We start from the raw sequence: 50,620 nt of genomic DNA, 5'->3' as shown, positions 1-50,620 counted from the left end.
AAGTGTTTTCTGCGTGAGTGGGAAAGGGACCACCGACACCGCAAGGCGAAACGAGAGGGCAGATCCTTGCATCCATAAGGGTCACGGTTCTATCCTACGTCATTGCCTCTGACGTCATAGTGATTCATTACGTCTCTGCCTCCCTGTCATTGCCTGCCCGGACAAACCTTCCCTTTTTTCCCCCGTACCGATACTGTTTAATAAGATTCAAATAGATTTTAAAATACTGTGTCGTTGTAGCAGGGAAGCAGAAGGAAGGTTATTTTGTTTGAAATGATTAAATATGCGTGTTTCTATACGGCGTCTGTGTGGAACAATAAATAGCAATTGAAATAGAATCATAAGGTCAGCATGGTCAGTCAATTGAACACACAGTATCGTTATGCCTGCTGTTAGTTTGAAAAAAAAGAGGGCGTAGATATGACAAGATATTATTTGAACAGTTTATCTTTAGAAATAGTGTCAAACTCAAAGTGCACCGATGCCACAAGAATAAACTAACGTCGTTGGTAACAAGACAACAAACTGAAAAGAATGGTTGGGATTTATGGTAAGCAATAAAATAAAAAAAAAAACAACATAAAGTGCTCATAAAGCCTCACCCACCACTGATTGCGCTCCCGGTTACGGTGGCAACCGAGATCGGAAGCAAACATCCTGAAACATACGTACGTACTAGCCTTCCCTGACCTATTTCTGCTCCAGCGTGTTATGACGTGCCCACAGCGACACACGAACGAGCGAACGAACGAACGAACGAATGGACGCGCATCCGAACGATCGAACGAACGAATGAAAACGAGCCCCCATTGTTCAGCGCCTCGGTGCCACGGGTTTTCATTCATCGGCCCTGTCAGCCCCCCCCCCTCTCCATCGACCGATTTGGGTTTGCTGGCCTCACTGGGCTGGCCTTTTTCGAATGACGTCATTCGAAACAATATACACAATATTCAAACAGCTTTCGCACATCGTACCTGTACCCAAAACCCACCCTCCCGTGGCGGGTGTTCATTCGTGGCAGGCAAGTTGCAACCACGCCGAATCCAGGATTCTTTCCATTGGCTAGAACACCGCCAGCGCTGACGAGCCTCTATTTGAAGCGTTCATCAGTTCATTCGGCGTCGCACGTGTTCGGTCGTTGATCTGCGTTCATCAGCCTGTCCAACAGTTGGCGTGTTCAAGTAATACAAACTCCCCCCGGAAAACGTTTAAACAAGTTGCAATTTAATTTAAAAGTGCACTAGTATCGAAACTAGCTTCAAGGAAAGGTAAAGTAAACTGTTTGCATTCAAACATTCCGCACTCGTACATTCGAAGATAATCATAACAGTTGCTTAATACCAGGTTGTTCATTTGCTCCAGTAATAAAAATGTTATTTTTAGTTGCATATTTCATACGGACAAAATGGATGTGCTCTGATTTTTCTCAGAGATTAACAACTAGAAGCTAAATATTGGCACTTTATACCAATAATACTCTACCACCATTACTATTCTCATGATTTTGTTTTTTTTTTAATTCCATTGGAATTGCCATATTTGAAGTGTACAGTGCACATGATAAGTAACGTGTAATAGACTTAGATAAAAAATTATAATAATCCTACAGTATATTACTGTATTGAATAACAATAATCCTGCAGAAGATAGCCTTGGTTTGGTTATTCACTTACATTAGCATGCCACTAACATCCGGGCGTAAGCAAGTCATTAAAGTTTTCTTCGATTAGCTATAAACCTACACTAAAGAGCTAAATAAAATTCATCATTTCCTTCTATTAAACTCAGGTAAGTTTGTATGCAGCTTACCAGAGTATATAAAATTAAGATTGATTTTCCTACCGATTCATTCCTTCGGAATTCCGAGATGCTCTTGCACTTACAAACATCGTGTCAGTTTCGAGTTTTACAAAGCCATAAAAGTGTGTTGATGTGTTTGAAAAAAGATACTAAATATTGTAATGGACAAAAGTGTGTCAAGCTCCTTAGAATAACGATTTCAACTAGATTGGTGTCCCTGGATTTTTCTCCATTCTTCCCGTATTTTCATGTCCATGGTCCAGCTTACTTTTTTTCATTATTTTAAAGAAATTTAATCATCACAAAAAAGCGTATACAACAATGTTTATAATCACTGTGATCATTACTACCAGCTTGAGGACTACTAGGCGCCTCCATCATGTGTAGTTGCGCCACGTGAAGTCGAATGTGTTTTTTGAATTGAAAACCCGGTAAATGTATTCGTGCGTTTCCCAGTTACGTGTTGAAATATTCCAAGTGCTGGGGTTCGTTCTTCCGGCACTAGCAACAGTTGCATGCAAGCTGGCATTGCAAAATGCTTAATGCGGGCGCGTTTAGTCGAGACATTCACCATTTGTTTAAAAGTTAAAAACTGAATGCAATGTTTACCTTCCAGGATCTACAAAAAAAAAATTGTAGAAAAGATTTTACAAAAAAAGTTGTTGCACTCATTGTATCGATCATATAACGACAAACTTGGAATGAGCAGCTATTTGAACATGCAATAAAATTCTCAGTTTTGAGTTTATTAGATTGCCACTACTTTTTCCCTATCTGCTTCTATTTTGGATCCATCAGTCTAAACTAAATATTTCTGTATGTTTTTCATGATTTAAACAGCCTATAAAATCATTTAGAAACTGCATTTTACTTTTGTCATTGTTAAATAAGTGAGAATAATTGCTTCATTTGCTATTTGGCTAACGATTTAAATTGTAGTTCCTCCGTTTCCATTCAAAACAAAAGTCTACTACACTAAATTAAAACCCACTCAGTATAGTCAATACTTATAATCTTTTTATACCTTCTTTCGTGAAGTTTACCTGCAAACCTGCTCTGTTTTGTTATTGTATCATACTTATAGTTTACCGTCTACTAGGCGCCTCCATCAAAGCCACGGTAACGGCATTAACCGAGAAAACATCAGGAGGTTACTTACACTGGTGATGCTCCCTTTCAATGTTATATAACATGGGAGTTGCAGGCGGTGGAACAAATATTGAGTGAAATGAGGGTCTGATTTACGAGTCCTCCGGGAATCGGAATTCTGTTATGCTACACTGCTTAAACATTTTCCAACTTAGCCTTCTTCACTACATTTTCAATTTTCGAACTAATAAAAAGATTTCTTGTCGAAAATTTGTACAACATTCTTCTACTACTATGTTGAGAGTCAGCTATTCGTTCTAAATCCCGTTCACGCTGATGTCTATGGCGTGCGGGTTGAATTCAGTAAAACTGATGTTGACTGTCAATCGTCTGTTTTCGAGTCTTTCTGATCTCCAATACGCCATCTTCACTGGATACGTTTGTGTGAAAAACGTCAGGCCAGGTATTCCTAAGGTATTTCCTGCGTGGCTCAGCGTTGCTTAGTCCTAATTTCCACATCAAGCGTAATCCAAATCGAGAAACGACATGGATTGATGAAGAAGATTGGAAAATCAGTACCAACGCCTTAAAAAAGTAAGGCAATAGCTGTTCCGATTCTACCAGCACACATATTAATTCCCATTGACAAGAATGGGCTACCCAAGCCATCATCCTAGGCCTAACGTTCGGTTTATTTTATATGCCACGAAATCCCCTAGTGAGACTTGACCCCTCTCCGAGGAAAATGAAAGTGACGTATTGACGGGCGGTATATTAAAAATTTGTGATTAGCCGTTCTCTCACCGGGGGTGAAAGATTCTAGATTCGATTCCCGTGGTTTCTAACAATGTTGCTGCTCCATCGGAATGCTATCAAACACAACTAATAGGATTAAGAACTGTACCTAAGCCGCTCCTAATATCAGGAAATGCCAGATATACGCGTCTGGATGTAGTACCTGCGAATTAGCACCTGTTCCGTTGGATGGCACGTGATCTGAATGCTTCCAGTTCGCGACACATGATGGCTACGGTATCATGAATGGTTTCATGCATGGATTGTGGCAAAACACGAGGTCGTGCCAAAAAGGCGTAGTTGATATTATTTAGAATAACCCGTGTTGTCAAATAAAATCCCTTCACCTTGATGTAGGTCTAAAGCCAACAAATCTAACTAGTTACAATCAAATGACTTTACTAGAACTACTTATGAATAAACTTGCCATCAAGGTTCAGAGTACGGATCGTATAACCAAATCTTTCGTGCGATTCATCCGCAATTTTCGTAAGTATTAACAAGGAATGTATTTTCAACGTAAATTGTATTCTCTAGACATTCATTGAAATGACAAATTTACACGGCGTAGGCGTTTCAAAAATGGCCTACAGCTCAACAACTGATTTTGTTGCAATGCAAAATGTAACTCATCAAATGCATCAGATCAGAACTCCAAACTCCAAACGCTTCCTCTGTCCTTCAAGACAGCTTAAAAGGACTTTACGGGTTGAGTCGTCCGGTGCCTTTTGCATGACTTGACCAGCCCAAGGGTTTTGTCAGATTTCGATAAAGTCCATGTCTCGGAGGCGTCTAAGAGCACCGGTACTATGTATGTCCGGTATAATCCCAGCTTCGACTGTCTTGAAAGGTGTCGTGAGTGGGAGAGTTTTCTCAGACAGCGATATAACCGGTTGTCGGTGCAGCGGTACCTTTAACTCAAGATAGGTGAACTTTTGGACGACTTCAAAAGTGCGTTCACCTTCTTGTATGTCATCCCCGTGTTGGCCTTCGGTAATTGTAGGCGGGCCCGCTGATGGTGATGGTGGTGATCAATACCATCAGAGTATGTCAGGATCTGGATTGACTTATTAAATATGGCCCCTGAAGTTTCCACCTCCATGTCTTGGATGGCCCCTTCTAGAGCGCTAGGTTGAAGAGTATGCAAGCAAGCCTAGGCGCGGTCCCTTGAAGGTAGCAAAGGAACTTGAGAGTTTTCCATCCACCTTCACCTGAGAAGTGACGTTGGTCATGGTCCTTCTTACAAGTCTGATTAATTTAGCCGGGATTTCAAATATGCCTTTACCTTTGTTATGAGATACAGTATGCTATGCTTTAAAGTCAATGAAGTGATGGAAAGAATTTTGTTAGAACCCTACCAAGGTAGAGGAAAAACATCAAATTCCAAATGTATTAGTTAAAGAACATAAACGTTCAGTGGTGGGAAAGAAATCGAATGTGGTGATGCTCTAACAGAAAATAAATGTGATATGTTACCTTGCACCGCGGGCGCAATGAAGCACAATATCCTCGAGGACTGCAGATGTACGGATGCAAGGTGTGCATAACAGATTTACGCAAGGTTTTTACCCAGGTATTTCTAACTGTTACGTGACGTGGAAGATCCAAACTCGGCTGGTGGAGGGGTTTACGTAGTCTTCGATGATTTTTTGGAGTGCATCGAACGAAGCAAATACACTCGAGAGGCTTCGTTTGAACGGTATATAGAATTTAGAACAGTAAACCGAAGCCATCAAGTGCGCTCCATAACCATGCATGCGAGTGTTTACTTACATTAGCCTCATAATAGCGGGGGGGAGAAAAAACCTTCAAAAACATAATACATTTCCTGAATGTGGCTTGCATCCCTACGCTTTCCTCGAAAGAAACAATAATGAAAAATCCCACTTTTTTATACTTTCAGTTAGAATTGTTGTTAAAATGATTAGCCTCGTTGGACTGTCGAACGCACGTGACGTAAACGCTCGTGAATCTTTCCTCCTCCATTAATCGAAAGCAAACTGGGCCGGTTTCATGGATAAGACCGGGGAAAGAAAACCGTCAATATGTATATACATCCAGCTGCAGCTGCTTGGGAAGGAACCCGTCGCGAAAACGACGGCCCCGCGTATAGCAGGACCGGGACGTGTAAGTCCGTTACCTTTCCAGGGCTTCCCTGCAAGAGTGGCTTCTAGATTGGAGACCCTCGCCCACTGCTACAACGGGCTGCGTCGACCGAAACCCCGGATCGGGTGAATACCCCGCTTGGGTAGAGCGGGACCGGACCGAGGAAACCAAATGAACTGGACGAAGGTGCCATCCAGAACGAACCGTACGGGGGGAAAAAAAACGACAAGGTCCTCGGACGTGCACGCAACTCTCCCGGGAGAGCCCATCGATATTAAATTAAACACTAACATCGCTCCACAATGTTAACTGGCGGCAACCCCCTATCGACCAGAGAAGCCCAGTCCGGACAGGTCGATGGATAACGTACTGAAATGTGTACACCGTAGGATTTCCAGCGAATCCACGGCGATGTGCGTGAGGAGCGCACTGAAACCTGACGAACTTTGACCAACATTGCCTTAGAGCGTTTGCGCAGAACAGCGTTGCTATGGCTTTGGGATCAGCAGTGCCGACGGAGCCCTACACATTCGCTTCGAACCTAAATGGAGGATTACGAAGGAATGGGAACGAACAAGAAAGCACAGAAAAACAGAAGATCTGTATGTAGTCAGAACTACAGCCGTGCGCGCGCGTGTTGTGGGTGTGTATTTTCTACTCTTTTTTTTAAACGTTCCTAGTTTGTGTTGAAGAACCTCTCCACTTATTTACTGTTGATTACACCAGGCCTACCAAACACAAACGTCCGGGAGGGAAGGTGAGGCTACGTTGAGCAGCTTGTGTGTCCGGAATTTGAATCCTTGCAAAGGCAACTAGATGGGTCGACCTGGCGATGGCCGTAGGTGTGGAACAGTTATAAAAGGCAGCTAGAATTTACAGTACCTCTCAGTTCTCCTTTCGGATTCGAACGAATCGGCTCGTAGCGCTGCATTGGACGGATTAGTTAAGTTTCCTGCGAACGATACTCCGGTACGGTTTAGTTTTCAATACAGTCTCCTACTCTGTTTCTAATTTTCTATCAATCACTCCTGGTACAACACCCCTAAGGATCCGAGAGTTCATTTCGCGATATGGATAATTACATTAAAAGCCTTATAGGTGTGCCAAAGATCGTGTGATTCCTGGTAGCCACTTATGTAGTGCAGTGTTCATACTAACAACGCTGGAAGTGATCGTTTTGTGTGCAGCTTGTGCCTCCATCAGCTTATTTTTACTATAACAATATGCAACATCGATCTACGGATTTCGAGATCATAAGACACGAAGTCCACTGCAGCTGCTGACCACTGCACAAGATTAGAATATAACTCTTGTGCGTGTGACAACGGCTATCGTGGGTATTCCAAGCCATCGGTACGTCTATGGCGACTGTCATTACAGATAAAGCTTACTTATTTCCGACCAGTTCCCCATCAACAACAACATCTCATCAATCAATCGCAGATCACCAGTGAATTTTCAGTAAACACGTCTAAAACTACATCAATGTTCAACAGAATGTTTCGAAATCCATGTTCAACAGAATGTTTCAAAATTCAGGTTCCACTATGATCCCTAACCTAGTTCATAAATTTGGTAAATCTACTTGTAAATCGTAGTTATCGTATTGCCAAATCATATTTTACTTGGTTTCTAAGTTTTAATTCAGCTCGAACAAGAATAGTCGATGCAAAAGCAGTCTAGGATGTAATGAACATAATCTCGAACAAGAATAGTCAATACAAAAGCAGTCTAGGATGTAGGGTTATTTAAATACTACGGGACGCAAAGTCCCAACATTTCTGAAAAACGAATGATCACTAAGGCAACTATAAACAGTTTAAACAAACAACTCGTTTTCAGAAGAAGACACGGGCTAAATAAGGCTGGTCCACCAAATCCCTTTTCAAGATGAGTCAACACTGTGCAGTATACATATCCGAGTTGATATCAGTCCTTTACACCTGAATCATTTCTGCATTTTTATGTACAGCCTTAGTACAAGGGAGACCCCAGAACCAGAGTAGAACAGCGCACAAACCGTATATGTATGAGACCAACATACCAGGCGATACATTTTTGTGAATATCGATGGTATGTTTTGTTTAAAATTAAGCAACATTGAATCGAGCAGACCTGAAGAACACAAAAACTGTAACGAAGCTGAGGGAAAGTGTGTGTGGTTAACAACATCGGCATGTTTCTAGACATATAATTGTATAATTTAACAATTTAACAATATTCGAAGTGATGGAATATGTTCGTTAACGTGTTTTATAGGTCTTGGTAAACGTCTTAAAAAAATAGAGAAAATTTGAGCAAACAAATTCAGAATGAAAACGTCTAAACTTTTGTTAACAATGTTAGCCTAAACAGTTGTTGAAATTAAATATTGCAAGCCGGGATGCTTTAAGTATACAAATCCATTTTAAATGTGAAAATACAAAAAAAAAACATTTTAAAGCATTAAACTACTAGCCAGACAAACCTTTTACCTTTTACTTTTACAAGTGATGTACCTTCGACAAAATAGATCCGGAGGTAATATGACGAGGAAACAAGTGTGATATTTTTAAATTCAACCCAAGAGAAGCCTTTTGCACGAAATCAAGCGAACTAAAATAGGTTTAAAGGTCTCAGCAAGGCGGTTGACAAAAAGTCAGTGAAATATTTTAGAAAAGTCCTAAATACTATCAATAAGGATTATTTATAAAGTGTTTTAAAATATATTGAAATCGCCTTCACTGCGTTGAGGAAGGAAGCATTTACAAAACGACTATGTTTAGCCGGGTTTTCCATAAGCCTCTTCATTTCGATCAAGAATACTTTCAATAGAAAGCAGATATAACAATTCTATTTCCACACAAATCATGTTCATAAATGTTCAACAAATATGTTTTTGTAAATCCCTAGCGAGTTTATCTTGTACGTGTTAATTAGCTCCTGCTTAAGGTCCACGTAGTTGTTGAGTATCTCGACAGCAAAATCTTCCATCAACATCTGCACATCGGATATAAAATCACATGACAGTATTGGCTCACCCCTGTCCTTAGCCATACGAGTAGTACATATTTGGCTTCGCTGAATCAAAAAATCTATCTGGTTGCTGTAACTTTCGTCAAATACGCGAGACTTCAGTGGTGCCTTGAAGGATAAAGAAGAACATGATATAATTAGGCAAACTTACTTCCATAGATTGTAATTAGTTAATTACCTGTTCGCGATCTAATTTCTCGTGATATTCATCGAATTCATTTTGTAGTGTGCCGTACCGTTCCAGTCCAGGAATGATATCCTTAAGTAACCTGAAAAGTATAATTATCACAATCCAAATTAAACCAGGCTCAACATTATAAGATACATGAATATGATCTATAGTAAACTTTATGTAGCAAATATGAAATCCCCAACATTCTCCTTTTAACCCATCGACAAAACTCCATACCGTTACGTCCCTGAAGTTAATTGGTAATACTTTAGATTAGAAAAATATCCCTATATATTGTTATTCCTTTCTTTGACCAAGGTTTGACCCCTCAACAAATTACTATGATTTCATGTGATTCAAATCTAATTTACGTTCCACAAGTTAGTGAGTTATAGTTCAATTAAAAAAGACTCACTATATCAATTTTTGCATTCTTCTATCAATAAAGTTTGACCCCTCAAAAATTGTATGATTTCATGAGATTGCAGTTTTTGCAATAATTTCACATAAATAGAAAAGAAACTTGACTTTTTAAAAATGTGTATAGTCCTAGAACCTATTTACGTGTATTTACAGTCAAATGCTCCTGCATTTACCATATGAGAAGTCTCATGATATAACTAATTACCTAATTCTGCGTCCCATGCTTGAAGAAATATGTATTGACGCTTCGAACAATAAACAATTGAACTAGAATAAATTGTTCGCAAGAAATACGTATACTTTTTGGTCATGATTTGAACACGCACATTAATTTTAATGATTTCATTCACGAAACCGAAAACAAACATGTTTAATCCTTATTTAAGTACCAAACAGGAATGTTTTTAATTTCGTCATGTTTTGCAAATTGAATGTTTATACTCACTTTTCCATGGTAAGTAGATTTATCTTCAGTACTTTGAAGCATGTTATAGATTTCTTGATGTAATCTATTTGTTTAGAGTATATACTACTTAAACTCTCTGTTACTCGGTATGCCTCGAAGCTACGATTGAACTCGGAGAGTAGCATATATGTGTTACCAAGAGCCAGTTGATTTTCCGGCTCGTTTGCCTCATGATCTACAGCTGCATGGAGTACTATGAGGGAATCGTTCAGCTGTTGCGTCCTCTGCAGTATCGTGCCCAGGCTTAGCAGTGCAATGTCTTTGGATTCACGAGGTGCTAGCGTAACAGCTCGTCGGGCGCACTCCATAGCTTCCGGCGCGTTTCCCTTTAAACGCCAGTAATATGATGCTATGGTGTGCATCTTCCACGAGAAAGGATTCCAGCGAAGCCCATCGGCTAAAAGCTGTGGTATATTATACTGGAGACCCATGAGTACTTCTTCTGGGGCCATCTTCAGTTTGGAACGATTATGAACACCTTTCAGATGATCAAAAGCCGCCACACTGACATCCATCGGATAGAACTCGCTACATGTCGGAACTTCTATCTGCTTCGACGTTCTACCAGATATGGACAAGGAACTGTGATCGTCATTTGCAACAATTGACTTATCGGTTAATTTGCCGATACGAGTAACGTAGCCAGGGTTAACGATCGTACTTAGGATATCCGCTTCGCCGAGATAGTAGTCTGGAATGCAACTGATTTTATCCGTCAACTCATTAGTGTATTGATCTAGATTGTTCATTTTTTGCGTGAGATTCGATTTGATTGCCAACAACTCGCCAATAACAACATCTATTTTTTGTTTGTACACATTTTGATTCAGAAATGCAATCAGATCGTACGATCGACGAAGATAGAAGGGCGATGTTAGCTGCAATGTTCAAAACGAGTGTTAGTGTTGCTGTTATGGTATTATCAACAAAAGGATTTTACACGTTTAATGTTATTCATTTGACTGTAACTTACCTGTGGTATAATTAAACCGTCTGCATTCAGTAACCAATGTGTGCTAGGCTCAACAACTGCACTAGTGAAAAGAAGAATCAGGGACGGAAGGAGGTGCTTACGCAACATATCTTATTGTATATAAATCTCTTCTATTGAAGATAATCGCCCATATGTTGCCTTCTCTTTGGGTGTTCTTGATATTCTTTAAATCAATGTAGGCCGCTTTTTATAGCTCAAGACTCAGTAGTTGCTGTTGAACATTCAATCCGTGTTTTGATACGCCGTATCTTTGGAGTCAAAGTCTATAACACTGGAAAAGGTAGCGTACTATAGGAAATTTTGACAACGTTGTCGCATAAAAGCGCGATTCAAGGGTACGATCTTAAACCGTAGTCACACTTGTCCGTCAGTGACTTGAAATTCAATAGCGAGTGGTAGTGCGCAGAAAGGAGATCTACCATTTATTTTATTTATTAACATATGACGGGCGTTTCCGTATCGTAGATTCACGATTTACTGTAGCATAGAAATTCAAATAAACGCAAATAAGATGTGATCAGTAGTGGGCAAACAGCTTTTTTTACATACGCATTCACTAAATACAAATATCAAACACACGATATCACCCACTAGAAACACTCCTCATTTTTGCCTATGGGCCGAGGCCGGTTGTAATAAAATTAAGGAATTTTTCGAGCACTCGAGCAATTTTTCGAGCAGAATTGCTGTTCCGAACTCCCAATTTTGTTGTTTTGTTGAGTTGTTTTGCACGCATGTAGAAGTTTTGAGGAAACCGTTAGCAAATGTCTAGCGGGAATAAACTCCTTACGCACGCGTGATCAAAGAAGTTCATTACGCCTAGAAGAAAAAGAATTTCATGAGTAACTAAGTGAAAAATCTTCCATTCTTGACAGCACATAATCCATCTTAACCTTGGTGGTAACGACGATGGTGCTCAAGATAAATATAGCATGGTGGGTCATAGCTTCCTGGTGTCAATCATTTTTTTTTTTAATGAATTCTAGATTGGTAAAAATTGTCTTCACTGGACCATTGAGCCCATATTAGTATGTTTGACGAATTCAAACGTGTCAGAAAAATAAAACATTATTAGATTATTAACGGTAAAAAAAACATGCTTTTAGTTTTTTTTGCCACCAAAATCTTAGTATTTCTAGGGTGGAATAAAGCAACAACTAAGATTTAGTATTTCGAGTGTTTATATACAAATTTCTCTAAACGAACCAAACTTAGGAAACATAGCACAACCTTGATCCTACAAGGACCTTGAAAATCGAGTTTCAATTGACGTTGTTTTGCCCACACATGATTGACAGTTGCCATCGTATGATTCTTTGTGTTTACTTCGATGCAGTCGTGGCTACCGATCATTGAGGAACAAATGGTGTAGAGTGAAGAGAAAACACGTTTAAATAGCTGTACTTGTTGCAAAGCATGTGAATATATCTTGGAGATAAACATTCAGATTATCCGCGGGTGAGTCAAACGGTATATTGATGGATAAAACATACCAGAAATACGTCACCGTCGGTCTCGTTTTCCTAGCCTCGTTTCTGGCTTAACTTACCTTTTCCGCTTAACTAACTTAACTTTTCCGCTACACAGTACTTTACTGATATACGTATAATCTGCAGTGGGAGTTGTACAAAGTGATCTCATGTTGCCTCGGACAATATTGGTTCTCACCAATCTCAACTTCGTGTCGATTCATTAGTCAACCATTACGCTACAGACTCTCTCTGTTTTTCGGTCAATCGTGTCCTCGTACCGTGTGCATTTGAAGGCCGTGGAGATGTGCGATGCCCGTGACAAAGAAATTTCCATCGTTTCGACTAACCCAGGCGAATTGCATTAACGGGTCCGGTTTCTAATACGGCCAGCATTGTGCATTACCATAATTTATACTTTATCAAACTGCTGCGTTTGAACAAGTCGAGTATCGATACATCAGTCGTTCGCAATTTTTTGCTTTTGTTTTTTTCCGGGCATTTTCTTTTATTACGTGTGCAGTGCTTCAACGGTGCCCTCGTGTGGAATGAGCAGGTTCAGTTTTCGTTTGCTTGCATTTGTGTACAGTTTATAGTGCTTTATGCCGTGCGGTGGTACCTAGAGAGGTACTTGTTTTTAATAAAACAAACATAATTGTTACCCAGCACTGGAAGTTTCCGTATACTAGTTCTCATTCTACACAATAACGAGGACTGAGCTTCTTTGCAAAGCGCACCATAAAAGGTCGAATTAACAGTTGCTTGATTGAATAAGGTGTAATAAATTAACCTGTGGGGCTACTTCATATATTTTCCATCGATAATTTCTACGTGTTTGAACACTCTGGTATTATCTTCAAGTGCAAATGATTATTAGATATTTTTCAAATTGTCCTAAATTAGTAGAAAAGCATCCATAAAGTTGCAAGCATTGCTGGTTTGTGTACTCTTTTTTCTTTGATTGGTTATTATAAAAATACAATGGTGCAGATTAGTTTCCATTGGGCCATGTGGTTGTTTCGTGTGTAGCATACACATTTTTTCTCTGATCGTGTCATTTTCTTACTCTCTGTCATTTTTTTTCCTGTTGTTACAAAAATAGCTCGATAACGACGCATCGCGTCGCAAAATTGCGCCAAGGACAAGAAGATTTATACAAACCACACAGTCTAACCCCGTTACATTAATACTTAAACATACAATTGCACGTGTTCAAATAGTGAGTGAGTGATTTGAATGATAAAAATGAGAACGAATTTGTAAAAAAAAATCGGACCGGTGGTGTTATGTTTTCGGTGGAGAATTTAAATGCTTTGTTTCATTGTATGCTTTAGCTATTTTACATGTTAATACAGGTTAGTTACCCACGACGACCTATATCAATAAACATTTTCTTCATTTTTCACAGGTAGTGAGTAAAGACGTTGACATCAAACGCCGCCTCCCGCTCAACCATCAACTGCTGCCCTTTACAGAATCTTGTAAACACCATTTAAACAATGTGTGACCCGCGTGACGTCTGTTAAGCTTCAATCAACGGATTGGAATGTTAAGTGATATCCCCGATCAATTTTTCTCAACCGCGGGGAATTGAAAAAGGAAGAACAGCTGATTAACGGACGGAAATTTTGCGATGCTGTGCTGCTTTGTATCTGAACGATAAGGATAGTTTCTTATAACGACAGGCTGCATCGTTTGAGCGTACAGAGAAGGATACAAAACCTCGCCAACAGAGACGTTGCCTTCTTTGTCAACACTTAACCAAAGCCGCCGACCGTATAAGGCTGCCTATCACCTAGTTAAAGGCTACTATGAGCTCCGCACATGATTCGGACAGGTAGGTAGATTATATGCTTGAAATGGGAGCGCACAACCTGCTACGTTATTTACGCTGGTTTTGAGTGAGCACGCTTCTTTTCTTTTTTTAAACCCCTGGTTAATCTTCCCTCAATGTAGGTTAGGTGTGTAGGTGAATCTTAGCTCAAAAATTTTCTTTAATTAATGGTTGCAAGTGCGCACGCGCTTGTGCCTTTTCTCACATGTTGTCAGTAGGTTATTAAAAAAAGAACAAATCAACAGTAAGGTGAAATTTCTGCTAGTGATCACCATAGTGATCTGGGGTTAGGGCGACTTTATTCGATCGTGACCTAGATTGCAGATAGGAACAACTTACAAATATTACAATCCCATTTCGAAGCATGTATTTGTTAATGTGGTCAAGGTCTTGTTGTATTTCCAACAATTCACAAGTCCATTATGTACATTGTTGGTTTTATACATGAGTTTCCAGTGTAAAACTATTAATTTAGAAGGATTTATTCGTTTTTACTTCCCATCGATGTCACGAAGAGTTGACGTTGTGGGTGAACGAACGTAAAAGTGTACAATCCGAGTAAAAACAATCAGGGGGGGTTGATATGATCTAATGCTAGTTGTGAGGGGGATTTTTTTGTAATCACTTTACAATATCATGGACAGTGCTGAAAATGCTGACGGTTTTGACTGTTGTAGATGCTTATGCGAATTCTTTTTTTTTTTGCACATCTACAGTCTCGCGCTTGCGAAGTGACTTCAGAACGTGATATAACTTACGGTGGTTCAATAACAAACTCTAAAAATAGTTCCCTTGTCATCGTTTCGCCGCGGAGCGTATAATCTAACGACGTACAAAAAAAAAGTCACATTCAAACGTTTAGACCGTTCACACTGTCCCACGTAATTGACACACATACACACATACACACATATGCATATGTTCAGATGTACACAAGCACACCCGCGGATTCTCTATTGCCAAGCAGGAGGACAAAGTAAGCTGTGTGTAGCTTGTGTGAATTCAATCACCTCCGAAATCAAGTGATCTTTTTGATCCGTGAATTGAGTTTCGTTGCCAAATTTTGGTTGATATTGAAATAGTAGAGACTGCAGTAATGAATAGTGTGAAAAGAGAAGATTTCCGATGAAAACAACGAGAGGGTTGGCTTGCTGTAGCTTGAATTCAATCAAATAAACCTGAATGCAACTAGGTACTACCAACATGTGTCCTTATTCCACTATGTTATTCTGTTTCGATTTCGGATAGACCGGTTTTTAATAAAATCGAAAATGTGTGTTTTATGGCAAAACAGTTCTCCACATTCAGCTATGTAGCTATTTGAAATACAATATCATATTTGTGGTTTCACCATATGGAGTATATTATTTGCAGACATTTTTATATTAGTGTTTAACGGTTAGACGGTTGAACGGTTAGAACGGTTGAATTTTCTTTTCATTCTCGCAAATTTGTATGAGCTAAAACAAGATGAAAACTTGGGATCATAAATTGAACCAATATGTTCTTAAAGATAGGGCAGAATAGTGTATAGTTTTCTAAACTCTACCACAAATATAATCAATAATTTGAACTTATTTTTCTTTTACAGAACGATACTGCCTAGTGAAGATTATCTGCAGTTCTAACGGGGTCTAATATGCCAGTCATATCAACGTACTCGTCTAGTGGCAGTAGTTATATCTCGTCGTCCACCAGCCGTTATCCCAAGTCTAGCTACTCTGATCGGAAGTATTATCCTTCACTCTCGAGTGGCATCAATACAAGCAGCACCAGCAGTGGATTGTACCGAAAGGGGTCATACCGCTATGATCTGCCGCTCACGTCGTCCTCATCATCATCGGTCTATCGTCGAGAGGATCGGGAAAGCAACAGTACCCATCGCACTCTCAGTGGCACTGCGGACATAGCTTCCAGCGGTAGTAGCAAAAACAATACGAGCACATCCGGCCGTTACTCGTCTGTCTACGGAGGTTACAGTTCACTTGGCAGTTCGTCATTGTCGCGAGACTTTTCACATAATCGTACGGCATGAATTATCCATATCTAAGAAACGGGATCCCAGTGATGGGTCCTGTGTCTTAAATGTTCATCCTCGATTAATATGTATTGTTTTCACCCTCACCGCAGGATCGAGCCTCAAAGCCTCAAACAACAACAGTTACGTCTCGAATTTACGACACACAGCACTCTGTGGTGCAGAGCTTTACGAGCGATACAGTCTATCGACCTTCAAGCCTGGTCCTAGTATCGTCGATCGGGCAACTCAGGCCGCCACAGCAGCCACTAACAATACCAGCAGCAGTGGTATTGCATCTTTGAAGGGATCATCCCCGATTGTTTCCTCGCTGGAACCAAGTGGAAACAACACCAGCAGTACCAGTGGCAAATCCAGCGGTAATAAGGTAAACAGCTCACAACTCTCAAACAATGCATAAACAATAGTTAAGCTCGCTAGCTCCCGCTGCTCGCCAATCGCAACTGCTCATTAGGCACTTGCCCTGCTTTCGGCAGTTGCCAGGTTAACGGCATGTAACAATCATACATCGTCCACTATCGCCACATTTTCACCTCCATAAAAACCATCTTGTACTATTATCATACCAATGTGCCAATAGAATTGCTCAATGAAAACATACAGCCATACAGCCTGACAGTATTAGCTCGCCATTCATCTGCATCAATAACAGCTTATCCTTTACGAAGGATAAGTCCATGATTCTGCTTGATCGATGTGTTTCCCATGCTGTGTGTTTTAATGAAAGTAGCACTTTCAACCCCAGCCTATTGAGTTCTATAACGAATATAGTTGTGCATATGATCCCTTTCTTCTTTTGATGCTGTTTTAAACATCAAATCATTCGTATCATCGTCGAAAATTTCTAATTTCAAAATGTTAATTTCGATAACATAGCAATTGGCAACCAAACTACGACTAATTAATCAATCGAAGTCAATATGCATTGTGTACAACATATTTCAAATGTTGTCATGTACATGTGCAATTTATTTTATGGAAAAAAATCAATGATCCTGAAGATTGTTAAATCAGGATAAACATGATTTGATCGAGAAAACAAAAGAATCAAACACAAAATTGTTTTACAATGTAACAATGTAATGTAGTAAGTAATTTTGTTCATCCTTGGTAGCACCTGAGTGATATCTAGTGGGTGGAAGGAATTTAGTCAGTTGAATGTAAATTATCCATGAGTTACATGCATTGTTTCCATCTTCATCATCCACATCACCACCAGCGCCACCGTTATCAGTTTTGTAATAAGCGTCACTTTACGTCGGTAGCATTCGTAAATGGATATAAAGCATGACAGCTACTTAGCTGAAAAAAAAGTTACATTACCGTTTGAACTACGAAAAAGAAAGTCAAAATCTTCTTCTCTTGTAAGATGACCCATTTCCAAATTGCTTTTTCGGCACTCCATTATTCCATTCGCCTGATCAGGCAAACCAGTCGAAGCGAAAGTAGTCTACATTGAAGAATGTCTATCGGTTATCGATTGTATCTCTGTTGGTGGCACTCATTTCAACAGTAGTCCAACATTCATTTGCTCTGGATTTTCTACTAGATTTGTGATATCTAATACAGTCACTACAACTCAACCCGTACTACTGATATATCTCTTTTCAAAACATCGACAACACTATCTTCCTCATCGCCATCTGTTACTTATCCGTTTGCGTCAACGAATACCACCACCACCACCAACAACAACATTGTGCTGTTGGGAACTCTTGTGTCGACATTGTTGCGTCAAAAAAAAACTGTTATCGCATACGTAGTCGGAACTATTGATCAACAGACTTCCTTGTCGGTCAAAATTAAGGGTGGCACAATTCGGCTAGTTTATGCTATCTCGATTTGCGGTCACGCTCATCAAACTACTCCAACATCCAGGACAATACTAATCCTAGACGGTTTCGAAATAACTCGTCAGAAGAAAATCCGACCCCCGGCCCAAGTGGACCGCATCGATCACCAAAGCAATTGAATTTAAGTTGATTGGGTCGTAACACTGTCATTCGATTGTGCATATCCTCTAACAGCTGGACCGCATCGATCACCTCGCCGACTGAATTTGAATTGGTTGAACCTATCATTAGATTACTTTCTGGTAGTAGTGGCGTATATTCACAACTGTCTGCAGAACTCATGGGGTCTCCATTAGTAGCATAAAAGAGGCAACATATCACATGATCCACTTGTAATCCGCTACCTACTACTTCATTTAAGAGCAACGATAGCGAGCGCGCGAGCAACAGGACCACTGCACGACAGCAAGAGACATTTATTTTGTACTAGTAACTTTCTCGATTTTACTTCTTTTCACAATTGCGTTTCATTGTTCCACCTGCATTGCATTCATTCGCAAAACACTTTCCCTTTTTCACAATTATGAACTACATCCTCTTCACCGTATGCATTCGATGGAACAATCTTCAATTTTGAATATTGAATCTTGAACTATTTCAATTCAAAAATTGAATATCAATCATAAATACAACAACAACAACGAAAAGAATAACTTTTTATAAAAAAATACAATAATTTAAAAATTGCAACTTTAACGGAAATATCAACTCGCACGTTACCAACCGCTGCGTCGCAAAAATGAAATCCCTTAACATTACCGTGAACATGGAGGAATCATTCACGCAGACTACAGTCAAACTGCTGCGTCCGTCAGCGTCGTCACGCTCAGTGGCGACTGCGTCGACTACAACGACAGCAAGCTTTACCGGAGTGGTGAGCAATGGTGGGGCTGGTGGTGGTGTGGCAATGGTGGTTGGAGTCTCGAAGCCGTCCTCATCCTCCTTAGTGAAGGCAGTCACATCCAGCGACGACGTTTGCGACAATGGGCCCAGCAATGGGGAAAATGATGGCGATTTTCACGTCACCGCTACAATCCGCATTAAGCCGAAAAGCTCCAGCGGCACTAATGCCGGCATCACCAGCATCGGTAACAACAGTATCGTGCACAATGGCGCTGGGAGCATAAAAAGTGAAACAGCCCGTGGTAGCAGCAACAGTTTGAGCGCTAAAGTTTGCGATGAAGATGAAGGCAACCAGCAGAATAATAATACCCGCAAGAGTAGCAACGATATCGGCAACAGTATGTTCAATGGAACCTGTAATAATAACAACATCAAAAGTTGCAATGATTTCTCCACGGCTTCGAGCATTAGTAACGATGCCGGAGGAAGTGGCGGTACAAATACGAGCAGCAACCATAGTTTCCAGTTGGAGTTCAACGAAGAAAAACCGAAAGATGATGATAATGATAGGATGAGCTATGTAAGTAATATTCTAAATTCGACGGGTTTTTTTTTATTTTACATCAACTAACAGACACCCAAAACCAACCAACGCACATACACACACATCTATGTTTAAAACATATAAAAGTTTGAAAACCAAAACAACAAAAAACCGATTCGTAAACCACAACCACCGAATAAATGGTTCGAAAGCTGAAACAAGCGTGAACCGATGGAATATCTACTGGCAAACGTATGCGGCTCCTTGACGATCAAGAGAAGCGCAATTTTCCCACTTGAAAATATTGTGGAAAGTTTTTTTCTATATTCAATAGTTCACACCAATCCGCTTATAGCTTTCCGTTCTGAAGGCAAGGCGTATTGTTTGGAGGTTATGCATTTAGAGTGTTCAGTTATATCAATTTCAACTAAGTGTAATAAAGAATCATTATTACACTTTCTTTCATCAATGAAAGGTTAGTTTCGGAAGATTGCGAGTGCGTTTAAATACAATACATAGTTGTATTAGCATTTGAAAAGGTACAAGAAAACAACATACATTTATGTTCTGTTCTTGTCTTTTTGATAGGGAATACTCCCGTTTATTTGTTACGTTTTTGTTCGTTTTATATTCGTTTTTATTCTTGTTAATTAGAGTTTGAATACTCACTTACTTGCTCTTGTTGAACATGCAAGCAGGTGGTCCGTTAATTTGTGTATTTTGAATGTATGGTGAACACATGTTGATACTTGAACGGAAAGCAATGGCGTCAATGAAGATTCAATGAGAGACCAATTCAAAGACAATGATGTTTGTGGATTTACCAAAAACATCATCAGTTGGTTACTATGTGTATTCCATTAATTTTCCAATTGCTTTATGCCTTATACATCTAATTCTACTGGCTTTTATCTTTTACTGTTATATTAACGTCCTGGAAAGAAGCAGAAGAAGATGAACGACTGTTACTGTTATGATATATTTACCATTTGACTGATTTTAAATATGCATCATCTTTTGAAAAAGTATGTGATCTTCTTCAAAAGTGAGCGTATTTTATTCAGAAAATGAGCTGCGGTATTTCAAAACTGATCTATTTTGGTGACATGGCTTGGGGTGATGGATGATAATAAAAATTTGAAAAATTAAATGGATTAAAAAGATAAAGTTTCTTAAAAACGAATTAGATATCTAATTCTACTTGTTGGTGTTAAAGTTAACAATGCTTTGAGTATCAACAATTGTAGTGCGAAATGTTGTGGATTAGCTTCACAATAGTATTATCTAGTTGCTCAGTTTTATAACTATACCTATATGCGTTTGGTCGAATTTGATATGTGCACCTGCCTTTGTAGTCTTATGTGGCTAGGAAATACTGTTCTGAAGATATGACACAAATTTAAAGAATCGAAGAAGTTCTTTGGCATGTGTCAAACTGGTGGATAAGTAATATGATTGGGCTTTTCGAAAAAAATGCTTCAATTGGTTTTACTGCTGTCATGCTTTAAAAATAAAGGCGTTTTTTATTACAGTTTTGGGTTAATGTTGATGCTCAAATGATTGTTTGCTGCGTACCTGTGTTACTTATGTAGTTACATTTCTTGTGTGTGTATCTTTATTAACACACTCTTTCTTAATTTGTTTGCCTTTCTTTTGATGTATTTACTAGCTATACCCGCTTTCACATTCATGTACAACTAAAAAGCCATATTAGACGCATAAATGTGAATCAATTGCCTGCGACTAAGGTTGCAAAAAATTAGTAATATGAAAAAATATTTTCCCATGCATTCACTCAGTCGCACGAATGTGAAAGAGCCTTAACTAATTCAAAGTCTACGTCAGACATTTCTTCCAACCAAAAAGCTACAAAATTTATAAACACAAATTCATCCTCACAAGCACCTAAGATTGCTAGCACAAATTGAATTAAAGGATGAAACAAGAAAGAGAGATTGGGTTTCAGTTAATTTACCACACAGACAGAAATAGATCTTTGATTTCGTTGAATTTATTTCGATATAAGAAAACAGACAACATTTTCAGAAAACATATTTATTTTAAATGACAAACGATAGTGTAATTATCATTAATTTCAAAACATGAAGTATTTGACTATTTAGCAATGTGAAAAACTACGATCCTGACGTGTAATTAACGATTCAAAACAATCAATTTTAGCTGAACAAATTTTATAATTAAGCATAGTTAATGAACCTATTCCTCATTATGAAACTTAGTTTGAGCCAAATAGTTAATTTACGCATTTGTCTTAGTGCTTTGAATCAATATTTAGTTGGTTCTATTACTATGTAGCTTGTTCAATAAATTATTTGAATGTAAAGGATCTTCCAATCCATCATATTCATGTTAAAAAGTACACATCATAGATATAGTTATGCTTTTCAGTGTTAGACGATGGTTGGTAACAATATAAAACATGTCTCAGCTCTATATAGCTATACGAAGAAAATAGATACAAGATACATTTTCAATAGATAATATTGTAATAGACATTTACAACAGACGGATTCTAAACATTCGCGCATTCACAATTTCTTACGACTATTTTTAATATGTTTTTGTCTTTTCATAATATTTCAATATAGTTACAGAGTGGTGTAGGCACGAAAGAATTAAGTTCTTCGGGAAGCTATCGAGCCAGTAAAGATTATGACTTATCGTATCGTCTTTCCTCACCTTCCACGGGTGCGTCGTCGCTGCCAAAGTCAAGCTATAACTCCAGTTACGACGTAACAGATTCCGTTCGTGGTCGAAAAGAAGGTATAAGGTGCAAAATTAAATCTCGATCATCTTATTCATTCGGTTATTTGGTTTATCTTTTAGGTCTATGCGGCTTGTGGAATATCGGCAATACGTGTTTCATGAACTCCATAATTCAGTGTCTAAGTCACACACGTGAGCTGACAGCTTTCCTGCGCCTTCAACCATCTACCGAGCGTGGCACTAGCAAAGATCAACGTATTCTTGTTGGTTAGTAAGCACACATTCCTTGGCTTATAAACAATGAAGCCTCATTGATGCTTAATTTTTGTTTGTGTTTTTCTCTTTTAGAGTACACCAAGTTGATCAAAGATATGTGGAGTGGAACACAGCGCAGCGTAAATCCGTCAGAGCTCAAGTACGCCTTCTCTAGCAAGCACCGAATGTATTCCGGATCAGCGCAACAAGACGCGCAGGAGTTTTTACGTTTCTTCTTAGATTCCCTGCATGGTGCACTTAATGTAGCCGTGAAGCGCGATCCGCTTGGTGAACTTGATGATGACATGAAGTAAGTGGTCCATGGTAGTACCTCGCCGTTTAACCTTTGCAAGTGCCTATAGTTGATGCTTTTATCTCACTTACAGTAATCGTGTTAAGGCGGATATGCTTTGGGATTGGTACTCGAAGGCGGAAAACTCTATGATAAAGGATCTTTTCGTTGGACAATTACGCAGCACACTGAAATGCACATATTGCAGCACGGAGAGCACAATGTTTGATCCATTCTGGGATTTAAGGTTGGATGCTTTGATGAACACTTTTGATGGGTGCATTTAAAAACTTCTTTTTCCTGTATTTCTTTCCAGTCTACCATTGCCATCATCCAATTCAAGGTGCAAACTCGAAAATTGTCTTGAAATGTTTATCAAAGAGGAAATACTCGACGGGATTGATCAACCAACATGCTCCAAATGCAACAGCCGGAGAAAGTGTACTAAAAGTCTAACCATCGAACGGTTTCCTAAATATCTCGTCATCCGTATCCTTTTACCACAAGAATATGTTAATAATAGATTTGAATATTTTTATATTTAGATTTGAATATTTTTCATCTCATAATGAATGTCATGTTCCTTAACGTATCCTCCGATGTGTAGATTTAAAACGATTTTCGGAAACTCGATGGAGCAAACTGACTAATGTAATTGAGTTTCCCTGCGGTGAGCGAGGGCTTAATTTGCAACCATACGCTTCTGAAGACAATGTGGGACCAGCTTACTATTCGCTCTATGGAATTTCTAATCATATGGGTAGGATAAGGAGCCTACAGCTCGATCTAAATTTGTATCTCCATTTTAATTTCTACTATGTCGCTTCTTTCAGGATCCACCGCTGGTGGTCATTATGTTGCCGTATGTAAGCATCCAAAAACCAAAGAATGGAATGAGTTCAATGATAACTTGTAAGTAGTGATTGATCGATATGTTCATTCGACATATGGTCGACGCCTTTTCAAACACAGCTCTAGTATTAACACAAATTTTATTGTATCTCCACAGTGTCAGCGAAACATCGGAACGCAGTTTGGTAACATCCAGTGCCTATGTTCTGTTCTACGAGCGTGCCTAGAATGCGTGTTTGCTAGCAATGGCGAGAAAAGAGAGTGATGATGCCATTCATGCAACACACATGCATAAACAAAATCATACCCATACAAAACAAATCCCTTTTTTCACAGGGTACACAAAGTTAAGTGGCACTGGCTTGTGCTAAAGATCTTAACCAAACTAACCAAACACTAAAAGAACTCTTAACAATTTATGTTAAAAATGCTGAGTTCTGCAAAAGAAAACTTCTCATTACGAATTTTCAATGAATATGAAAGAGAATTTAACAATATAAAGTTAACTATTCTTCTATGAGCACATAGGAAATAATTTATTTCAAAGAATAGCGCGTGGTAGGGAGGTAAGAACAGTGACGTCGATTATATAAACTATAACGACCACACAACTAAATTATGCGCGAAAACAGTAGAATTGAGAGAGTTCGATTAAACAAATGTAAATCTTCTACTATACTTCTAACTATCTTGCAAAGCTGAGAGGTAACGAATATCATTGAGGAAAAGTAATAGTTAACAACTGATTTTCTTTATTTATTGACCTATACAAAACTTCAGTTTGAATATTTATTTTACGATAATTGCTTCTAATCATAGGGTTGTTTGTGGAACGACATATTTATTTCTTAGTTATTTGTTTATTTATTTATTTATTTATTTATTTATTTATTTATTTTGAAAACGGATGAGAAGTTTAAATTGCAAAGAACTATTTCCGGATTGTCTCAGCAGTTAACAGTTACGGATTGTTTAAGCCGCTGAAAGCGGTTTGCTGTGCTTGCAATAAAAATGCTAGTTTTAGCGAATAAATAAATGAACGGACTCGCTGTTATTGCAACATGAAGGTTGAAATTGTTCAGAATTATTTTCAAATGCAGGAAAAACAAACCGAATGGAAAATACAATCCGTCTACCTAGCATACGGCTTCAAAAATATATGCAAGATAATTGAAATAACAATGCTTCATTAATAAGAAACGTGACGTCATGGCCCTTTTAATAACTTGTTTTGGAAAGTTTTAAATATTATCATATTTTTCACATTATTTTTTTTTACAATATAAACAAACTCTGAGTTCTGCATTTTTAGTGTGAATGCAAAAGAGAATGATAAAGTAAAAGTAAATTTCGATAACATTGACCTACATGAGTTCAATCAAAGAATAAACCGAAAGATACGCCACAGGTCGTATGGCTTATGTGACCGTAGATTTTCTTCGCTGCATGGTCGAAATGCGGTAAATTCAGGTGAAGCGTTAAGTCGGCATTTACATGCAACAGAAAATTGCACCTGTATTTATCGCTCAATGCCAATCTACGTTGAATAAACCGTTAAAGTGACGTGAAGGCTGTTCAAAGCTATGGAACTTAAAAAGATGTACAGCAAGAGATGTTTCGAAAGCCTAAGCCTAGGTACATACAATATCGCCACATTGATTCACAAAATATTTTCGGAATAAACTATAGGAAATGCAAAGTGATGTTTCTCTGAAGTGTATTTATTGTAATATTTGCTGTTCGTATCACCGAGAAAAACCAAACACATATTGTTATTCAAACGGGTGAATCCCACAGCGTTCCATTTAGTTTCACACTAAGGCTACAACAATGATATAGATGTGATATACCTTCGCGATCAATATTCCGACTGTATTGGTGTTTTTTCCATACATCTTAGGTACGAGCACGTGCAAATTTATTTCAATCGTAAAACACTGAGACTACTTCCACAAAATATCTCTATCAGTAAATCATTCTTCCGCAGTTTTATATCAGTTTTTACTCCTTCACTTTCGAGTCGGCGTAAATACATTCGCCGTATCGATCGCAGCGCCCTTCGATCAGCGGCTTAAACCAGCTAAGTGCTAGCGATTGGCAAGTTTTCCCAGACTTGGCCAATGCCTGGCTGCCCGTGGGTAGCTTGAATGGCGTAATTGGTGCATCCTCCCAGCGGAACCCCTCGAAGCGGGTTCCATCGGATCGATTGCATTGCATACTGATGGGCTCGGTCAGGTAGACGTCCAACAGTTCTTCAGCACGCGTTCGCGTCCAATGTATGGATTTGTAGTTCTCGGACCGGGCTCCACCTGGCACCACCGACGTTTGGTTTTCCACTCTGAGGATCGATACAAGCGTGAAAGAAGCGACATTTCAAATCAATCAGGTATGCATAAAAGACATTAAAATGACTATTCTACGATAGACTTACTCTCGCATGTAGGTAAAATAGTTTAGCAGAGACTTCTCTGAGATGGCGCTTTTGCATAGCTCAAGCTCCGTTGCCGGATAGTAGTGAATGTAGTTGACACACATCTCATCGCTGATGGAAAACCCGCCAAGGGTAGCGTTTTCATAGCCGCGGGTATCGTAATAGCAAGTGGTGACCAATGCATCACCCTAGAATCACACGGGAGATCAGTTCAGATGAAATCAATATTAGGCTGTAAGATGAAAACATGTATTTTACCGGTAGTACGCGAGGCGTGTAACGCAGCTGGCGGATTTCCTGGTAGTGATGCGAGAAGAAATCGTCCGTGTTCAGATTAGGTAATTCTCTGGCGCCTCGAAAGTGCCGAGTGAGTACGCGGACTCCTCGAAGGTGTGTGTGCAGTTGCGAGCCGAACACCTCGATCCCGGTCGGTGGTAACGCTAATCCGGTGCACTCGGCGATGCAATACCCGCTCAGTGGGAACGCTACCTGGCCCGGCGGTATTGCCATCTTATCCGTGTACTCTAGACCGAGCTCCATGATGGCGGCATCGTGTCGACGTAGTTTCGATACCAGACTCAGACGCATCCCGGAGCTATCGTTGCGTCCCGCCTCTAGGTGCGGATTGTTGAAGTGCACCTCGAGCCGAATGTATGGGTTGAAGTTAGGTCCCCCGATTGGCAGGCCGGCCTGAGGGGGATAGGTGAACGTACCGGCGCCCATTGCCCACAGTGCCATTACCTTTGAGCACAGTCTCCCAACCGCTGGCATGTCGCTGCAATTGCCGTCGTATGCGGGTATATCGACGTGCTCGTCAGTGGTGCACTGGAACACCTCCATGTGATGTACCAGGCCAGCTCCGTGTGCATCGACGAGAGGCTCAAACTGCACAATATGGTGTTTGGCTGCCATGAGCCACGGGTCAAGCCGTTGAATCTTGCACCAATACGTCGTCTCCTCCGCCGGCACAGCTACATGCTGCAAGCGAACGTCAAACTGTTTAAGCTCACTGGGATGCTCAGGTACGCGGATGGTGTCCGCACGCAGCAGCTGCACTGGATGAACGCCATGATTCCGCTCGTCGACGTTCGGTAGTATCGTCCAGTTGCGCGATAGGTCGAGGACCTTCGCTGAGCGCCACCACACTACGTACATTGTACCAGCATGAAACGGGATATCCTGAGGGTCACAAGTGTCGAACTTACGGCGGAATGCCACCGAGTTCTCGTCCACTCGCATCACGTCGCAGTGCTGTAGTGTATCCACAAACAGTCGACTAAAGTTACGTGAAGTGTAGGTATCGTACACCTGCTGGTACAAGCCGTGCGAGAATGAGAACACGCACAGGTCCGTGCGTGAAAGTTGGCCACGTCCGGAGAATCCGATCGCGAACGTCCGGTAACGACCGCGGGCGAACGGATTCTTCACGTGGAACAGCACATCCTGCTTGTACCAGTCCATCATCCACGTGAGCTTTAGCTGCCCGCGGTCCAGTGCGAGGGTGTGCAGCTGGGTCGTAGATATATCTGCAACAGCCATAAACGAAACAAACTTTAGCAGTTGTGAGTAGCCAAACGCTTATGACATGCATGGAAATATGGTTTCTAATGGATTTAAATCGCATTAGCTTTCAGTTTATTGGCTGCGCTACAAAGATCTCGTCTGATACTGTCGATTTTCAGATAATACCTAGTCAATAAAGGAAATTTAGGGTTTACTAAAACTTTTGCGTGTACCTTTTTAACTTCTGTCTATATCGACATGATCCAGCCGACTCAGAGTTTGTCAAAGCAAACATTATGCAGATTTCAAATCAGATCTCTGGTGATTGCCTCATATATAAGCCTTCCTAATCCAGCTTAGGTACTTACTTCATTTTTAAAGATTGCCACAAAATCTCAATGCTTACACATATTTCCCTATCTTCAGCATAAACATCAGCGACCGCACCGTTTTTATTGATCTGTAATGTTAGTAAAACGATTGTCTAATACTGAGTGATTCTGGACGGTGACATAGTGGATTCCATCTCGTACCAAAAAGGTCAAAGGGGGTTGGAGAGGGTTGCACCCCCATGGTTTTGAGGAATCCGAATCACGCGTTAATGTCGGTTGATCTCCAAATGATGTCATTCGGTCTCTTTCTCTATGAAAGAAAAAGCTACGCGAAGGAATGCCATTTCAACACGGTGGAATTAGGAGACTGGGTGAGACAAGTCACTTCTTGCTTGGGGACAACTAGAACCAGCGCCTTACGTCTAGCAGCGGCGGCATTATTCTTAAGCTTCATTGTATGAAGAGACGAACATTATTTTCGAGAGAAACAGGACATGAGCCGAGGCTAGATGAAGGGATTGTAAGGCAGTACGGGAGTTAGGAATTTAATTCTCGTGCTAAGACATTTTTATCTTCCACCTCACCAGCTCCATGCTTCCGCCTTGCGCTTGCCATAGGACGATCGGGGCAAACCCGAAAGCAGCTTGAAGCGGAAAAAGGATAGACTGAGCTGCGAGCAAGGATGAATGATGATGATGTGCCAGAAGGCTGATATCACTACCCCGACAGGTAGCAGGGTAGTTAATGGAAGGGTTATCAAAGTTTCATCAATTGAGTTCATAGCAATTCGCACATTGATAACTTGCGGATAGCTCTAGTCTGACGTATAAGTAGACGCAAATCATGGTCGTCATAGCGAGAAGAAAGCTGTATGCTATTAGGACGGCCAGGTATTTCTGATGGATAGAGCAAACACTGCGAGTCCAAAACGACTGCGGAATCGGGCGGAAAGATGTGCAATTTGTATGAGCGGCGGGAGGTAGCAAGGAATAAATTGTCTTCCGAGGCTTTTTGAATATTCATAGATACACTTGCTCGACCAACATTAAAGCCTGTTGAATTTAACTCTTTGCTTAAGAGAGAACATTTAACAAAACTAGATTGGTTTATTTTCATAAAACATAAAAATGCGTTTACCGATTTATTTATTTAAAACAAACTATGATTAACACGATGAAAATAATATGAGCCTTGAGCCGAAATGTTTTCTTGAACGTTGAAACGGCATCTACTATGATATCGACCAGATACTGTAGCTAATTAAATCTTGAATGTTTGACCGTAGGCTATTTCGTGCAATTGATGCATCAATTCCGGATTATGTCCTCTGGCGTCGAATGGAAAGGTTTTCGCAACTAAATGTATTCATTATAAAATCCTTATTAAATCGATGTTTAATGAAGTTACAAACTATTTTACCACTATAACCACTCAGGCGTTAGCTAGATTTAAACAATTTATTACATTTCAATGTATGTATTAGAGTATATTCTTGCTACAAATCTCAATGTGCTGATTGTGCTAAGCTTACTAATAATCAGTTGTACTGTTTTAAATGGAAATCAACAGTTATAATATTCTATAATAGTTGAAAATCAGTACGATTGTGTATGCCACGTGTCGCTGGTACTTTTGTTGCGTTTTCTATAGCTGGAAACCTCTGATGCAAAAGGTGTTATAATTTGATGGGATGATTGAAGAAACTTTCGGTGTTGGTTAGTTGATTGTAGGGGTTGCCAATTTTATATATATTTTTTTACTCCATTGTTCAGTTCCACATGACACGAATTCGCGTCAAAAGACATGCGAATCTTACGTTGAAATACAAAGTATATTATAATCTATTGATAATCTAAGGATTTCAATCCTAGTGTTTCGTTCGAACGATTATTTTCACCAATCTAATTTAAGCTGTATTCAAATGGTGATCTACTTCACAACACCGTGCTCTAATTTTACAATAGTTAAGTCTTAATGTGAAAATCTATAGCTGGGGAAACTGTTGGAAATAATATCGGAATGAGTTTAAAAAACTACAAAAGAATAACCAAATAACAACCGTCGACAAGTGTCTCAATATGGAAACTCACTAGAACATGAAGCGAAAATTACACAGAAGACCAGGAATACCAACGGCCAGTGGCATTCTACGGCACCATGTGTCTGCTTGCGAACCACCATCGTCCCAATTCTGCTTAACTTTTGGATACTATCCCACTTAAAACAAAACTTGTTCACTTGACACACGATATTCTTTTTGCAATTTTCATTTAATGTTTGTACTCATTTCAAAAATGTATGAAGGCATTTTCAAACTATTTGTTTCTTGTTTGTAAATTAGACGTCCACCCAGCTGAACCATGTAAGACCAACTGAACTATTCGGTAGCACTCTATTCCAATATATGTGCGCCGGCTCAATACCAGCCGTACAAAAACTTTGATGCTAGAACCAAACGCCACCAAGCTGTACACTGACTTGCATGCTTGAGTTTTCTACTATACTCTTTGCCTATCCGCAGGGGCCCGCAAATGTACCATTTTTTATGTAACATTAATATTTAGAAAGTTGATACTCCGTTCAAATGGTTTAAATATTAATTTTTAAACATTAAATCATAGTTAGTTCTTTTTCATCGGTTCTTTCGGCCCTTTTAAGGAAATGCATGCCGACCCTTGATCTACACCAGGGATGTCAAACATGCGGCCCGCGGGCCACATGCGGCCCGCAAGAACATTGGGTGCGGCCCGCGACCCCTTTGAAACATTACATCGAAAGTTTGGATCCTTGAGTATTGGCTTATAGCAAATACCAAAATATTTAATGTAAATTTTTTCACGAACTGCGAATTGCAAGAGAACTGAACGAATGTCAATTTAAACAATTTCAATAAGAAAGTGATATGCAACTTTGCAGCAAAGGTTTTACACAGATTTTTCAAGACAAGTGGATAAATAGTGTTTATAGAAAACAAACGTGATGAACTACAAGACCATTCCAAACAAAATAACAGATGCGGAGCAATAAGTTAGCTATTGTAATTATATACCTTTACTTTTCTAAAATCATTAACAAAATACACAATAGTGTTGAACTGCAACATATATTTCAATAAACTTGATTTGAATTCGAATTTGGAAAACGATTGAGCAACAAACCCTCTCTTTTACTCAAAATTTGTAAATTTTATAAGAAGTAATATAATATGAAAAAATGTGAAAATGTAAAACATAATTGACTGTTAAGATAAAACCACATTGATAAGAACATATTTTTATCACTCCAATCAATTATATGGTTTGGCCCGCGAGCCTATTTCGGGAGAAAATGCGGCCCGCGAACCTATTTTGGGAGGAAATGCGGCCCGCGAACCTATTTTGGGAGGAAATGCGGCCCGCAAGGTGAAACGAGTTTGACATCACTGATCTACACGATGCCGCGACATTCCCAAAATAGGCTCTACGGCACATTTACGTGAAAAGTATTTCTTTATTTCATCTAAATTCAATAATTTCATGTCCAAACGTTAACAACATGAAACCATACACGCTTTTCGCATACGAGTAACGAACTTTTGTAATGTCGCGATGAGTCGCGTCGAAAACCTGCGAGCTTTCGCGGCATGTTTAACATTCCATATTACAATTGATCGCGGGAATGTCGCAGCGCGGTTTCCATGTTAATTTTGATATACCGGAGTTATGTCTTAATTTTGTTCACTCTAGCCAGAATTAATGCTAGAAAAAGGGATTTAATTTTGTCTAGGTAGAATACAACGTTTTAAAAAAAATAGATAAAAAAACATCGTTCTTGGCTTTTTGACGTTGGACTAGACCTTGTATCAAGAGACCTTGGTCTTGTAGAGGACGCATTTGACATTTTGACAACAACCTAAACTGTATCGTATTTACCCGGCAATAGTTCAATAAACAGGTTTTCAGCAGCACAGCTTTGATCAAATTTCAATATGAAAGACCAAGAGGAGGTTGAAAAAAAGAATATGCTGAAATTAAGAGAGCAACTTTACCGGTTGATGATAAGGTGAGGTGTTGTTTTCCGAGTTTGGCCAATGAAAGTATAATGTTGTTTCTCTTCTCCAGTCAACTGTTCTATGACGGCCATCTTGGCATCGCAATGGAGCTAACAAACTTGGTACGAGCGGACCCTCCGTGTGCACCAAGTGATAGACTGATGAACATCGTCAAGCAGTCTAACCAGATTGAACAGTCGAAACAAAGCAATTTGTTCGACGATCTTCCTTGCGGGCTAGATCTGGAATTCGAAACGGAAGGATCAACGATGGCCCCGGAGCCGGCGTCCTACGAGACGGCCTACGTAACCTCTCATAAGCAGGCCTGTCGGGCAGGTTGCTTCAGCATTGATGGACAACTGGTGGCAACTGGTAGCGTTGATGCCAGCATTAAGGTGTTAGATGTAGACCGCATGCTTGCGAAGTCAGCTCCTGAAGACATGGAACCGGGACGGGAACAGCATGCCCATCCGGTCATCCGTACTCTGTACGATCACACCGACGAAGTTTCATTTTTGGAGTTTCATCCAAAGGAACAAATCCTGGCTTCTGGATCGCGCGACCACACGGTGAAGTTGTTCGACATCTCCAAGGCATCGGTAAAGAAGGCGCACAAGGTGCTGAGTGACTGTATTCCCGTTCGTTGCATTGCCTTTCACCCAACTGGCGACTATATGGCAGTGGGAACCGATCACCATGTTCTTCGTATGTACGACGTGCACACGGCACAATGTTTTGTCAGTGCAATTCCTTCCCAGCAGCACAAAAGTGCCATCACGTGCGTGCGCTTCGCCGGTACGGCCAAAGTTTACGCCACTGGTAGCATGGATGGTTCTATTAAAATATGGGATGGTGTCAGTGGACGCTGTGTCAACACGTTCCAATTAGCCCACGATGGAGCTGAAATTTGCTCGCTCGTTTTCACCAAGAACGGCAAATATTTACTGTCCTCTGGCCAAGATTCGCTGGTAAGGCTGTGGGAGCTGAGCACCAGCAGATGTCTAATAGTGTACACGGGCGCTGGTACATCGGGCAAACAAGAACATCAAACGCAAGCCATTTTCAACCACACCGAGGACTACGTACTCTTTCCGGACGAGGCCACCACATCTTTGTGCGCTTGGAACTCCCGAAATGCATCTCGCTGCCATTTGATGTCCCTGGGACACAACGGAGCAGTTCGTCACATTGTTCATTCTCCTACAAATTCCGCTTTTCTCTCTTGTTCCGATGATTTCAGAGCACGTTTCTGGGTTCGCCGAATGAACACCCACTAAAAGCGTTTGACGGGATCATTAAAATCATACGGCTCTTCGTAAGCTGTACGCCTATCATTTAATAGTTTATATATTTTACATAAACATATAAAACATAAGATGTAAACATATAAAACAATACATATATTTTAATAAACCATTTCAGTCAATCGCATGTTCTAGATCAATTTCCCTGAATAAGAAGAGATTTCATCCAGCTATCCCATCCATGACTATTATTCCTTTTCACTTGATTTCTTACTTTTGTTAAACATATTTTTTGCTGAGTTATTGTTAAACATATTATATCGTTTCCAATAGGAAATTAAATATTGAGCAATTACGTAAATATTACGTATTTCACTGACTATGTTTCAAATGTAATATCACTAATTCAGTGTACGGTCAGGTCTTTACTAAACAGAATATTCAAATGTGTAATACTTGTTGATTGATACGCTGATAATCTTCGTAACGACTGTTTTGAATTTTATATGCCGTTCGGGTGTAATTTTACAACGACAACATGGCAAGTGTGTATGTATAGCAAATAGACGGTTGTCAGAAATAAAACATAAACAAAACTATCTCCGATTGAAAGTGATAGCGCAGTTTAGTCATCAAACGAAGTTGCAGCGATAAACATGGAAAATGCATTTGCTCCTATCAGTGAAGCGTGCGTTAAGGCGCTTAGCGACAAAACCTACGACAAGCGGAAAGTTGCAGCGTTAGAAATAGAGAAGTAATGATTGATTCAATTGGCATACCATCTATGGGTATCAACGATAACGTTTCTCATTCACACCCCAACATAGTCCTTCATTTGGCCCTCAATATGTTTTTCTGTTTATTTATTCTACTGCAGAATGGTTACCGACTTCAAGGCAAAGAAAAACATGGCTCAGGTGAAGCGCATAATCGATGTCCTTAGCAAAGACTTCGTGCGCTCGAATGATTCAAACAAGAAAAAGGGTGGTCTGATAGCGCTAGCCGCCACCAGCATCGCGCTCGGAAAAGACACGGAAAGGTTCATAGAGGATATCATCAATCCGATCATGAACTGCCTGATCGACAGCGATATGCGGGTGCGTTTCTTTGCCAGCGAATCGCTGTATAATGTCGTGAAGGTGGCACGCGGTGCGGTTCTACCCTACTTTCCGAGTCTGTTCAATGCACTGAGCCGACTAGTGACGGACCCGGACCAGAACATCAAGAGTGGTAGCGAGATACTGGACCGGTTGCTGAAGGATATTGTCAACGAATCGTCCCAAACCTTCGATCTGGACGCCTTCATTCCGCTCGTGCGTGAGCGAATCATGGTGAAGAGTTCGTTCGCACGACAGTTTATCATTTCGTGGATCTCGGTGCTGAACGCCGTGCCGGAAATCAACATGGTGGTCTACCTGCCTGAGATACTGCACGGACTGTTCCAGATCCTGGAGGACCCACTGCCCGAAATTCAGCGCATGTGCGAAACACTACTGGCCCAGTTTCTCAAGATCATCAAGGCTGATCCAGCTGCCGCTGATATTCCAAAGATGACGAACGTGCTAATCGTGCAGGCGCAGTCGAGCAACCCACTGATCCAGTTTTACGCTATTTCGTGGATCAAGGAGTTTGTGCAACTGTCCGGTGGGGAAATACTCAGCTTCGCTAGCGGTATCTTCACCGCCATCCTGCCCTGCCTAGCCTTTGAGAGCGACGCGAAGAAAAACATCAAAGACTGCGCGAACGCCGTCAACCTAAACCTGCTCGAGTTGGTTTCCAACGAGGAGGATAAGCAGAAAAATCTTAGCTATCTCGATCTGAACCCGGTGATGGAGGTGCTTCGCCAATACTTGGTACACAGTCCCGTGCCGACGAAAATCGCCGTGCTCAAGTGGGTGCACCATCTGTTCACCGAAGTGCACGACGAGATGTCCGAACATGCGAACAAGCTGTTTCCGGTGCTCCTGCGTGACTGTCTGTCGGACAGCTCGGATGAAGTGGTGTTGCAGGCCATAGTCGTGCTGGCGGAAATTGTCAACTCGGCCACCGTAAAGGGCAACGACTTTGATCAAACGCAATACAGACAGTTTCTCGTGGAACTGCTCAATCTGTTCAGCGAAAACAACACCTTCCTGGAAAAGCGGGGCACTCTGATTATTCGCCAGCTGTGTCGACTACTGAACGCCGAATACATTTACCGCACGTTTGCCGAAATTTTGCTCGAGGAGCGCATCAACCTCAAGATTGCCTCGACCATGGTGCGGACGCTTAACATGATTCTACTTACAACGTCTGATTTGTTTGATCTGCGCAACATGCTCCACGATATACGGAACGAGGTCAGCAATCGGACTACATGCATTAACTATTGGATTTTTTTATTCTTATATTTTTTATTTCTATCGTAGAAATCTGCCTCCCTGTTCGAGTGTCTTTACAAATGTTGGGCACACTGCCCAGTATCGACGTTGTCTCTGTGTCTTCTAGCTCAGTGCTACCAGCACGTGTCCGAGATTGTTACTCTGTTGTAAGTTGTTCGATTTTTTTTATATAATGTCTAGGTTACAAGCTATGGGCAAACGTTATTAGATTGCAGCAATTACAGGTTTGCATATAATATATACATTCTAACATCTAACTATTTTCTTTTCAAGTGCTGATATTGAAATAACCGTCGACTTTTTGGTGGAAATAGACAAGATGGTTCAGCTCATCGAATCGCCAATATTTGCATGTAAGCAAGGCTGGAGAATTGTATACATAACTGAATTCAACAATGAAAACAATATACATTTTACATTTTGTCCCTTTTAGCACTTCGGTTGGCATTGATTTCACATTCGAATGACAATGCAAACGCCCAGCATCTATCGCGGGCACTGTACGGTATCCTGATGTTGCTGCCTCAAACGGAAGCGTTTCATCTGTTGAACAATCGGCTTCAATGCGTACCCAACTATTGGGGACAGCCGAATAAAATGTAAGTTTTTTTTCTCTGTCAACTCATCTGGACAAACTATTAATCCCTATTTTGTCATCATCTGTCTTATTCCACATGCCTGCGGAGCAGCTCGAAGTCTACCAACGAAAGTCAGAGCAAAGTAAAGTTTGACGAACTATTCACCTACTTTAAGTATGTACAAGATCTGCACCACCAAAAGCGCGTTGAAAAACGCAAGAAAAATCAGTTTTAGGGGCATTTTCATGCAGACGAGGTAGTCGCCGGGGAAACTCCAAAGCAGTTTGAAAACACTATTTGGTTATCATACAACAGATTATTGATAGGCAACTTATGATGCTTGTTTCGAGATGGAAGCATGCGCCAAAGCAAACGGCACCCTGTGTGAAGGTGAAACTTTTTCCAGCAGGCAGGCATTAGGAACATTCCAAATTAACGAAATGGTTGGCTGCTGAAAGTGCACATGGATATATCTCTGCCTCATGATGCAGCTTTGTTAGGAAATGTTTTTTAAAAGACATTTATTTACTGTATACTCGGGCCGTCATAACAGAATAATTTTGCATATAAAACCGCAATTTTGTTTAGTATGCTAATTAAAAATATACGTATTTTTGACAATATACTCAAAGTTTTACAATCATTCTGCAATATTTAGAACACCAAATCCGAAAAGAAGCCTCCACAGCACAGTCGAGATAAACATCATTGATATTTTCAATAACCAGTATAAAATCCTGATAATAACTCTGGATCAGATCCGTAGAGATAACCGTAGACAGGAATTCATGCTATTGATTTCATATTTCGCATAGTCGGTTATCATATGGCTCGGTAAATTACTCTAATTGATGAACAAAGTTTGTTTTTTAAACGGTAGTAAACTGTATAAACAATACATAATGAAATATTTGAAATTTTCATACGCCATTCTGTTCTACAACCCTTTATCTTACCTAGCTTATAAGCACCTTACGATCTGGTATACAGCGTCATCTGTTCTACAACCTTCGATGACGGATGTCAGTCGCAAAACGGTTAGCAGTTGTCAGAAAACCGCGACTGCGATGGTGCATTGGTGATTGAAAAATATTTCCTACGATTCTTGCAGTGCACCATATGCATGTGCCATCGTTTTTTAAGGCGTAGTTTATGTTTTTGTTGTGTGTTCGGTGTCTATTTGCGAAAAACTAATCTGCCGCCGTGGGTTCAACTCGCACCTGCGTCTAGCTCAATCAATCGTACTACTGTCAACCATTGTTTCCTTTTGTAAATCATTTTCACAATCGACTGTCCGGCAGTGTACATCAATAAAACGCGATTGCACATTGCGCCATTAAGTACGAGGATTCGGCTGACGACGGGGTAGCCTGAAAACCGCAACATGAATATCGATACCCTTTGTGTTTCGTGAAAAAGTGCATTACTATTTTGCCAAGAAGAGAAACAATTGTTCCTCGTTTCGTTGCGTTGTTCTGGTTCCTGTTGTGTGTTTAGCTTGTGAGCAAACGACACAAAGAACGGCTCCAAATAACGCGATCTTCACCCCAAACGTAGTATATTGCATTCCGCAACCCCCGCTGCAACACGTCAAAGCAGCGAAAAACTTGTTTTTCGAGCCTTGAGCTACGTAACTTCGCAACCGAGTCCTCATCACCTTCCCTTTGAGTACTTCTGCTGCCCGAAACTTCAGCCACTTCCCTGTTGTATGTGGTGGGGTGTAATTGCGGTACAAGGACGACACGTGCGTATAACAAAAAGAAACGGAGTGGACCGAGGCCGCGACAGCGGGCGGGTGGCAAAGGTAGATATCAAAATATGTTAGGAGGGTCGGCTAAATGACTAACAAGCATTCATTTGTGTTTATTTCAGCCATAAATATCAGTCATCGTTGAGATAGTAGCAGCGGTAAATACAATTTTTTTTTGTGCCAGAAGCGAAGCGGAGTATTTGCACCTTTTTGTCGTCAACCGCAAATCAGACCATCGGTGCCCTTCACGCATCGGAACCTACGCAATAGCAAACGCCTTTGGATACATTACAAAGCCGCAGCCCATCGCGCATCAGCTGAGCGACCTCGTGAAGGTAAAATTCTCTATATTCGAATGAGGCATCGGGGAAAAAAACGAACATGATATGCATTTAACTCACGCGTTCGTAACACCCGTGTTACATATTATATATGTACATCTACGCGTTATTGTGGAGAAGAGTATGGTATAATGATTCATTAGGCGAAACTTTGTATTTAAGTAGATTAATGTTTTTTAGATAATTTTTTTCATGCCAAAAATCATCAATGTTATAAAGGCGCAGTTCAGTTAAGAGGAAGAGAAACATAATGCAGAAAACGATCAAGGGGTACTCTAATAGGCGCGAGCAAATTTTTTGAACAAAAAAAATTGTCAATTTTTTAGTTATGCGAAGAAAACAATCTATACACCTACCAGGAAAATGAGCTGAATTTTTCAGAATAACTCATAAAGCAGTATAAAATCATCATAAACGATAGTTAACACAATTGCACAAGATTATTGACGACAAGAAATTGTTCGAAAATTTCTAAATTTCTAACTAGGTTTGAAAGATTTTCAAAGTTAATTCGATAGTTCTTTCAACTATTAAGTGTGTTTTATTGTGATCCATTATTATGCAACATCCTGTATCTCCCACCGCGTGTAAGCAGATCGTACCAGCGTGCAGATTTGATGATGAAAATAAGGTATATAGCAAGTGATTACCCATACAGAACTGGTAGAAAGCAGTTTTTTTATGAGTTGATGAACCGCGTTGAATCAGGTGGCGCATGTTCACACCACGCTGGTGAATCGTAGGCGCTCGCAAATCCACGAGACCTATAGGATGATAGAATAACGCTCCGTCATTCGCTCTCATCAGCATGAGCGTCGTCACTATCGGATGACAATTTTCAACCAACTGTAGAGAGCATCTTCTTCCCTAGGTCGTGTGTTGTTGGTTATCTATTGACTTGATGCTTTTTCTTCTTTTATTGTTCCTTCCGTGGGTGGTGCTGAACCTGCTTCTCTCACTCGCCTGCACAACGTTCCATATTGTGTCGTCTCGGCTAATCGCGGGGATGTCCCACGCGTTGTGTCGTCACCTATCTGTTCATCTGTACTGTCTACACAATGTCCACGCGCGCGCAAAACGCAGACGGTGGACACCTCGTGAGCAGGCGCCTCCCCATCTAATGCCACAGGGTGCAACGGCGGGGACAGGAACTGTGCCGGTATACTACTGAGCTAAGCTAAGATGGCATCCGGAACGAACGGACGTGTAACAGTGGCGCCGTACGGTGACAACAACAACCAGCAGCACAAGCCGGCCCAAGTCACGCAAAACGGCAAATCGGGCAAGGAGGCCAACGGATTGGTCGCGGGGGCAAAGAGTCACCCCGCGCGGGACGAAGATCGCTCCGCCCGGCAGTCGCTGATCATCCTGGTGGCAATCTTTCTCACCAGCCTGTTCGCGATGCTGTACGTTTATGCCATGTTCCCGGAGCTGGACGAGTAAGTTGGATGCAAGTTTGCCGTCCGTGGGGTTAGCCGTGCTCGTTGCGCTGATCTCGTTTGGTTATGTCTCATTTCTAGGTCAGAGAAGCAATACCTCAAGGTGCCGTTCGATATCGATGATGCCAAGCAGCTCGGTCGAGTCCTCGATCGATACAAGGATCTGTACAATCTCGAGGTCATGTTCGGCATCATTCTGGTGTACATATTGTAAGTAGTTGGCACGAAACTCTCCGATGGCCTTTTATACTTTTCAAGCGATAAAACAAAAGTTTCTGTTCAAGCAATTCGAAACGCTATTCCAGACACTCGTTCTTTATCTAAATTATCACTATTTAAATTGTCGTATTTTAGATTTTTATGTTTTCACAAGACAATTGAGCTGTACAGAAAAGCATCCCAAAATATTGTAAACCATCATACCGGTTAACCTTCACACATATAATTCCTTTTTTATTGTTTTCTTCACTTTGTTTAGGAATGATTAAGGAATGTTTACCAAAAAATACATTAAAACTAGATGGCTTTAAATGTTACCGTTTTTTGTTTGATATCGATGGGCATTTATGGAATACATACAAATTTAAAAATATTGTATGAATAGAAGCACTTAGTTTAGTTTTTGTTTTTGAAGACCCGATAAACCAAGCAACATAACCTTAATCTGCTGAATATTTTCAAATATTGTGATTAACAAGATTTATTTTGATCCTATTCGATTTCCTCATTTTTTAGTAACATTTGATATGTTTCTATCGTATTTGAAACAACGTTGTGTTTTTTTAATCATAATTTGTATTAAGTCAGCAAATCAAAACATCTCTTCAAATTCTTCGTTTGTAAAATCAGCGCAAGAATTGATTATTCAAATGCCTCACAACTTTTATGGAATTCTTATCCATACTAGAATCTGACATGACACAGCTTTATTTTAAAATAAACCAACTTGAACAAACGAAGTGAATGCAGCTTCCCTAAGTCGATTGTTAATTCCTTTTTTATTGCTTCTACTTCATTTACGAGGTGCACTACAACATTCGATCAACCCTTTGGCCTGCTCAACTTTTGCGCTCGTCTCTGCTCCGCGATGCTACCTTTCCTCCACTCCCATGTCGCTTATTTCTTTCTCTATTTATCTCTTTTCCGGTCTGCCATACAGCCTGCAAACGTTTGCCATTCCCGGTTCGTTGTTCCTATCGATACTGAGCGGGTTCCTGTACAGCTTTCCGGTTGCGCTCACGCTTGTCTGCTTCTGCTCAGCCCTCGGGGCCACCCTGTGCTATCTGCTTTCGCAGCTGGTCGGCCGGCGGCTGGTGAAGTACTACTTCCCGGAACGGGCCCACCACTGGGCGCAGCAGGTCGACCGCCACCGGGACGACCTGCTCAGCTACATGCTGTTCCTGCGCATGACGCCGTTCCTGCCGAACTGGTTCATCAACCTGGTCGCACCGGTGATCGGCGTACCACTGTACCCGTTCGCCCTCGGCACATTCCTCGGCGTCGCACCGCCCTCCTTCATTGCCATACAGGCCGGTAAGACGCTGTACAAGATGACCAGCTCGAGCGACGCGTTCAGCTGGGGCTCGATCGCGATGCTGGCCGCGTTCTCCGTTGTCGCACTCGTGCCGGTCATCTTCAAGCGATATTTCAAGACCAAGATCGACTAAGCGAGGATAAGGACCGGCCGTCAAATCCTAGGGATGATACCCTCATGCTCTCGCGCGGGCCCATCAATCGACCAAAAGCTGAAGATTCGAATCGCATCCCTCTTTCTTAGTTTAATAATTTAACGTAGCAATGTAGCCAAAGAAGAAAGTAGGTTTTAAGTAGCACTGTGCATCGTTGGTTAGTTAAGCTGTTTATTTTTCTACTCTGTTTTGGCCGAAACGAGCAACGTCCTGTCGAATACTGATAACTTCACGTTCGAAAGGCAACAGTGTCGACCTTTCTGTGACACCACGTCGTGAAACAGTGCGTGACTCAGCTCAAAGAAAATCCAAACGTCTCGATGGTGATTTAAGTAATCATAAGATGGTTATCTTCGACCAAAGTCCTTCTTTGTTCGCCACGGTAGCTCCCAAGCCATTACGTTTAGTAGCATAGTGTGTAGGGAGAACATTTAATATCTGTTGTCTGTGTGTGAAAAACAAAAACAAAGCAAAAAGTACACCGCATCCTGAGCAAACGCTTTACGTTTCGACTATCGTGTTTTACAAGACACTTTTGCGCGATATGGTTCAAAATGTGTCCGTCATTGGGTAGATGGTTTTATTTTGAATCTTTCGATAAGATAAAAAACAAAGGTTAAGCAATAAAATTCGAGTGTGAAACGAGTTAGTGGCAATACTAGTTTGGGGGAGGAAATGGTTTAAGTTTTAAATGTGCCGCAATATGTGAACTAAGTAACGTTAGCAATGAAGCAACCGCATACTGGTTAAAAAGCAAAACTACAAACAAAGGTAAAAATAGCTAAAACCCCAAGAAAAAAAAAAAAAGCAACATTATCTCTAATTGTCTCGCGTAGGAACCATGTATAAATGAATGTCGCACTCCTAGTAGGATCTTAGCAAACGGAACTGTATGACAACAAGACGAAAAGAACGTAAAGAAAGCTCGACATTTACTGCTCACGTGATCTGTTTGCGTAATGTCTACCAAGGAGTCAATAAAGTAAAATGCAATTGCAAAAAACAACTATCCTAAACCAACTGGAGGAGTTTATTTAATTATAATCCAACCCGGCCAACCATCTACCACGGTGAAATAGGTGAATTTTAAACCAGCATTATTCAGATCTCGTAAAGTCACTTGAATCAGTAGCATAACTCAAATGTAAGCTCTTTTCAAATCAGTATATTTAGACAGGTTTATCCTTTATCAGCGCTTTCGGCATAGTTGAGCATGTAATAAAATAAAAGTACCTTAATTTGGGCAAAGGTGAACTGAAAATGAGCGAGGCATCAATTTGATCTGGTTTAATGTCAAACAACATGTTTTAATTTCTTGACAGTACAACAAACAACACTAAAAGTTCTGTTAAAACCCGAAAATAAGTGGCATATAGACGGCGATTGTGGTTCTAAGTGCTTTTTTCTTTCATTTATACGTACACATATACTTCTTACATTTGCCTATTTCGTACTTGGATACTGGTCGTTTCCATATGGTTGTCTTTATTGATGCTGAAGAAAATCTCTAATGTACGGTTCTACACTGAACACTCTAGAGAACGTTTCGAACGTGTTTCTTTTTCTGGTTTATAATTGTTTTCCTTTTTTTCTCTTATAGCCGAGACTACGCAGCTGCCCCTACGTACAAAACAGGCCCGTGCAAAAACGTTCGTGTGTTCGATTTTTTGGTATGGGATTTTGTTTAATTTCGACTTTCCCCCCGTGGCCTGCAGAGAAAACCATCTATGGTGCATTCTTTCTTCCTCGAAGTCCCTACATATGTAGCCGAAGTTGTACTGCGCTCGAATCCGAGAGACCTGAATACTGGGTAAGTAAATATATATGTATAAAACAAACAAAAAACAAAAAAACGATTACACCAACACCCCCTCCGTGGACGTTCGCACGTTTTGCGAATAGTTTTTAAAATCTGTCAGCTTTCGCTGCATCCGAACACCTTCTCGGTCCCGGCAGAAACGCCACAGCTACCGTGCTGTCTTTTTGTCTTCTTTTAACTTAAACCTCCTTTTCAGTCCATGACTCCGTGGGATGGTAACTCAACTGGTCGTAAAATGCCTGTCTATCGAGCATGCGATGCATTTTGCTACTCCACCCAACATCCAACACCGCACTACAGCTACGTGCACTACGGTAGCGGCCCCGACCGCTTTCGCCCACCTGAATAAATAATCTAATTAATTCTAGCTGTGTATAGATACATCAAAAAACATACGCAGTTAAATTACATGAAACGTCAAACTGAAAGCAGACAACGGAAAACAAGGACACGCGCGAATCGAAGAATGCGGCATCGATTCCACGGTGATAAGAGATTGCTTACGCTTAACGTGTGTGCACATGGTGAATTACATGGGTGTGATTGCTATAATCCACCAGGTTGGAGCATTCAGTCGCTATTTTAGCTGCCCGGTGAGCCGAATACCCTTTGTCTGAATTCCCATTTGCCGGAAGGGAACGCCTTCAGGGCAATAGTTCTAGGTTCACGTGCCTCTAATGGATTCTTTGGTCGCTTCTTATTAAGTGTTATTCGAGTAGTTGCGTTATACAGAGTACGAGTGGGTGAGTGGTTGTACGTATAAAATGTTCTAAGTTGTTCTGTTAGCTTCCAACGCTTTCTAAGCCTGCTCTTGCTGCGCCTTTAATTAAACACCACACGTTTGTTCTTCTCGTTAGTAACTTTCAGATTTATCTAACGTGTTAAACCTGTATTCCATTTCGAAGCCAAATCGGTCGTGTGCTCTCGTCTCGTAGTGGTAAAGAAAAACCCGTGCCGGTGCCCGGATTGAATAACGCCGTATCCCTGATGTTCGCGACTTGTTTCGTGCGCGTCTAGCTTTAGATCGCCAAGTGAAATCTAAAGGAGACATGGATTGGACAACCCCGGCCGGGACAACTGGTGGTAACGTTTCAGGCGTCAGTCTCTCCAACACTAGACGTCGATCACGGAATCGCTTACATGAGACGACTTCAGCTGCTCCTGCATCTGCGCCAGCATGTCTTGCATCCGGCGTATCTATATTCAAGGACAAATTGTAAAAAAAGAACACTTTTAGTGCCTCACGCGGCGATGGAATACCAATATCGGTCTCACCTCTTCGTCCTTCTGTAGCAGCAGCCGATCGGTATCGGAGAAATCGTGGTTCGAGGCAGTCGATTCTCGCTTCAGCTTGTTGCGTTCGCGTAGGGCGTGCTGCGATATCTGCGAGATGCACTGCGCACGGTAATTCTCGTAGTGCACGTCCCGCGTCGTATCCTTGAGGTCCTGCATGTGTGTGGAGATGAGCATAGTCCGCAGCTTCATCACGTCGCTGTGCTCCGGATTTTCGACTGAAAAGGAGTTTGATAGCGTAAGGAATTAGATACCGATTGCAGCATTTTTAAACCCAAAGTGTTGAGCTTGGCTGGATTCCGCTTACCGTCCACCACGCCCCACGGGTACTGGCGTCCGCGAATCTTCCGGCCGGCCACCTCCATCACCGTGTTGCTGCCGACGACGGCGAACGGCAGACTGGCCTTGAGCTCGCGGTCCTGCTGCTTGAACTCCTCGTCCTCGTCCGAGTCGCAGTCCGGAAACCGGTAGATCTGGATGCCGTGCGTTTCGATGTCGTCCAGGATGCGCGCCTTCAGCGTTTTCACCTCACTCGGCGTGAGCGTGTCCGCCTTGCCGATCACGACGATAATGTTCACCTTCTTGTGCAGCCGGCGCATCAGATCGATGTCCAGCTGGCGCAGGCTAAAAAAGCAAAACGTACGTGGTTCAGTTCGAAAAGTGCCAGAGCAGACGAGACGTGCCCCTTACCTGTGCCCGTACGGTGGCACGAAGTACAGCAGGCAGTGCACGCGATTGTCCTGGATGTTGCGCCGGTTGAGGCCGCTCTCGTCGGTGAAGTACTGCCGGAACTGCTCGTCGATGTACTGCGTGCAGACGCGCCAGCTGTCCTCGCAGTTGACCGAGTCGCCGAAGCCGGGCGTATCGACGATCGTCAGCCGCAGCTTGACGCCCTTCTCCTCGATGTCCAGCGTCTTTTTCTCGATGCGGGTCGTCTTCTCGATGCGCTCCTCGACCCGCGGCACGGTACGCTGCGTGTAGAGGTCGGCCAGGAAGAGCGTGTTGATGAGCGTCGACTTGCCCAGCCCGGTCTCACCGCAGATCATCAGCGTGAACTCGAAGCCTCGCTTCACCGACTTCCGGTGCACCTGCTCCGCGAGCGTCGCAAAACCGATATAATCCCGTTCTGTCGGGGGAGAGAAAGCGAAGGAAGGGAAGGCATTGAGTTCCAGAAATAAATGCACACCCTTCACCGATCGGGTGCGGGGTTGTTCGAATATCAATATCAGTATTATGACTCGTGGCGATACCAGTATGTAATATGAGCTGTTTTCAAAACGGTAAGGTCAACAGGTAGGATCCTGTTGAGCCGAAGCCTTAAGCCTAGTGGGACTACTGTTTCAGCCTTCTTTCGCTCGGATACACACCTGCTCTAAATTAACCGGTCGCAATAAATCCCGTACTATCGACAAGGTGTCACATATATTTAAACGTGCTGGTTGCACAATGCTCTTGCTACTTTTACATTGATAGTGATCGCTATCGTAATTAAATATCAGTCATTTGCACTTTCGTTTCAATTTCAAACGTATGTTTCAATTTCATCAAGCTTTTGAATCCAATTTTGTTTTCCTTCATAGTTCTGTTTGCAATGTTTTTGTGTTTAGTGTTGAACATAGTCCGTTCACTTTATGTTTTGCAATCAGGAAAAAAACACGGAGAGTTTCAACAAATTGCAAACCAGATTGGAAGTGGGAACCTTTAGTTTTAGTTCAAAGGTAACCTGCGAACAACGATGTCTATGAACGATAATTCTTGTTGAATAAATTGCATGCCAGACATGATAACAAAACCCCATCCAAAAGTGTCAATGTGCTTTTAAAAAACAATCTAATTACTTAGTTTTAATAAAACTAATTAAAAACTACAAATCAATCAACAGGTCTGACTGACTTGTTTGGTTATTAATAATTATGAAGTGTATTATATAAGTGTTATCATCATTATCATTTAACGAACGTTCAACAGTTGTTTGCCATAGAAAATGGAATCTAGCAATACAAATATACCAAAGGAGCTCTTTAGTGCGGAACTGTGTTTAGAAAAGTAGTGAATGCAATCAATAGCTCGGTTCATCGACAGAATGTCTGATTGGCCCTGAACCTTTCTTTATTGCCCTGTCGTAACATGTTGTCACGAGTTTTGGAACAATACTTATACAGTTAATTTGGCACACAAGCATCTACATTAAAAGCGCGCAAGGCTGAACGGGATAGAGCCTGTCTAATGAGCGTCTAATGGAGTTATGGAGATTTTATTGTTTGTGTTCCCGGACCCCAGTCCAGCTGTTTGTGCGTTTCCCGTAAACGTAACGTAACGTAACGTGATTTGACAGCAACTTTGCCCCGCGCACCTACATCTAGTGCTTCCCGAGCCATTTTATCGCCTGTCACCGACTCTTAAGGGTATTCGTGGGCCCGCACGGCCATATGCAGCTACGGCGCGTCTACTGCGAACGTTCTACTTACCAGCCATTGTCGGTGGTCACTTCCGCGTCACGGCCAGCCCGACGACGTGACGGATTGCGGCCCTGCTGGCGGCCGTCCGAAGCACTTCCGTCTCGTCGCGAGACACCGTCGTCCGTTGCCTGTCGTTTTGGATTGAGCTTCCCTAGGCAGACCGTTTTCTTGGCGCGCCGAGGCCTCGCTCGGTCTGTCTTTGGCGCTGGGCAATCCGTTTGCCGCTGGTTGAATGGTGTTTATCTCAGCACAGGTGTACTGCTAATTGAATTATGCATTCGTTCGTTTGTGCTTCGTCGCCTGCTAGATGTGCTATCGTGTTTGCCCGTTGCCTTGCACTCACTGTTGCCATGGGGCCACCGCCTTGGACCAGACGCTCCCTGCCTATCCCGCCGGACGGCCCATGCGGGCGTCCTTTGGTTTTTCACCACAGCCTTCCCGTCGTCCCTCGCAGTCACGCGCACGCCTTTCTTCACGACCAACGACGACACACTCGATTTGCACACGTACACTACCGGACTGGCACTCCCTGTTCACCACCCGTTCTTCTCTAGCCGTCCATCACCACCTCGACCAGGAGAGGTGATTCTGAACTGCAAACAAAAAGGAATCAATAAACACGGAGTAAAACTGCTAGCAAGCCTTTTCCATCCTTATCGCCAGTTTTCCAGTGCGAATTTCCACCATCAACACAACACAGAGCTGGGAGCAAGCTGCCTATCACGTGTAGGTTTTATCTCACCGGAACCACAACTAGAGCCTTATCCTAGGGGTGGACTTCCACATCTTTGTCCTGGTTCAAAACGTCTCTCCCTATCTGGCACTTACTCTCGCTCTCTCTCACTCTCTCCCGCTCTCTTCGCTCTGTTAATCATTCACAAGTGAAGTGTCCTAAACATTGAGAACTAATCCCAGAACCTCCAGCCAACACAGCAACCGACGACGGGGGTGGTGGTGGTATTGGTGTTGTCACTAGCGCGAAAAGCGGAAAAGCACCGCCAGGATAACGCAACAATGCATTTTTTTGGAAGGGTGCGCGCGCGTTCCCAGGGGCACTGTACTCGGCCAGCGGAATGGTGATGGAAAATGCACCGATTGGAAGGTCCTTTGAACTTCCGCTCGTTGTTTACCGCCATCCCTTTTCTTTATTAGGGGTGGTATTTATGGCGCTTGCGCACCACCGAGAGCGAGATCCTGGGAGAGTTCACCAACACAGCCGAACACGATAGATGTGTGTTGTATGTTTTTTTTTAAAACCTTTACGCAATCCACTCGCGGAGGATTGCTCTAAAGTGGTTGTTATGTTGTTTCTATTTTCCGACATGTTTCTTTTTTCCATTTCAACCTTTCCATTCTCCACCAACTCAGCCTCTATTGCAACCAAGAAGGGAAACGTCATGAGAAATATATAACAATCAATCTTATTGTTCAAAAAATCATGCACCCCGGCAGCAAACTACACTTTCTATTGAAGTTTTCCACTTTTGGAGATCTATCTTCGCCTTCGTTCTTTCAAGTGGAACACTTCGAATTCAACTGGACTCATCCGTTGTTCGATCGGTTCCCTAATAAATCGAAGTTTTGTGATACATAAACATTGGTACATTTAACAATCATTCACTTTTCCTCAAGGAAATTTAATTGATTTAACCTTCTTTCTTTTGGTAAACCAAAGAGGCTGGATACGGATTTTAAATGTATTTAGTCAAATTTTGCCAGCAAGCTACATACATTTGGTCAATTTGTTCGTAAAAGAACAGCAATCCCAACCTGATCACACCGAGATAGTGAAATGTTGGAAAAGTCTCTGAATCATATAATAACATGTTTATCGTTTCTGATATGAGCAGCCCTGTGTCAGAGACATTACAGTCATAAAAACCAATAAAAAAAAGTAGGAAACAAGTAATAAACCACAACCAGACAACAATAAAAAGCCTCAATTAAATGGTAAAGCAATATAACAATTAGCGCATCCTGTGTCAATACGCATGAAATCTTTAGTAAAAAACACCTTAATATTATTAGTATAGTAGATTGAAGAAGAAATAGTAGAAGCAGTAGCTAAACATATTATAGAAAATGTTGGTCAATTCTTCGAATGGAGATTATTGAAAAACCAAAATTGTAGCAAAACGTTCAGCGTGTCATAAACTTCAAATACCATAAACACCTATAAAAAGTCTCAATTAAATCGTAAAACAATCCATCAATTACAAAACTGTATCAACACGTCTTAAATAAAACCGAACTGGCTAAAATGTATTACTCAAAGAGCCTCTGTACCCAGGACTTGTTTTTGTTTGTTCGCCATGTAACTTTGGATAATTTGTGGCACGGTTTTGTGCTTCCTCTATTCTGCTATCGAAACATAGGTCAATGGTAAACATCGCCAAAGGTTCGAAGTCAAAATCAATACATCGAACACTGCCAGATTTCACCCGTTCACAATCGCCCGATCGAAGATGCTGGAAATGGTGGGAGAAACCACCCTAAACGCCGGCCGCGGGAGATAGCCTTTTAATTTTCATAATCGAAACGCGTTGCTCCACTTTCACCCGCGAAACCCCCCACCGATGAAATAGGGCTCGATAAAGTGACGGTGGAGAGAAAACGCCAAACAAAAAAAACATCAAGTGGTCCGATGGAAAATAAATTCGAAAGAAAACTCGGCGCCACATCGAACGTAAGACAAGAGTTGACGGTGTATTTGGGCAATCGAAGGAGGTGGTTGTTTACGATGAAAATCGAATAACACGCAGCACGGGAGAGACTCTCGATCAGTAAAGTGGTAAAAGTAAAACAAAAATTATCAACCTATCGAAAGAAGAATAGATTGACGAGATGATCATTCCGTTTTGAGGAGAACAATTCAACAACACGCGCAAAGTGCCATCGAGTTTCCTAAACTTCCGATTTTTTTTGTTTTGTTGCAACAAGCTTTTCTTCTTTCCTCCATTTGTATTGATTTAGATGTTGGGAAAGTTCAGGCGCACCAACCAGTGTTAAACAAACACGGAGAAGAGGGGATTAGGAATTTCAAACATGAAGTAGCGTGAAGGTGATTATTATCCACACCATCGCGGGAAAAACATGTACGCTGGCTCGTTTACTTTGTCGGTGCATTTAAAATATTTTGCCCTTCTTCCTGCCAGGCAGTTTCAGTTTCCTTCCATGTTATCCGCGTTGTTCTCACGATGTCGGTACACGATGCAGACTAGTCTAGCTAACATTGATTCCCCCCTCTCTCTCTCATGTTTTTTTGCGTTGTTTTCGTCTGGAGTTATTGAAGACGATACAGCCCACGGACGGAAGCTACAACACTGTGCTGTTACGGAACGGAAGCGGTTCCATTTACCATCTATCCCCTACGTAAGTCTGAAGTGCACAGTTCCTAAGAAAGTGGGTTGCAATTCCTTCTTTAGACACAACATTTACTCTTTATGAACAGTTAAGTTATGTGCTAGCGTCGATAAGAGAGTATTGTTGAATTACATAAAACTTTCTTGTGTTTTCAAGCGCTATGTAATTTATCTTTTAGTTTTAGAAGGCACCGTCGTTGAACAAACCGCATCGAGCAACTACATGATGTTTACATGTTGTGACCTAAGTTAATCAAGCTCATGCGGTTTGTGATGGTTAGAAGCGATAGCAAACGCCTTGTTTAAAGAAAATTGTTAGGTGAATGTTAGGTGCATGATTGAATGTTCAATTTGTTTCACGGCAGGAACAGGCCAAGACATATAAATTGTACTCTTAGAAGGT

General features: G+C 41.3%; 6 protein-coding genes across 8 annotated transcripts; 4 read left to right on the top strand and 2 right to left on the bottom strand.

Annotated features, from left to right (window-relative positions):
• Positions 1-8,479: 8,479 nt before the first annotated feature.
• LOC131290841 (tetratricopeptide repeat protein 17) lies at positions 8,480-11,078 on the bottom strand. The gene is made up of 4 exons (XM_058320025.1): positions 10,840-11,078; positions 9,846-10,744; positions 8,984-9,074; positions 8,480-8,913 (listed from the first exon to the last, which is right to left on the bottom strand). The coding sequence occupies exons 1-4, from the start codon at positions 10,945-10,947 to the stop codon at positions 8,644-8,646; spliced, it is 1,368 nt and encodes a 455-aa protein (XP_058176008.1). The 5' UTR covers positions 10,948-11,078; the 3' UTR covers positions 8,480-8,643.
• Positions 11,079-14,020: 2,942 nt separating this feature from the next.
• On the top strand, positions 14,021-24,607 carry LOC131290423 (ubiquitin carboxyl-terminal hydrolase 2). Its single transcript, XM_058319577.1, has 11 exons — positions 14,021-14,166; positions 15,755-16,187; positions 16,294-16,568; positions 22,051-22,225; positions 22,289-22,435; positions 22,517-22,733; positions 22,810-22,962; positions 23,032-23,204; positions 23,323-23,475; positions 23,549-23,627; positions 23,725-24,607. The coding sequence occupies exons 2-11, from the start codon at positions 15,803-15,805 to the stop codon at positions 23,792-23,794; spliced, it is 1,827 nt and encodes a 608-aa protein (XP_058175560.1). The 5' UTR covers positions 14,021-14,166; positions 15,755-15,802; the 3' UTR covers positions 23,795-24,607.
• A 1,697-nt stretch (positions 24,608-26,304) lies between these two features.
• Positions 26,305-33,198, top strand: LOC131291469 (cleavage stimulation factor subunit 1). Of its 2 annotated transcripts, XM_058320687.1 has the most exons (3): positions 26,305-26,319; positions 31,819-31,874; positions 31,934-33,198. In XM_058320687.1, exons 1-3 carry the CDS (start codon positions 26,305-26,307, stop codon positions 33,138-33,140), a joined length of 1,278 nt encoding a protein of 425 aa, XP_058176670.1. In that variant the 3' UTR covers positions 33,141-33,198. The 2 variants fall into 2 exon arrangements, with proteins under 2 accessions (XP_058176670.1, XP_058176669.1); XM_058320686.1 differs by lacking the exon at positions 26,305-26,319 and having other exon boundaries at positions 31,746-31,874.
• Positions 33,199-33,721: 523 nt separating this feature from the next.
• LOC131290725 (protein VAC14 homolog) lies at positions 33,722-36,586 on the top strand. 2 transcript variants are annotated; one of them, XM_058319893.1, is made up of 6 exons: positions 33,722-33,861; positions 33,985-35,446; positions 35,516-35,634; positions 35,762-35,841; positions 35,922-36,087; positions 36,178-36,586. In XM_058319893.1, the coding sequence occupies exons 1-6, from the start codon at positions 33,764-33,766 to the stop codon at positions 36,299-36,301; spliced, it is 2,049 nt and encodes a 682-aa protein (XP_058175876.1). In that variant the 5' UTR covers positions 33,722-33,763; the 3' UTR covers positions 36,302-36,586. The 2 variants fall into 2 exon arrangements, with proteins under 2 accessions (XP_058175876.1, XP_058175877.1); XM_058319894.1 differs by having other exon boundaries at positions 36,175-36,586.
• Positions 36,587-37,123: 537 nt separating this feature from the next.
• On the top strand, positions 37,124-41,731 carry LOC131290355 (transmembrane protein 41 homolog). Its single transcript, XM_058319505.1, has 5 exons — positions 37,124-37,870; positions 37,939-38,151; positions 39,241-39,596; positions 39,678-39,806; positions 40,756-41,731. The coding sequence occupies exons 3-5, from the start codon at positions 39,340-39,342 to the stop codon at positions 41,261-41,263; spliced, it is 894 nt and encodes a 297-aa protein (XP_058175488.1). The 5' UTR covers positions 37,124-37,870; positions 37,939-38,151; positions 39,241-39,339; the 3' UTR covers positions 41,264-41,731.
• Positions 41,732-44,216: 2,485 nt separating this feature from the next.
• On the bottom strand, positions 44,217-46,871 carry LOC131291003 (septin-4). The gene is made up of 5 exons (XM_058320195.1): positions 46,865-46,871; positions 45,087-45,522; positions 44,704-45,020; positions 44,379-44,614; positions 44,217-44,300 (listed from the first exon to the last, which is right to left on the bottom strand). The coding sequence occupies exons 1-5, from the start codon at positions 46,869-46,871 to the stop codon at positions 44,217-44,219; spliced, it is 1,080 nt and encodes a 359-aa protein (XP_058176178.1).
• Between the last annotated feature and the right edge of the window lie 3,749 nt (positions 46,872-50,620).

Source organism: Anopheles ziemanni, chromosome X (assembly GCF_943734765.1).
Source record: "Anopheles ziemanni chromosome X, idAnoZiCoDA_A2_x.2, whole genome shotgun sequence".
NCBI lineage: Eukaryota > Metazoa > Arthropoda > Insecta > Diptera > Culicidae > Anopheles > Anopheles ziemanni.
This window is presented reverse-complemented; position numbering and strand designations above follow the sequence as displayed.

Bases quoted from the DNA above. Each gene is read 5' to 3' on its own strand.
- LOC131290841 (XM_058320025.1), bottom strand. From the start codon at position 10,947: ATGTTGCGTAAGCACCTCCTTCCGTCCCTGATTCTTCTTTTCACTAGT. The intron at 10,745-10,839 runs GTAAGTTACAGT...TGAACATTGCAG, and splicing joins ACGGTTTAATTATACCACAG to CTAACATCGCCCTTCTATCT. The intron at 8,914-8,983 runs GTAATTAACTAA...TTATCCTTCAAG, and splicing joins AGAAATTAGATCGCGAACAG to GCACCACTGAAGTCTCGCGT.
- LOC131290423 (XM_058319577.1), top strand. From the start codon at position 15,803: ATGCCAGTCATATCAACGTACTCGTCTAGTGGCAGTAGTTATATCTCG. The intron at 16,188-16,293 runs GTACGGCATGAA...CCCTCACCGCAG, and splicing joins GCGAGACTTTTCACATAATC to GATCGAGCCTCAAAGCCTCA. The intron at 23,476-23,548 runs GTAGGATAAGGA...CGCTTCTTTCAG, and splicing joins TGGAATTTCTAATCATATGG to GATCCACCGCTGGTGGTCAT.
- LOC131291469 (XM_058320686.1), top strand. From the start codon at position 31,801: ATGAAAGACCAAGAGGAGGTTGAAAAAAAGAATATGCTGAAATTAAGA. The intron at 31,875-31,933 runs GTGAGGTGTTGT...TCTCTTCTCCAG, and splicing joins CTTTACCGGTTGATGATAAG to TCAACTGTTCTATGACGGCC.
- LOC131290725 (XM_058319894.1), top strand. From the start codon at position 33,764: ATGGAAAATGCATTTGCTCCTATCAGTGAAGCGTGCGTTAAGGCGCTT. The intron at 35,447-35,515 runs GTCAGCAATCGG...TTTCTATCGTAG, and splicing joins TCCACGATATACGGAACGAG to AAATCTGCCTCCCTGTTCGA. The intron at 35,842-35,921 runs GTAAGCAAGGCT...TGTCCCTTTTAG, and splicing joins CGAATCGCCAATATTTGCAT to CACTTCGGTTGGCATTGATT.
- LOC131290355 (XM_058319505.1), top strand. From the start codon at position 39,340: ATGGCATCCGGAACGAACGGACGTGTAACAGTGGCGCCGTACGGTGAC. The intron at 39,597-39,677 runs GTAAGTTGGATG...TCTCATTTCTAG, and splicing joins ATGTTCCCGGAGCTGGACGA to GTCAGAGAAGCAATACCTCA. The intron at 39,807-40,755 runs GTAAGTAGTTGG...TCTGCCATACAG, and splicing joins ATCATTCTGGTGTACATATT to CCTGCAAACGTTTGCCATTC.
- LOC131291003 (XM_058320195.1), bottom strand. The intron at 44,615-44,703 runs GTAAGCGGAATC...ACTCCTTTTCAG, and splicing joins CCCGTGGGGCGTGGTGGACG to TCGAAAATCCGGAGCACAGC. The intron at 44,301-44,378 runs GTGAGACCGATA...CCTTGAATATAG, and splicing joins TGCTACAGAAGGACGAAGAG to ATACGCCGGATGCAAGACAT.